Below are 64,123 nucleotides of genomic sequence, written 5' to 3'. Positions count from 1 at the left end.
GGAAACTGGGCCCGTGAGCCACAACTACTGAGCCTGCGTGTCTGGAGCCTGTGCTCCACAACAAGAGAGGCCACGACAGTGAGAGGCCCGCACACCGCAATGAAGAGTGGCCCCTGCTCACCGCAACTAGAGAAAGCCCTCGCACAGAAACGAAGACCCAACACAGCCAAAAATATTAATTACTTAATTAATTATTTTTAAAAAGAACAGTTTAAAAAGAAATTAAAAACTTTTGTGCTTCAAAGGACATTATCAAGAAAGTGAAAAGACAACCCACAGAATAGGAGAACATATCTGAAAATCATATATCTGATAAAGGTTTAATAACCAGAACATATAAAGAACTCCTACAACTTGACAACAGAAAGACCAGTAACTCAATTTAAAAATGGGCAAAGGATCTGAATAGACATTTCTCGAAAGAAGATATACAAGTGGTCAGCAAGCATGTGAAAAATACTCAACATCATTAGTCACCAGGGAAATCAAAACCCTAATGAGAAGCTACTTCATACTCACTAGGACTGCTATAATAAAAAGAAAAAAAAAACAAGCCCATAGATACAGAGAACCATTTGGTGGTTGCCAGAGGTAGGGGGTGGGCAAATCGGGTGAAGATACAGCTTCCAATTATAAAATAAATAGGTCATTGGGATGTTATGTGCACCGTGGTGACTATAGTACATAATACTGTATTGTACATGGTATTTGAAAGTTGCGAAGAGAATAAATCTTAAAAGTTTTCCTCACAAGAAAAAAATCTGTATGTATGGTGACAGATGTTAACTAGACTTATTGTGGAAATCATTTCTCAATGCATACACATATTGAATCACTGTTATATACCTGAAACTAACATAACATTTTATGTAAATTACACCTCAATAACAATTTTTTAAAAGAAGACAGATAATAACAAGTGTTGGTGGGAATGTGGAGAAATTGGAACCCTCATATGTTGCTTTTGGGAATGTAAAATGGTGTAGCCACTCTGGAAAACAGAGGGTCTGCATTTTCATTTTGTGCTGGGCTTCACAAATTACGATGCTGGTCCTGCACCCAGGAGAAAGGAAAAGCCAAGTGGGAAAAAAAAATCGGGCACTGGAAGGGCTTACCTGACTGCCACAGAAGGGAAATTTTTGAAATGCAAATAATCAGCCCTAATTTTCTGTACTGTAAATCTTGACCATTACAGAACAGAAACCTAACTACCCCTGTAATGGACACCAAAACCAGAAATATACTCCTTAAAAACGTAAAGGAAGGAAGAAGACTCTCTGAAGCCATTCACTAATATCACTGTTCATGTTTAGCCAAAGGAAATAAAATCAAGAGAGAAATGCATGGCAACCGTACCGCAGAGTGCTTGGAGGTGAGACCACAAACACAGACAGAGACCTCCCAGATGCAAAAAGTGAGGGAGCCGAAGAACCAGGTCGGGAAATTCTCACAAAGTCAGAGTAGGAGATGAATTGTGACATCACATCATGACTTCATGTCAGAGGTCACAGGATGGAGGGAATAGAAGGGAGGATTTCAAAGCAGTGTTAATAATTTGGATGAATGTTTAAAGTGGACTAAGCATTCAGAGTCCAGTTTGGAGGTCAGGATTGGATAAAGAGAGTTTTCTACTTAATTTTCTTTTTAGACTCCATAAAAATAACATTTTTGTATCTTTGGTGTTATGTGACTGGCTTTATGTCGTTTGGTTTTAAATTGAGCTATCCCCACGTGCCCAGCCCTTCACTGTGCTAAGCATTTTACACGCATTGTCCCATTTAAACACCCAGGACCCCATGACCAAGGTAATTTTATCTCCCCATTTCACAAATCAGGAACTTGAGGCACTAAGGGGTGAAGTGATTTTACCGGTGTCATTCAGTGGTGACATATAGTATCAGGACCAATTCTGCATCAGTCTGACCCTCTCCTAGAGCCTGTGAAAGAACTAGGGTTTGTTGAAACAGAAATACAGAATAAAATCATTCTGGCTTTAAGAATTAAAAGGGAAGGCCCTAGGAAAGTCAGGATTACAGTTTATGACATCATGATAGGTGAGAATGAAGATACAAAGAGAGAGAGAAAGAGACCCAACTCCATCCCCCGTTCCCAGGGACACTAGATGATGATGGAGTCTAGGGCTAGGAGAGGATGGGATGCGTGACCTAGGCCAGAGGTCAAGACCCAGGCCATTGGGTAGAGATGCAGGAGTAAGTCAAAAAATATGTCTGTTGTAGGGACCAGCAGGGCTTCCATCAGGACCTGCACTGGTTCCCGTCCATCACTGGTATCCAAATGGTGTCCAGAGACTTTGCTGAGCTCATCCCACCTGCCCAGAGGGGACGGCCTCCTTTTCAATGGCCACCACTCACAAGCACCCCTGAAACAAGCCTTGACGTAGAGAGGGGCAGCAGTGTACAGGAAGGGAAAGCCCTGCCCCAACTCTGGGACAGGACTGGACGGTGGTGAGCCCCACCTCATTACAGAAGTATCACTGCTGGTCTCCTGTCGTTATATATTTGCTCACTCTGTAGATCTCAAAAAATTTACCATTATCGCCTGGGAATCTGAAAAATTGGTGTTTCTTTAAAACGGGAGCTTCATCCTCAAAACAAAAATTGAGAGCTACTACACTAAAAGCAATGATAAATAATTAACAACTAGAGCGCTACTCGTGTCCCATGCCCCACTCTAAATGTTCTGTATTGACTAGCCTAAACCTGACAGTAACCCTGTAACATATTACCATCATCGTCATCCCTATTTTAAGGCTAAAGAGACTGATCACAGAGAAGTTAAGTGGCTTGCCACTGTCACACAGATAGGAAATTACAAAGCCAGGTTTTGAGCCCAGGCAATTGGAGTCCTGAGCCCACATTACGAACCCTAATGCTATGCTTAGATCAAGTTTACACTTTGCTCATGCAAAGTGCTCAGGTCTGTAAGGAGAAATAGCCAGACTACCTGTGTGGCCAGCTTCCCTGGTCAGCGTAGCTCAAACAATACCTCAGGTCATCCCAGGGTTATATAAAAACAGACTCCTAGAGAGGCTTGCGGTGGTTAACAGTATAAAAATGTTTTCTGTGCTTCTGATGCAAAAGGTAAAATTTGATTTACAATAATAGGCAAAGAATGATCATGTTTATACTTGCAAACTGGGACTTCATTATTATTCCCCTGAATAACAGTGAAAAGAGTTTTGTAACCCCGAGGTAACATGGCACTGTAAGAAAGAAAGAGGGGTGGGATTTAGCAGCAGCTGCCATCATAAATCAGTGTATGGCTGTTTCTCTCGGAGCTCCAGGCTCAACTCCTGGCTGTCATAAACTTATAAAGGGGAGCCCCATGAGAATTTATGTAATGATGGCAGGACTCATTTTCCTTCCTGCAAGAATCTTTCTGAAGCAAGGTGAGAATTAGGCGGATTAGATTCTATGTGAAGAAAGAAAACCAAACCAACGGAAAGGGGAAATGTGGGTCAGCTTTAGCTATTTACCACTCCCCTTCCCAAAAAAACCCTGACCTTGTAAATGGAGAAGAACATGCTGAATTCCACCAAATAAATGAGTGGCTTGGGGCTTCCCTGGTGGCGCAGTGGTTGAGAGTCCGCCTGCCGATGCAGGGGACACGGGGTCGTGCCCTTGTCCGGGAAGATCCCACATGCCGCGGAGCGGCTGGGCCCGTGAGCCATGGCCGCTGAGCCTGCGCGTCTGGAGCCTGTGCTCCGCAACGGGAAAGACCACAACAGTGAGAGGCCCGCGTACTGAAAAAAAAAAAAAAATGAGTGGTTGGATGACCGAATAAATTAATGAATGAGTGTGATCCAGGCTTTCTCTGGGGTGGTTCTTCCAGTGTGAGAACAGTTCCATCCTAGAGTCACCGAGAAATGCTGAATACATAACAAGGCCAATCAACAGAGTCAGCCTCTGAATATTCATGCACAGATGATGCTCCCAGTCAATATGTTTGATTTTTGTGTTTACTGATAGATTTTCAAATTCACTGTGTAAACCAAAGTTCTAAAAATAAAAAGAAGAAGAGGAAAAATGAAAACAGAAAAGAACTTGTGGTAAGATCATACATTACTTCTGGATAGGATTGCCAGATAAAAATACTTATACTAAAAATTTTTCATTGTTTATCTGAAATTCAAATTTAACAGGGCACAGTATATTTTTATTTGTTAAATCTGGCAAAGTATTTCTGGGCTAATAACCCTATGTAGAAGAGAGGGCTGAAGAGTTATCTGGTGGACATGCCCACACCTGGGAGTCAGAAGGAAGGCAAACCAAAGGAGGATTCAGAGAAGCAGATAGAAGAGCCTGCAGAAACACAGAAGAAGAACCAGCTGTGTGCAGAGCTTCTGCTGAGCATTGACACAAGCACAGGGCGGAGGTGGGGACCAGGAGGATGCTCAGTGAGAAAGGCCTGATGGCTGTAGAGTTTGGCCCTTACAAGGTTGTTGGTGCTTCTAAGAAGTTCTATGTCAGTGGTTCTCAGTGAGGGTGGGGTGGAGAAGGGGTGCATGGCAGAATGACCTACAGTATATCAGAACCGAAATCTACATGCTGGAAGTAGCCCTCTCCCCCTCTGAGGATTGGGGAGAGAGACATAAGTGTTACCCTTATCGACTCAGAATTTATGTGGTCTGTTCGGGGGGGCCGTGTTGTGGTTACTAAAGCACAAAATAAATTATAAATCTTTTCTTGCATTTATCTTGAAAACCACGAAGGTGATCCATAGTTTACAACTATCTGTTGGAAAGTCCTTATCTTCAATCTACTTCCTTCACAGCCTCTGCCTGTTCTGTAGGGTACCCCCTTCCACAATATCCTCAAGCTTCAGCAATCCCCCACCCCCTCATCTATTTTTCCTTTTATTATGTAGATCAATTAGGCCTCTCTTGCCAGCAAAAAAGGTCCAATCAACTTTCTCAATCCGGTCCCAAATGATCTGAAAGATGAAGCATTTTCAGAGAGGGGGTAATAGAGCTGGAAATTATAAAATTCTCTTTGGCAGGCTGCGAAAGAGAAAAGTATGAATTTTTTTGCCCTGTTCCTGGTATTTTGAAAAGCTTGTCAAGTGATCGTGATATGTGGACGCTTCTGAGAGATACCACTCTTAATCAAGGCACAAAGCCTTTTCATTTCTTGAAAAGTCTTATTTCTTGGCAAATTTCCCCCTGCAAAGTGCATTCTTCTCTCTGCTCTTTGCCCAGAAAGAGGTGCCATTGTGTGGGAATGGACATCTGTGGTCTGTCCCAACAGAGATCACAGAGTGTGGGCCAGGACCAGGTGACCCAGAACAGCTACTTGAGTCTCCCAGTCAATGGCCCTGGCTAGACTGCCTCCAATTTCAACAAGGGCTTGCTGAAAAAAAGAGGCAGACCTTAGGTGGTCCAGTCACCTCCCCAACCAGAATGATCCTGAGGATGAAGCTTCCCAGTTTCATCAACACTGCCTTGGTGGGTGGTGATGACTATGGCCAGCGACTGGGCAGATTCACAGGGAGCCCTGGGGGTGAGCAGCCAACCCCGCAGGACATTCATAGGTGGGGCATGATCTTAGCCTTCCTCCAGCTGGTCTTCAAGTCCCCCAAGGGTCAGAGTCCCACCCTGCTGGTCTGACCCCTCAAGGTTCCTCAGGACACCAGGGATCCTCTGACCCCCCACCCTTCTCACTTCACTCCCCGACCCCTCCCAAACAATGGACCCAAGTGTGAACAACCCCAAGGCTGGTGGCGAACAAGGCCTCCAAGCACCAAGCCCAAGCCTGCCCTCTTTTCAAAAAGAGGGAGGCTGTCCTCAGTATTTCGGACCTATTTCAGAGGACTTCTGCTCCTTCAAACCTATTTTCAAAACTCAGGATGATGAAGGCTCTCCAGATAAACTCCAGTTTCACCCCCTGATATGTGGCGGCTAAAGATCAACTGACCCTGTAGCCAGAAAGGAGGAGGAAATATTACTAAAAGGGGACCTCGTTCCCAGAGGTAATAGCCTTTAAAAGGTCTGGTTTGCTGACTTTGGACTCTTAAGGGTTGTCTTAGTTTCCTGCCCCCAACGTGAGTAAAACAGAGAACAAGAAAAAAGCCACCTACGAAATCCAAATTCAAAACTTTTCTTGGCCTGTGAGTCCATTTTTTACATCCACGAATCCCAGTCAAGGCAACACACACACACACACACCCACACACACACACACACACACACACACACACACACACACACACACACACACACACACACACACACACACATCAATGCCCTTTCCAGAATATAAATGTTAACACATGTAAAATCATGAATTCCATAATTCCTCCTGTGGGCGTTGGGTCACATTAGGTTTCCCACTAAGTGAAATGATTGTCACCTGGGTATAGCTCCTTCCATCGTGTTGTACGCAGCACAGGAACACGGGTCTGGAGCTGTGGACGTTTGAGAACTCCAGCCACCCACCTCCCTGCCTCTGTGGCTTTCCTGCCTTTGGCCACCAGATGGCACTCTAGAAACGTTCTCAGCACCAGAGTCTCCTGCACCAAAGCTCCCCTGCATTACTCCCAGCTGGCCTTCTTCCCTCTTCTCTGTTCCCTTTCAGTCGACGTCCCAGAGTACAGTTGAAGGGGCTTTGTGGAGGGCAAATGTCCGTGATCTTGGGCAAGCTAACCAACCCTCCATGCTCAGCTTCTTCAACCCTATGGCCTGGTTGTGAGGGTGGCATGGGACGATGCAGGTAAAACACTGGGGACAAGGCTTGGCATCTCATCAGTCTGCTCAGACCCCTTCCAAAGCTCTGCATGGCCTTCAGGACAAGGTCCAAATCCTGAGCACGGGGTCCCAGGCCTTCCATCATCTGGCGGCCCCTGCTGACACCCCCAGCCCACCGTCCTCCTCCCCACTCGCACAGGCCCTCGTGTGGGACTGCGAGAAGCAAGCTCGCCCACCTCCAGCCTCTTCCATTCTGCTCCCTCCACCTGCTCACACCTGGCCCCCACCCCACCCCTGCTCACTCTTCCCCGTCCTTCAGGGTGTGTCGGAGCGTCCTCCAGGAGGAGCCTCCCCTGACCCCTAAGCCTGACTCTGGAGCCATCCACTGGGCCCACTTCTTTCATTTTCCCCACCCTGGCTTGAGACTACAAGCCCCTTGGGGGTCACTTTGTCTTGCTCACTGCCTTGCACATAGTAGGGTGAGTGAGGGCCAGACAGTGAGGCCGCCATGCAGGCTGACTGTCACCAGAGGACCTGGGGCCCACGCTGGTTCCCCTTGCAGGGCAGGTAGCACTGGGCCCTCGCCCGAGCTGAAGAAGCCCTGGGAAATGAGCCTTCCTGGCCAAGAAGGCGGAGGAAAAAACGTGAAGGGACAAATGCAAGACCATTTTTACCTTTTGCATTCGAGGTATAAAGCCTGGCAAATAGTACAAGGTAAACTAGTCCCATGTAATGAGTGCTTTCTCTGTACCAGGCATTGCACCAAGCCCTCACTTGCATTATCTCATCAAATCCTTACCACAAACTCGGGAGATGGGTGACAGCCACGCTCTACAGAGAAGGAAACTGAGGCCCAAAGAGGTTATGTGACTTGTGCCATGTCTCCGAGCTATTGAGTGTTCTGTCTTCGGAGCCAGACTGTAGGAAACACCCCATTGGATTCAGGCCCCTTGCTATTGGGAAACCTCCAGGGGTAGAATATGAAAGGATAGGGTGTGGGAAAGAGAATACAGAGGGGAAGGGGGGTGCAAGGTGAGGCTTAGGCCAGGGAGGTCCTCAGTCGCCCCATCCTAATGGTCACAAGCCCCCTGGCCAATGGGCCTGATTGGAGTCACTTGTGTCCCAACAGGCACCTCCAGCCCCAAGGACTGAGCTGCCAACACCCATCGAGGGGAAGCTGGCCCTTAACTCCCATCACTTCAAAAGGTTTACAAACCTCTGGACTCAACCTCAAGGTAAAGTGCGAGACTGGACAATGGTGGGGGCAGTGGATGGAGGAGGAAATGAGAAGCAGCAAGCCACCTCAAGGCCACCCAAGCCAACTGCCCACTCGCCCCCCTCCCGGCCTCACCTCTGTGACGGGACTCTTGGACATGAACAGCAGTGGGAGGAGAAGAATTGGAGGAAGGGAGGGAAAGGGAGAGGAAGGTGTGGGAGAGGGAAAGGTATAAAAACCTCCAAGACCAAGGAGCAGGAGCTGGGGGATTCCCCCGGACAGGGGCTCAGGCTGGACCAGATGTGGAGAACAATGGGCCAGGAGGCTAGGGAGCCGGAAGGGAAGGGGGGAGGGAGGCCACACCGTCGGGTCAGAAAGGTCATTGTACTTCAGAAGCCAAGGACACGGGCACCTTTGGCTCCTGAAGTATGTGGGCAGGGACTGACCCAGGGCCAGTGCAAGAGCCAGAGGCAGCCACAAGGTAGGCCAAGCTGGCAGATCACGCCACCCACCACTAATAACAATGTCATTGCCTACGACTCCGGGCCAATGTTTCACTTCATCCCCACGATTTCCTGCTGAGTGGGCTACTGTTGTTATTCCCATCTGCGCTCTTAAGATGAGGCCCAGAGAGGTTGAGTGACTTGTCCTACATGACCCAGCTGGGAAGTTGTGGAGTGAGGATTTGAACCCAGGCATTTTGGCTCTGATGGCCACTCTCTTAATCAGCGCTGCTTCCCATGAGACAAAAACGGGTGATGAGGGCGAAGTCAAGACTGAGAGGTAGACAAGTGTGGGAAAAAGGGGAATGGGAGAAGAATGACAGGAGATGACGGAAACAAAGAGAGACAAGGAAGGGAAGAGAGGCCAGGGTGTGACTTGCCCGGGAGGGGCTCAGGCTCTCTGCTCACTTGGCCACAGCAGGGGCTCCCCTCCCCTCAGTGGCTGCCTTGCCACATGGACAGCACCTTCCCATCCGGCCTGTCCCCAGCCGCATCCTCCTCAGCGGCGGGCCACTCAGCTTCACGGAAACTCTTTCTCTAATTGGCATAGAAGCTCACAGCCCTCCCTTTTCCTGTAGGTGGGGTTTCCATAGGAAAAAGCTGCTTCTCTGTTTCCCCAGCCTAGCAACTGTTTGGAAGTCAGATCCCCACATCCTGCTCTACTGGGTCAAGTCCCTCCTGGACCGGCTCTTGTCCATCATTTGCTAACGGGGACCAACAGTGCCCCTGAACAATTTTACTTCATTGGTCCTTGGACCCCTCAAATCTCTTCTGATGAAGATGGCCTTGCCTGGGAATTCTGCTGGCTCCATCAACTAATTATGGGACGAGGCTGTGCCAGCAGGTCTGGGGGCAGGAGAACAGGGCTAATCAAGCCCCCCAGGAAACACTGGAGGACTTGCCCAGCCTTTGAAGAACTCTAGCGGTTTCTGGATCTAGCCCACTCTGGCGGTAAGCATGATGCGACTTCTGCCACTTCTGCTGGGACTTTGGGGGCCAGGTGGCTACTTGTTCCTTTCAGGGGATTGTCAGGAGGTCGCCACTCTCACTGTGAAATATCAAGTGTCAGAGGAAGTACCATCCGGCACAGTGATAGGGAAGCTGTCTCAGGAACTGGGCCGGGAGGAGAGGTCTGGGCGAGCAGGGGCTGCCTTCCAGGTCTTGCAGCTGCCTCAGGCGCTCCCCATCCAGGTGGACTCCAAGGACGGCCTGCTCAGCACAGGGAGGCGGCTGGACCGGGAGCAGCTTTGCCGGCAGCAGGATCCCTGCCTGGTTTCCTTTGACGTGCTTGCCACAGGGGATTTGGCTCTCATCCACGTGGAGATCCAGGTGCTGGACATCAACGACCACCAGCCTCAGTTTCCCAAAGGTGAGCAGGAGCTGGAAATCTCTGAGAGCGCCTCCCTGCGCACCCGGATCCCCCTGGACAGAGCTCTGGACCCAGACACTGGCCCCAACACTCTGCACTCCTACACCCTGTCTCCCAGCGAGCATTTTGCCCTGGATGTCATTGTGGGGCCCGATGAGACCAAACACGCGGAACTCGTGGTGGTGAAGGAGCTGGACCGGGAAATCCATTCATTTTTTGATCTGGTGTTAACTGCCTATGACAGTGGGAACCCCCCCAAGTCAGGCACCAGCTTGGTCAAGGTCAATGTCCTGGACTCCAATGACAATAGCCCTGTGTTCGCTGAGAGCTCACTGGCACTGGAAATCCAAGAAGACGCTGCCCCTGGTACTCTCCTCATAAACTTGACTGCCACAGACCCTGATCAAGGCCCCAACGGGGAGGTGGAATACTTCCTCAGTAAGCATGTGCCTCCAGAGGTGCTGGACACCTTCAGTATTGATGCCAAGACAGGCCAGGTGATTCTGCGTCAACCCCTAGACTATGAGAAGAATCCTGCCTATGAGGTGGATGTCCAGGCGAGGGACCTGGGTCCCAATCCCATCCCAGCCCACTGCAAAATTCTCATCAAGGTTCTGGACGTCAATGACAACACCCCAAACATCCACATCACGTGGGCCTCCCAACCATCCCTGGTGTCCGAAGCTCTTCCCAAGGACAGTTTCATTGCTCTCATCATGGCAAATGACCTAGACTCAGGAAACAATGGCCTGGTCCACTGTTGGCTGAGCCAAGAGCTGGGCCACTTCAGGCTGAAGAGGACCAATGGCAACACATACATGCTGCTAACCAACGCCACGCTGGACAGAGAGCAGTGGCCGCAATATACCCTCACTCTTTTGGCCCAAGACCAAGGACCCCAGCCCTTATCAGTCAAGAAACAGCTCAGCATTCAGATCAGTGATGCCAACGACAACGCACCTGTGTTTGAGAAAAGCAGGTACCAGGTCTCCACTCGGGAAAACAACCTGCCCTCTCTTCACCTCATTACCATCAAGGCCCATGATGCAGATCTGGGCGTTAATGGGAAAATCTCATACCACATCCAGGACTCTCCAGTTTCTCACTTGGTAGCTATTGACTCAGACACAGGCGAGGTCACCGCTCAGAGGTCACTGGACTATGAACAGATGGCCGGCTTTGAGTTCCTGGTGATCGCAGAGGACAGGGGGCAGCCCCAGCTTGCATCCAGTGTCTCTGTGTGGGTCAGCCTGCTGGATGCCAATGATAATGTCCCAGAGGTGATTCACCCCATACTCAGCGATGGGAAAGCCAGTCTCTCGGTGCTTGTAAATGCCTCCACAGGTCACCTGCTGGTGCCCATTGAAACTCCCAATGGCGTGGGTCCAGCAGGCACTGACATGCCACCACAGGCCACCCCCAGCTCCCGGCCATTCCTTTTGGTGACCATTGTAGCAAGAGATGCAGACTCGGGGGCAAATGGAGAGCTCCTCTACAGCATTCAGAGCGGGAACGAAGCCGGTCTCTTTGTCCTCAGTCCCCACCTGGGGCAGCTGTTCATCAACATCACCAATGCCAGCAGCCTCACTGGGAGTGAGTGGGAGCTGGAGATCGTGGTGGAAGACCGGGGCAGCCCCTCCTTACAGACCCGGGCCCTGTTGAGGGTCTTCTTCGTCACCAGTGTGGACCACTTGAGGGACTCAGCCCGTGAGCCTGGGGCTCTGAGCACATCGGTGCTCACGGTGATTTGCCTGGTCGTATTGCTGGCCATCTCCGGGTTGATCTTGGCTCTGATTATGTCCATTTGCCGGACAGAGAAGAAGGACAACAGGGCCTACAACTGTCGGGAGGCCGAGTCCACCTACCGTCACCAGCCCAAGAGGCCCCAGAAACACATCCAGAAGGCGGACATCCACCTCGTGCCTGTGCTCAGGGGCCAGGTGGATGAGCCTGGCGAAGCTGGGCAGCCCCCCAAGCACGTGGGCAAGGAAGCGATGATGGAAGCAGGCTGGGACCCCTGCCTGCAGGCCCCCTTTCATCTCACACCGACCCTGTACAGGACTCTGCGTAACCAAGGTAACCAGGGAACGCTGGCCGAGAGCCGAGAGGTGCTGCAGGACACTGTCAACCTCCTTTTCAACCATCCCAGGCAGAGGAATGCCTCCCGGGAGAACCTGAACCTTCCCGAGCCCCAACCTGCGACGGGCCAGCCCCGCTCAAGGCCCCTGAAGGTTGCGGGCAGCCCCACAGGGAGGGTGCCTGGGGACCAGGGCAGTAAGGAGGCCCCGCTGAGCCCGCCGGCCTCCTCTGCAACCCTGAGGCGGCAGCGGAATCTCCATGGCAAAGTAGCCCCTGAGAAAGAGTCAGGCCCCCGTCAGATCCTGCGGAGCCTGGTCCGGCTGTCTGTGGCTGCCTTTGCGGAGCGGAACCCCGTAGAGGAGCTCACTGTGGATTCGCCTCCTGTTCAGGTAACTCGGTGTGGGCAGCTCCCTCTCTTGTCAGCCCCCCTCACCCGCCCACAACAGCATCAGACCCCATTACCCTCACATTCTTCACATTCATTCCTCAGCCTCACCACGCACTTTAGGATGCATTGGGTGCAGTTGTTCAGGGCACAGCTCTGGGGTCAACAGAATTTAGCTGTGTGATCCTGGACAAATGACTTACTGTCTCTGAGCCTTAGTTTCCTTATCTATAAAATAGGGATGACAGTAAGAGCATCTGCCTTGCAGAACTGTCCTAAGGATTTGGTCAGTTAATTCCTATATGAGCACTCACTTAGAGTGCCTTGTGCAAGTAGACACATAGCAAAGGTAGTGATTAAGAGTACAAGCTTTGGAGCAAGGCTGCCCAGGTTCAAATTCTGGCTCCACCTCTTCCAAGCTGTGAACCACAGGGAAGTTACTCAGCTTCTCTGTTGAAGTTGCCCAAGTTAACAGCACCCATCTCCCAAGTTTGCTTGAAGGTAATAAAGTGAACGTGCTTAAAGCCTCTAGAATAGTGTCTGGCGTGTAGTCAGCACTCAGAAAATGATTATGATGATTTCTGCAAAGCTCTTCTCCATTTCACCTGCCCTCATCTCGTCTGGGCAACCTCCGGGTGAAGCAAGCCGGCATAGGCATCATTGCCCCCAGGCTCAGGGGCTGCATTTGACCTGCCTGAGACCCCAGAGCTTGCCAGCTAGGCCTATGGGATAGGACAGTGGAAACAACCTTGGAACTTGGGAGTTAGGCAGATCTAGGTTCCAGTTTCAGCACAGCCACTTTAGGAGCTGGGCAACATTAACATCTGAGCCTTATTTTCTTCATCTATAAAATGGGGATTGTGATGCCAAACTTAGCTGTATCTACCTCCCAGGGGGTTGAGAATTAAATGGGATGATGAATGGCTGTGTCCAGTGACCTAGGATTTACTGGACACACCTGGGAAAGCTTTTTCCGGGACGGTGTCTGATCTCACACCCGTATCAACTCCTCTGAACCCCAGATCATTTTCCCTGTGCCAGGCTGCCCGCCCAAGGCACACTTCTGTCATAAGCCAGGCTATCAGCTCATGTTTCCTGCGGAGCAAGGACACAGCTTCCTTCCCCCACCCCTTCCCCAGGAAGCCACCTCGAGAGGGCCCAGCTGCTCTCTCAGGAGTCCTGCCCTGGGCTCTGTGCAGCCCCAGAAGTTGCCCAGAGCCATGCATTCATTCATTTGTTCATTCATTCATTCACCCATTCATTCATCAAATGCTTATTGAATGAGCTCTTTGTGCCAAACACTGTGCTGGTGGTTGGCAAACAGAGAGAGCAGATAGCAAGCCCTGTGGGTGACCCCACTGGGGTGAAAGAGAGGAGGGTACCAAGTTGGGATCAAGTTGAGGGTAAGAGGCAGCTTGCCTAATGCTTGTCTTTCCGGTAGCACAGTGCCACAGTGGAGTCAGATCCCAGTTCAAAGTCCAACCCTGCCTCTAATTGCTGTGTAGCCCCTGTGAGCCTCAGGTGCCACATCTGTAAAGTGGATATAATGGTATCTCTTTCCTTGGGTTACTGAAGAATGACATGAGATTATACACCACTGGACAGTTATTAAGTGCTTATCATAAGATCTATTCCTAAGTAATTTATAGACTTTCACTCATTTAATCCTCATAGCCACAACTAACACATGACCTGAGTCTCATTTTTATTCCTTTTTTTTTTTTTTTTTTAACTGCTGAGGAAACTGAGGGTCAGAATGCTTAAGTAATTCCTCAAGGCCACACAGATGGGAAGTGGAACAGGGGCAGATTTAGGACTTGAACCCAAGTCTGACTCCAGAGTCTGGACTCTAACTGTGAAATGACAGCCTGAATGACAGCATACAACTTAGGGTTTGGCACTCAGGGAGTTTCCCTGAAGTAGCAGCTGTCACTCGAAAACAGGGTGGCAGGTGCTTGTAGGAGGGTTTCTGGGCCTGAGCCAGGAGGTGGGAACTGCCCTGAGGCAGGCAATGGGACCCTGACCCTCCCACATCACAGTGAAACCCCAGTCCTGGCCACCTCCCCTTCCAACTCTCCTCTGAGGTTGGCATTTTCTGTCTTGAGCTGCCCAGAGGGCAGAGGGACCCTCTCAGGGAAGAGGGGGGCTGGGCCCAGTTGGGAGGCAGAGGCAGCATTTCTAGGAGGAACAACCCAAACCCCTTGACTCTGCAGAGCATTTCAAACTTTCAAACCAGCTAATTAATCCTGACAACCCTGTAAAGAAGTCTGGGTGGTATTTTTAGATCCACCTTAGAGATGAGGAAACTGAGGTCTGAGTGTGTCTAAAAACCTGCCTGACATCACACAACAAGCTAGAAACGACCTTGACTTGGTCTGTTGCCTTCTCCCTCACAAGGGCCTGTGGGGCCTCACCCTGACATCTCACCCACCCCTGCCCCACTCACCAGCCTTTCTGAAACGCCTCCGTCTCCTCTGGCCTTTCAGCTTGAGCACCTTCTGACCAAAACTCCCTTCCTCCCTCACCCTGGCCTTCACCCTCTCTCCACTTGCCAAACCCCTGTGGAACCTCCGGGTCTCAGCAGAGGCGCCTGGCATGTAGTATGAACTCAGAAAACGTATGTTGAAATAAGTGAATTACTTCCCCCTGTATCCACAGCCCCTACCCGTAACTCCCTTCTTGCTGCAAGCTGGGTGAGGGGCCTTCCTCTGCTCCACTTGACCTCCATCGTTTCTCATCCCTGGTGCAACCCCCCATAGCAACTGCTGTGTCCTGTCTCCCCTGACTGTCCTCCCTGGCAGACTGGGAACTCCCTGAGGACGGAGACTGGGTCTTGTTCTCATTCTTACCCCCCCTCCCCCCAGCAAGCACTCGGCGTGGCACAAACAAGCTCTCATTAAATACTTGTCGAGTGAACGAAAGGAAGAATAAACGAATGATTCAAAGACACCCTTCTGCCTTCTGTACAACATAGTCTTACATCTGGCCCGCCAACAATGGCTCAGTCTTTGAACATCACTGAAGCGGGGGAAATAACACTTTACAATAATCCTTATCGAGGTTATAACACATTTATAGTCAGGACATGCCCTTTTCACCCCCGTCCCACAGCTTCCACCGCGAGCAGGTCTCCTGGGGGAATGAGAGTTGGGGGACAGGCCCAGAGGGTTCTCATTCTCTCTGAGTCTCAGACTCCCAGGTCCTGGGAATTTGTAGTTGACACATGGCCAAGCAGGGAACCTGTCTGCACACATCCCTGCCTCCGTCACCATCACCGTTCACCATCCCCCATCCGATCCACAAACATCTGAAGCTGGAGGAAAGACTATAAAAAGAAAGCACCGGCATTGAGGGAAACATCCGGTGAGGAAGTGTGCTGGGTCGGAATTGTGTGGAGTCAACAGATTTTTCCTGTCTTGTAGCAAATCTCCCAGCTGCTGTCCTTGCTGCATCAGGGCCAATTCCAGCCCAAACCAAACCACCGGGGAAATAAGTACTTGGCCAAGCCCGGCGGCAGCAGGTAAGCTGCACGTAGCCCCCACTGGCTTCTCAAGCCCCCCACCAGCCTGCCCTCACGCTTGCAGCCTCTGTGCCTTGAGGAAGGGTGAGCACATCCCAGACGCTGCTCCCCTGGGAGACTGCAGCGAACAGCATCCATTCCCCCACCCAGGCATCCTGGTCCTGGAGCAACTGTATTAATAGTATCTACAGGACCCGAGTCACTAAGGAAGTGACTTCATCCCTGAGGCTCTGATTATCTATCTGTTCCCTGATTGCAGAGGTGCTGGGCTATGAACTTTAAATCTGTAACGTTTAGCTCTTTCTCTTGACCCTTAAACATAATATGAAGGCTCCAGGCTAAGGATGTGGGTGTGTGGGTGTGTTCCTTTGGGCCGTCCTAGAATTAAAGAGACCTCAAGAGGACATCTAATCTAACTCCCTCTTGCTACAGATGGAGAAACTGAGGCTCTAAGTAGTTTGATCCAAACCAGCTATGTAAACTTGAGCAAATCAAGCCTCAGGGATGCAGTTTCTCATCCATGAAACAGAGGTCACCACACTTCCTTGTAGTGATGGGGTAAGGATTTAATGATCACATGCGTTCTAAGCCCACGGCCCAGTGCCTGGCACATGGGAGGTACACAAACAATGCTAAGTCCTTTCCCCGTAAAGTGACTTTGCTCAAGGTCAAATAGCCAGTGAGTGGCAAAGCTGGGACCAGCTCTCAGGACACTGACTTCCGGTTCAGTGCTCTTGCTGTGACAACTTACAGTCTTTTTTTTTTTGTTTTTTTTTTTTTTTGCAAAGATAGCTAGAAATAGTGTAGAGTAGCGGTGAGCACACACATTCCAGAGTCATATCAGCCCGGATTTGAATTCTTACTTAATTTGTGGGGACCTTGGGCAAGCTACCTAATCTTTACAAATCTTGGTTTTCTCATTTGTAAAGTGAGGACAACAAGAGAACCCCTTACAGACGTGAAAGGTTTGATGAGAAGGTAAATATACCTTGCAAAGCATATGTCTGACTCAGAGTAATTGCTCAATAAACATTAGTTGTTGCCATTACTTGCAAACTTGCTACCCCTGCATAGGAGCAGAAATGGCCACAGAAAAAAGCAGCAAGGACCCCCAGGCCTTAAAGGGAACTTTTCCAGATGCTGGGATGAGACGCCAGGCCTGTCCCCACCATGCTAAGGTAGTCCCAGGAACTGGCCTCCCCCAGGTGATAGAGAGGGTCTTTGGCAGGGAGGGGTCAGGGAGACAGCAAGAGACTCCATAGTAGATTCTGAGTAGCTTTCGGATGCCTCACCTCTGCTGCATCCTCTATTGACCTGCTCTTCTGGTCTGGGATTTAGCCTCAAATAGGGAGGAAGGAACATTCAGTCACTCAGTCCACGAAGTATTTATTAAGCACCTACTATGTGCCAAGTCCTATTCTGAGCACTGGCGAGAAAGCAGCGGATGAGACAGACAAATATCCCTGCCCTCACTGGAGCTCATACTCAGATAGAGGGATAGAGGGGTGGAAGGATGACTGCATTAGATCACCCAAAGTTTACTAAACTCCTATTCCATGCCAGGTAATGAGAAGCAATGGAGGGACAATGGTGAGTAATATCAGGGCATTCATAGTCACTTCTGTTTGCTGACTGCTTACAACACTGTGCTAAGCTCTTTACATGCAACACCTCATTTTACCCCCATAACGCCCCATGAGGTGGGTGTTATTTATTACTCCCATTTTACAGATGAGGAAGCAGACTCAGAGTAGGCAGGAGGGCTGGGATCAAGTAACCCAGATTGGTCTGACTCTGAAGGCTGGGCTGTGGACCCACTTCCCTCTGTGGATGAACGAATGCTGGCATGAATAGAAGACTATTCATGAGCAGGAATGAATGAATCTATGTGTGAATTTCCTCACTCGCGGACTGTGTTGGCTCCCTTTGCAGGAGTGCAATCCCAGACACAGATGGCCCAGGTGCCAGGGCTGGTGGCCAGGCAGAACCAGATCAGGAGGAAGGGCCCTTGGACCCTGAGGAGGACCTCTCTGTGAAGCAGCTGCTAGAAGAAGAGCTGTCGAACCTGCTGGACCCCTACACAGGTAGGGACTCCCCAGGGTCACCCCGACCCTGCTTCTGCCCCCATGGTACCCTCCTGTGCCCAGGCTTCAGAGTTCTGCTCCAATCCACTGCAGGAAAACAGCCTTTCTATTTCTGGAGAAGACTATCAGCAAAAGTTTTTCACTTCCCCTGGAGCTTCAGATCTTCATTTGTTTAAAGATCAGATTCTACTCTGATCATTCATTTAAAAAAATCATCATAAGAATAGTGAACAGTTACTGAGCTCTTGGTGTGTGCCAGGTACCAAGGAAGCATCTTATATACATTATCTCAGTTAAGCTTCCAAACAGTCTTTTCAGGTAGATATTATGAGCTCCAATTTAGAGATCAGCAAACTGAGGCTCAGAGGTAATACAGCCTGCCCAGAGTCACTTCAATGATTGAAGGGAAGCCATCCTGAGCCCACCTACCATCACGGGACCTCTCTCTACCTCCTAAACCACTCATCTGCATTTCTTTGATGTCTTTAAATACGCTTTTACCCTGAGAATTCAAGAATCTGCCAGCTCCCTCCGCCCCCCCACCCCGCATCAGTCAGCCCCCTTCAGGTAACGCAGAGTAAGTCCAACCTACACTGACTTTCTGTTTCTGTAGTTAATAATCCGCTCTTCATCTGGACATATTCTGTGCGCTGAAGGCATGACAGGGACTTCCCTTTCCTTGGTTAAAAAAATATATAGCTAACTTTTATTGAGTGCTTTCTATGTGCTAGTCCCTGTTCTAATCGCCTCATGAGAAAATCTTCTGAGATAGGGACTATCCGTTATCTCCATTTCATAAAGGAAAAAAACTGAGGGGAGAGGGTGTTTAGTAATTTTCCCAAGGTTGTGCAGCCAATGGTTATTAACCCAGGCAGTGTGGCTCTAAATTAAAATTAAGTAAAATGAAATCTAATTAAAATCAAGTAAAATGAAAAATTCAGCTCCTCAGTCATATCAGCCACATTTCCGGAGCTCAGTAGCTACGTGTGGCTAATGGATATTGCTTGGGACAGCACAAATCTACAGAGTTTTACAGGATAGCATTGTCTAGAATGCAGAGCTGTGAGGTCCAATAGAGTAGCCACTGGCCACATGTGAAAATGGCTAGTACCAATTGAGATGTGATAGAAGTATAAAACACACTCCAGATTTTGAAGACTTAGTATGAAAAAAGAATGTAAAATATCTCATTAATAATTTTAAAAATATTGATTATGTGATAAAATGATATTAAATATAAAACAACGTTTACAAATTAACTTCACCTTCTCTTTCTACTTTTTAAATGTGGCTACTAGAAAATTTCAGACGACCTCAGTGCCTTGCATTATATCTGTGTGCACCAGCTCTGCGCTGGAACCTGTGGGCTCAGTTCCCATGTGGTCCTGCTTCCCCACAGCACAGAGGGCAAAGAACACAGGGAGATGGTAACAAGTGGTGTGACGAAGAGCGCAGCAGGGGTAGAAGTGCCTGCGCTGCTCACAGGGCTGGACTGTGATGAGGCTACTGGTGAATGTGCCTGACACTGGGGTCTTGGCTGCATCAGATAAAAGCCCCACCTGAGGATGTGACGATAACCATATCTTACCGTTGCATGAGCTCACTGAATGCTTACAGCCACCTGACAAGATAAGTGCTACTATTTCACCACTTAGTGAGCGAAAAAGGAGGCTCAGAGAGGTTAAGCAAGTTTTTCAAGGTCACAATGCTCATAAGCTGCAAATTTAGGAAACCAAATCCAGGTCTGCCCAGTGCCCACCTGCCACGGAGTGAATTCATCATCACATTTCAGCCATTCTCCTACACTCCACTGATTTTCTCATTCCAAGCTTCATTCCTTCCAAAGCTCTCTGACCCTTGTGCAAGGAAAAGCCTGATTCTGTAACACCAGAAGAGTTCTAACCTTATTACCCCAGAGTCTCAGGGAACTTAGGTTTACATTTCCCAAATGTCCAGGGTTAATATTTATGTCCATTCAATCATTCAATAAACGTTCACTAAGCCCCAGGCGTGGGCTGGACTAGTCGGGAAGGGGCGTGACCCTGCCTCACAGCCTGCACAGCCCCACACTGTGAAGGCAAGACCGAGACTCATTTATCAATAGAAACAGCATTTACTGTATTTTGCAATAACTTTTCAAAATCACAAAAGTAATATTTGGTTAATATAGATAAATGTAGATAAACAAAAAGAGAATAAATCATTTCTGCCCAGGGGTAATTTCAGTTGACACTATGACGCGTCCCCTTCCAGTCTTTCATTCTATGCACAGATTTTAAAGCAGGTTACCTTAAGCAAATATTAAATACATGTTAAAGCAGATGTTGTGCCTTTTTTTTTTTTTTTTTTAAAGACACACATCCTTAACCACAAAGCCTATAATTTCTTCCCTCTGGCTTGGCCTCTATCATTGGGCCTGGAACTAGTTTTCTGAGACAGGATTTTCTGTTGAAGAGATGGGAAAAGGAGAAGTGTGATGATGGGATTTGGGGCCTGGGGGACACTTTTTCACCGCCCCGGCCCTTCCCTGGGACAGCTCTTAGGCAGCCAGCCCCTTCACACCGTTTCCTGCAGTTTGAGAGGGGAAGGTTGAGGAGTTGAGAGCATGGGGCCAGGAGGCAACAGTACAGACCTTAGTAGGCCTGGGAAACCAGAGCCACCTAGCCTCCAGGGGGAGGAAGGGCCAGCTCTTCAGAGAGTGGCTGCAGTGGTGTAGTGGCAGGGGGCTTCCAAGTCATCAGACCTGGGGGTCAAATCGGGGCTTGGTTGCCTAGTAGCTGTGTGACAACTTCTTGGAACTTCAGTTTCCTCATCCATAAAATACTCTTGACTTCAAAGGTTTGTGTGGAGGTTAAATGAGATAATTATGTAAATTGCCTAGCACAGAAGTACTTAATAAGTGGTCACTATTATTATGAATAGGAACCGAAGGCAGCACCAGGCCAGGAACTCCAGCAATGGCTAAAAAACGGGGATTCCCCCACCCCCACCCCCGGCATCCTCAGCTAGTGGTGTCCTGAGGGAGTGAAAATCCTGGCTGTACAGGGATGGATGAAGGACACCTAAACCTGAAACAGCCCCACGGACCGGGAGATGCTTTAGAAACGGGCCATTTCTAATTCTAGGCCTTCCTCCTCCCCCTGCCGCGTCCTCACTCAGCTCACGCGCGGACATCAGTCGCTGCCTTCCTGCCCGGAGCGCTTCCCTGTCAGGGCCTCTTCCTTCCCGCCCACCTCCGGCCGCCCCATCGGTCCCCTCCATTTCCCTTTCCTCCTTTGTCCGGCGCCCCGCCCTGCCCACGACCCCACCCCCGCCCGCCATGGGCTCCGCCCTCACCGCGTCCCTTCCGCCCCTTGCAGGCCTCGCCCTGGACCGGCTGAGCGTCCCCGATCCAGCCTGGATGGCAAGACTCTCTTTGCCCCTCGCCACCAACTACCGTGACAACGTGTTCTCCCCGGACGCTGCGACCTCGGAGGAGCCCAGGACCTTCCAGACGTTCGGCAAGGCGCCGGGGCCCGAGCTGAGCCCGACGGGCACGCGGCTGGCCAGCACCTTCCTGTCGGAGATGAGCTCACTGTTGGAGATGCTGCTGGAGCAGCGCCCCGCCGTGCCGGTGGAGGCCGCCTCCGAGGTGCTGCGGCGGCTCTCAGTCTGCGGAAGGACCCTGAGTCTAGACCTAGCCACCAGCGGGGCCTCGGGCTCGGAAGGCCCTGGGGGCCGATCTGGAAAGAAGGGGGCCGAGGGCAGGACCAGCAGCGGCAGCAGCAGCCGGGACCTGTGGATCCAGGAACCAGGGGCCCCGGGAGATGTTAGGAAGCCCAGGCCCTGAGGATTCTGGGACAGGAGGTGGTTTCTCTAATCTTTGAACTCACTGACCAGAGGTGGCCTGAGAACTTAAGGTGACCAGTGCTGCCCCACAGAGGAGGCAGGAGCCCCAGGACAAACAGCGGGCTGACCAAAGCAACCCCTTGTTAGGGGCTGGCTCTCTGCCTGTGGATTTTTTGGAGGAAGACAGTTGGCCGCTGAGATAAGTGTTTGCTGGCAAAACACATGTAAGAGCACAGAGCGTTCATCCTCCTGCAGAGCAGATGCCAAGGAGTGTCACAAGCAGGAAAGGATGGCCTGGGTGCACACTGGAGGGTGTTGGGGGCTGGATCCTGGGGCACCAGGCAAAGCTCTCTGACCTACTAATAAAGGAAAAGCCGTGGCTCGTTATCCTGTTTGCACCTGTCGAGAGGGAGGATGAAAGAATAGAGTGAAGGTTCTTTGTCATCCAGTCCCTGGCCAGAGGGTCATGCGGGGCCTGGACAGGAGGGTGCACAGTGTTAGGTAGGCAATGATGGACATGGGTACTCTTGACCCCTGCTCCTCTGCTGCTGCTACATTATCAAATAATCCGATTCTCAGCTGGAAAATTAAGGCTAAGAAAAGCATGACTATAGAGCATTAACACGAGCCAGACACAAGTCTTTACAATCGGATTTAATTTCATTTCTCCACAGCCCTAGGAGGGGAGGTGTTATTAGCCCCATTTCACAGACAAAGGCATGAGACTTGGAGAGGCTGAGGGTCTTGCCCAAGATCAAGCAGAGAGAGGAGGCAGAGCCAGGAATTGGAACTAGGCTTGTCCAACACCAAAACCCATGCCCTCGACCTTGACACTAGACTGCCAGCCAAGGAAAGGAAAGGAAGAGCCCCCATACGTGAGCTTTTGCCAGTAGCAGACTTGCCTGAGATCCCCTCAAGAAACACTGTTGAAAAGAACATTTCCAAAGCCACTCAGGCCTTCACATCTCTGCTCTTCCAAGCACATAGTGAGAGGGACTTGGAACTGACCTGATGCAGGGTGGGTGTCTGCAGACTCCTGTCCTTTCCCAGCAAGCAGCCCTTCAGGTACAGAAGTCATCTTTCCAGACCCACCAATCGTGAGTAAATCTTCCTCTGTCACAGCAGTGAATTCAGGCCCTAGAGGACAGTGTGTGAACCGGGTCTATGAAATTGACACTGACAGCAGCAAACCTTCCAGGAGAGGAAGGAGTGAAAAAAATAGCAAATATTTTCCCAAGGCTCAGCCTTATAATTTCCCTGGAAATTTCCAAGCAGTCTATTCAGCTTCTCGGTAATGTGGGGCTTTCTTGGATACTAAAGGGAAAAATTCCTTTATGTGCCTCTCCTTTTGCCCTTTTTCTGGAGCTCAGTACACATGTTCACTGTCCACAGAAATGGGCCAATCATACTCCCAACTAGGGATAATGAAAACCACCCACACTTGGAATGCAATGAGGCATCATTATTCCATTATCCTGTTTTACAGATGAGGAAAATGAGGCCCTCATAAGTGCTTCAGGAGCTTCAGGAATGCTTCTGGAGCAGGGTCTCTAGGTCTCTGATCACTCCGAGGCAGAGTAAACTCTTTACAAGGTCTGTGATTTGCAAGCTGCTGGGTTCCCCAAGTCAATGAAAGAGGCTGGGGGACACCAAGCAGGTAGGGTCTCCAACCTGACCAGCCAGGTACCTGGCACAAGGCAACACTTGATGAATACTTGTTGAATGGAAGAATAAATGAATAAATGGGTAAATAGATGCTACAAGGAGTCCCTTTTCTCTATATTGGAGCTCCAGGTAAGACTTTCTTAGAAAAGGAAAAAAAAAATCTTCCATTATGTGAAGACAAAGTCTGAAAACCACAGCACTGGAGTAGACAGTGCTGACCCCCAATTACTAGTGGATTTTCAGTGCAGAGCTGATGTTGGGAGGTGGAGAGAAGAGATGGGAAGAGGAGGTAGGTGACCTAGGGAAACTGGAACCAGGGCTCGCAACTGGATCACTGCCTCACTCTAGTTCAAAAGTCCTAAATCTTGGACCCCCTGAATGCCAGGCGAGACTTTGTATACAGGTGTTTTTCTAGGCAGAAGATACGGAGTTATCAGATTTTCAAAGGAACATGTGACCTATAAAAAGATAAGCAGCACTGCTCTCAGTCACTATCTAAACCTCCACAGACGTGGGCAATTTTAGTCACAAGGAGTCTGAACATTTTATAGCCAAGGAAATGGCAAGACAGAAAGAGCCGACTGGCCCAGAGCCACACGGCAGGCTTGTGACATCTGCATCTGAGGTGCAGGATGATGTTCTTTCTAATACATCAAGGGTTCTTAACCTGGGGTTCTTGGTTGGGCTTCGGGATCTAAGAACCTGCTGAACTGCATGCAAAATTGGGAAGATGTGCATTTTTCTATGGGAAGGAGTCAGTGCTTTCATCTGATTCTCAAAGGGGTCTGTGACCGAAATAAGATTGAGGCCCACTGTGATCCTCTATTCCCCGCCGAACCTGGAGAACTCATGGGTAGAGCTGTTGCTGTTCTGAGGCAACCGACCTTTGATCAGGGCGGGGTTGTATGTACGTGAGGGTTAGTGCTCTCACCCGAACGTTGCAACCCCTCCAAGTAGGCTGATGCCAGCCCTTATACCCAATAACTGACTGAGAGTGAGACAGTGTGTATGCTGACAGAACTGAGTGTGCTGAACAGAAAGGTTACAGAAACTTCTTGACATAAGCCGAGATGTCAGAGCTGAGACCTTGGACGTGCTCAAAACCGTTTCCACCAAGATGGGCTCTGTCCCTCAGGAGACTGAAGGAGCTGGCGAGCCAGCGAGCACTCAGTTAAATGTCGTCTTAATTTGGAAAGCGCAGAGGGACATTTTTTATCAATAGTCAGCCGTCCTCCAGCACCAGGAGGGCAATGCAGTGCTCACTCGGAGCCTGGGGGCCGTCCTGAGATTGACAGGAAGCCTCCTTGTCTGTTACCCAACTTCAGCTTGGCAGTTCACTGATCCCTACCTCTCCGCTTACTGAAATGAGTGAGATGGCAACTACCACCCTTGGGACTCTGGAGAGAACCAAATCTCCAACACGAGAAGAGAGGACAGGGGAGGGGAGGGAGGAGTTTTAGCACAGGCTCAGCCTGGCACATAGTGTGTACCTAGAAAATAGGTCAGTGTTTTCCAGTCCCTACTGAGTACTGGGCACAATATAATGGGTCTGGGGTGGGGGGCACGATCAGAAACGCTCATTCAACAAACATTTTATATTTGCTGAGCAATTACTACAGGTCAGAAGTAGCACTAGGAATGGCAGTCAGGGGAGGGGTATACAGAATCATTCATTCAACAGATATTTTAAAGCACCTCCTATGTTGCTGGGTAGGTTTGGTGCTGGTGTCCGGTGGAGAAAAGACACTGCATAGAATCCCTCATTCACTGAATGAATATTTACTGAACATTTACTAAGTGCCCTGCCCTGTATTAGCACTGAAGATATAATGAACCAAACAGCCTCATTCCCTCCACAGTATCAGGGCTCCCTGAATACAGCATCTCCGGATGAGGAAACTGAGGCAGCAGAGCCTTGCGCAAAGGGCTCATTGCTGAGGGCATCGGGGCTCGAACCTCGGGTCATCCTGACCCAGGCTGGCCCTGCTAACAAAGGCCACCTCCCTAGCCTCCCCTCACATTTCCTTTCAGGGCACTAACAATGAGTCGTTAATAACGGAATTTTAATGGCAAAAGCACAGCAGTTCCAGGGTCTGCGAGGAAGCCCATCCCCTGGGCTGTACAGAGACCGTAGGGACTGAACCGCGAGGATTCTTGGCCCCTTGACAGCATTTCTCTCACGACTCTTTCATCCTTCCTGCTCCACAAGGAGAGCTTAAAAATATCCTCCCTCCACATTTGGTACCCTAAATTGGATCAGCACTTAACTTATAACGACGGAGAGGGAGGGAGAACCCTATTTGGCCATCAACACAGAAGGCCCTGGGTCCCCGGACTGTGTGAACTGCCCTTCTGCCCCAGGCATGGCCAGAGGAGCCCATAATCGGAGAACCCCGAGTGACAATAGGAGGGGAAGAGGCTGGCAAGTGGAGCTCCATGGGAAGGCAGGAAGTGACACTTTACACAGAGGGTGCCCCCGGGAAGGTTCATCGGTGATCTGCAGGGAGCCACGCTCTGCACCGGACTCTATGAGGGAAGCATTGGGTTAACCAAGTTCTTTGCTGCAGGACTTCTTGGAACGTTGAATATGCTGACGTGCATCGTGCATCTATAAAAAGGGGACGTCTAGTACACTGTTTCCCAAACTTATTTGACCACAGAAATCTTTTTTTTTTTTTTTTGCAGAGAGCTTAGTGCACTGCACAGCTTAAAAACCGGAGCTTTAACCAATGTGTGTATTGAGCCCTTACCTGCACGACGGGACCTTGTGCTAAGTGCTGAGGATACTGGAATCCAAAGACAAAGTCCCTGCTTCCAAGGAGCCATCTGTGGAAGAAAACCACATGAAGGGACCAGTGGGGGTGAGGCCAGTGTGCAGGGCAGCCCTGGAAAGGGAGCAGAGGACAGGAGAGGCGCCCGAGCTGGAGGAAGCTTAGGGCTCCAGCAGTGAGAGGAAGTTGCTGGGAAAAGTGTGATGAGACCACTAGAGGCTGGGGAGGGGGGCGGGCAGCAGACAGGGAAATGTGGACAACTCCCCTCCTCAAATCCTCCCCGCTTTGAGCTGGCCATGCTGGGTGGTCTTTCGCATTTGGACAGTTCCTAGGGGGTTTGGGCCTCAGTCCCTCCCACCCCCCCACCCCCGTCCTCAACCACATCTCTGCTATTGAACTTGGGCTAACATCCAGAAGCCGGGGAACAGCTATGCACAAATTCAGTAATTGGAATCATTAGCGTTGACTCAGAAATCATTTTTTGCTATGTCTCTCTCTTGGAGAAGCTTTTAAGACCCTTTAAATTGGTTAATGGAGAGTTTAGAGATGAGGATGGAGCCTCGGCTTTCTGCTTCCCCTGCCCGTCTCCCTGGCTTTCCCCAACATACTCAAGGGCAAGAGTGATGAGATAATCCAGTATCAGTTTTATTAAACTCCCATCCATTTCCGGCACAAACCTTTCACAAAAGAGGATCTCAAAATCTACACTCTCCTGCTCCAAGACTCCAAGGGCCCAATTGCCATTTACCCCCTCGTATCGGCAGGATGATAGTAACGCTTTCACCTAAAATTACAGTGAGAACTGTGCAAAAGAGCCCTGGGCCAGGAGTTGGGAGGCTGGGGTCCTTGTCCTGGGCTGGTGACTCATAAAGCCAGGTAACCATGGGCATCACTCTGCCTCCTCAGGCCTAAGTGAGCACCAACGTCCTTTCTGCAGTGAAATGCCCTACATCAGCCCTGGAGGGTAGGAGGGCAGACACTGCTGCCCTTGGTCTACAATTGAGGAAACAACACAGCAAGTCAGGCCACTGCTTCAAGGTGACGTGGCCAGAACCTGGATCTTTACACACTTTCTTCTTCTGTACTGTGCTGGGCAGGTACTTAAGGTTCTTTGGGAAGGCGGGTGAACATCTGGCCTCTTTTCTGGGATTCAAGTTGTGGTATCTCTCTGAGAACTTGCAGGCTCCATCTCTAGGGCTGAGTGAAGTGCGAAGGTCTGAAAAAGTCAAGCAGCTGCATCAGGCATTTAGACACCAAACTCCTTCCTTCCAAATCAAAGGTGAAATGGAGACAGTCGGGAATCCATTGGGGATGAACAAAAGCGGACGTCATTCAGCGTTTCCTGAGTTTTAGGCATTCATGAAACCACCCCATGACTTCTGCCACCTCTCTGGATCTGTGCTCCCCTTTACGCAATGTCACAACGTTTTTTCTCTACTTGACTCATTATTTTTAATATCTGTGACACTATGACATGCTAATCGCATTTTTATAATATATATTAATATACAAACGCTAAAATTAAAAAATATTAGTTTGAATACTACCTAAAATCCTCTGGTGAAGCACTGGAGGCACACACATCAGACGCTGGCAAAAAATGATGTGGTCTAAGCCTGAGGAAATCGAAGACTGGCAAGGGGGACGGGAAGGGATTTGCTCCAAGGCAAAGGCTAAGGCGAGGACCAGGGTCCCTGGACCCTTCAGTAAAGTTTTTCACAGGTCACTGAACGAATCTTTTTTTATGCACAGAACAGAAATGACTGTGAATGGGGAATTCCCTGGCAGTCCAGTGGTTAGGGCTCGGCGCTTTCACTACTGAGGCCGCTGGTTCAATCCCTGGTTGGGGAACTAAGATCCTCACAAGCCGTGTGGCGTGGCCAAAAAATGAATGTGTCCACTGCCCATTTGTGAGGCTGAGGCTACCAACTAGGGGAAATGGTCAAAGTCATTTATTAGCCATGCACTTGAAATTGCTTGGGAACCTGAGCCCCCATGGAATTTCTACCCTGTAAAGGGATACTGACACCCTGTCTTTTTTGCTGCCATCCCATCTCCTCCCTGCCCGCCCCTCCCCCCAGCACCAGTGAGAGGTACCGGTGACTGCATTTTATCTCACCTTAGCCAAAACCCAGTCTGACGAGACTCCTTTCCAAGGGGTAGGGGTGTGGGAGAACAGCCCTGCTGGGGGATCCGGGGCTGGCTCTGAGACGAGCGCTTCTATAGAGGAGGCCAAGGTTCCCTGTGCTCGAGGCATGTGGCAGGCACGAGGCTCCTGCCAGCAAGGTGTTCAGGCTGCAGAGGGAGGGGCTGGAAAACGACTTCAATCCTCTCACTGCCAGGTCGCTGGGCCCCGGGGCTGCAAGGAGAGGCGAGAGCAACTCTTAACTCAGGCTGTGTTCTTAGACTCCTCCTTTGGAGCAGGGGCTTCTTAAAGGACTTGGTTCCCCTGGCACTACTAACCCAGGTCAGCCCGAAAGAGTCAGGAGTGAGCAGGGCTCCCAGAGCCCTAGATGGTAAGTCAGGGCACGGAGACAGCCTTGGGATGGTGTCTCTCCTGACAAGTCATTGGAGTGACTACCATTTATTCAACACCTACTGTGTGCCAGGCTGTGCTAAGCCCTTTGCTGTCATCTCATTTAATCTCAGTGCGGTGGCTTCTCTTGTTGTGGAGCACGGGCTCTAGGCACATGGGCTCAGTAGTTGTGGCTTGTGGGCTCTAGAGCGCAGGCTCGGTAGTTGTGGCGCACGGGCTTTGTTGCTCCGCAGCATGTGGGATCTTCCCGGACCAGGGCTCGAACCCGTGTCCCCTGCATTGGCAGGCAGATGCTTAACCACTGCGCCACCACGGAAGTCCCATCTCATTTAATCTTTACAATCTAATGAGTTTTCAGGGGTGAAGAAACAGAGGTGCAAAGACATACAGGCCAAGTTCAGGAATAGAGCAGGGGTTAAAACTCGGGTTTGATTTGTCTGACTCAAAAAGCTGTGCTCGTTCCCACCAATGGAGCAGAGGTAACAAAGAGACCAAAGGCTACTGCCACCCCCTTCTCTGTCACAGGGTACTGAGCTCGGGGAGGCACCTGCTGGCTTTGACTCTCATCTGTACCTGCTGCCTCCATGGAAAAGAGGGTCCGCAGCCTCTCCTGGGCAGGCGCATTCCCCAGAGCTGCTGACTGCTGGTAGCATCTCACAGCCTCTCCCAGATTCCTCTGCACACCAAGGCCCTTCTCATAGCAAATTCCCAAGTGGTACCTGCTCTGTGAATCCTAAAGGAGAAGACGGACAGACACACGAATGCCCACGCATGCAGGACTGAAGAACTGAAACGCTGGGGCAGGAGGAAGGTGCAGCAGTCAGCAGGCCGGTGCTTCACCCCTGCAGGGTCAGGCCCAGCTGCAACCCTCCCTGGACCAAGGGATCTCAACTGTGAAGAGCCAGAGGCCCAGAACAGAGGACACAGGGATCCCTCCACCCAGGGAGCTTCCGGCCAGAGCAGCGTGGAGGCTTCTTGTGCTGAAAGTGTGCAGAAGTGAAGGCTGCGGGAAGCACTTCGCCCTGCTCTGGGAGCCCAGGGAGTCGGGCTCCTATGTTATCCTGAAAGAGCCAGGAGCAAGGGTGGAGGCTGGGCTTCCGAAGGCCCTGAATGCCTTCCTGATCTCTACCCAGAGAGCTACAAAGCATACATTACAGAGAACATGTTTCTCCTCCTTTGAAACGTTAAAAGGCTAATCTCTTTGTCCCTGGCTCTGGATCCTCTCTCCCCTCTCACTGAGAATTAGGCTCCTGGGAGAGGCAGTATCAGGTAGGGAGCAGAAGCCCAATCTCTACAGCCAGACGCCTGGGTTCCAATCTTGGCTCCACCACTTACCAGCTGTGTAACCTCGGGCATCATATTCTGTGTCTCTGTGCCTCAGTTTCCTCATCTGTAAAGTAGGCATAATAAGAGCACCTACCTTATTACCCTGTCGTGAGGATTAAACGTGTCAGTATGTGGAAAGGGCTTAGATTAGTGTTATTATTTTCACGCCTTTAGTTGCCCACATCATTCATCTCTCCCTCTCTGTAATGAACATTTTCATTATATTCAATCTCCCAACCATGGTTCTATTTCTCGTCTACGCTCTAAAGAGTTTCTGTAACATGTAGGTCAAAGTCTATGTAATAAATATGGTGGACTCGTGGCTACAGGCCAGCGTAGGACAGTTAGGCCAAAACACCCATGCTGTTATGTGTGTGTCACACAACATCCCTCTGTGCACTTCTCCTGGCGTGCTGGGTGACTGATGCCAGCCAGGGTGCCCCCAGGCTTGTCCCACACATGGTCACACAACCCACTGAGCGCAAGGAAGACTCTGGGGCTCTTTCATAGAAAGACAGGCACACAGGCAGGTACAGTTTGATGACATTGGTCCCCTTTTGACGGCTACTGCAGATACTTTGGACAACACCGAGTGAAAAAGGAGAAGTATTCTGATGCCCAAGAATTCAATAACACTATCACTGTGTTGGCCAGGAAGTAAAGAGAAGCAGCAGCCCCTATGCTGGGAAATTCTAGTACATGGCCACTGCTGGCTTTAACCCAGGGCTCCTGGTCCTTTAAGATACAACTCAAAAAATATACTGGTCAAAGACACTTGAGGATACAGCAAACCCACAGATGCCTTTTCAGTAATTCACAGTGACATAAAGCTCTGAGATTTCCTGCATTAAAGATACCTGTTTAACAAAGTATTTCCCAAACCCATCTGACCATTTTTCCCTCGTATGATTTATAAACGTTCCATGGAACTAATGCTCTGTGGAGCAAACTCCATGCTGCCTGGATGCCAACCCCTAGGTGACAGACGACCAGACATCCTCTACCCCCCCCAGACTGCTCAATGTCTTCACCTCACGCGTCTTCTGACTTCCCTGGACTAAGCCACTTGTGATGGCGCACCTTCCACGTGTACACTTTACAAAGCACTTTCACACTTATTATCTCAGATTTTGATCCTCACGACAACCCCGTGAAGTGGTAGACAGGTCAGGCAGGCACTAGTATCCCAATCTTAGAGATGAGGAAAACAAGAAGTGACCAGCCCAGTAGTATGCCAGTAAATGTTTAACAACCAGCTCTCCAAGGGAAAAAGCCCTGTTTTGTAGCATTTGGCAATTCTGTGGTGCTAATGCTCTCCCCATAGCTGATTTCAAGCTAACAACAATTCTCGCAGGCTGGTACAAGCCAGTGCCAGCACACCACTGGACCTGTCCAAGGGGCACACAGTAAGTCAGCAAGAGTTAAGGCTTGAAGCCAGCCCAATGCTCTTATCAACTGTCTCCTAGGCACGGTACCAGTTCCAAAATCCCTTCCTTTATCAGACTTGATCCCCATCATGCCTGGATATGGACACCTCATACCCCATTGTTGGCTGCAAGCCAAAGATATTTCACGGCTCTCTGCTCGTCCAGGTATGCCTCCTTGGTGAAGAGCACCCCGAGAAAAGCTTGGGCCTGTGGTCAAGGAGGAAGGAAAAAGGTATCTTGGTCACTGCCAGGCCCCACCTGCCCCAAGTGCCCAGGAGTGACCCCACCAATGGCACTCACCTCTCTCAAGCCTGAGTCTGCAGCATGCTTCAGCAGGGACACTGCCCTTTGCTGCTCAGGGTCCCACGAGGAGGCTGGATCCTGCAGCAGGCACCTGGCATAGCGGTACTGAGCCAGGTTGTGGCCCTGGCTGGCAGCCAGCTGGTAGTAAAAGGCTGCCTGGGGCAAAGGGAGAAACATCCAGTCAACTGGTAACTCTGTACGCTGCCTTTTTATGGAGTGAAGTGTTTAATTAAATAACACATAATCATTATAGATTAGTCAGAAAATACAGAGAAGCCAAAAATAGAAACAAAATTCCAAGAAATCCTGCCTCCTAAAGATCATTCTCTGTTAACATTTTAGCGTACAATCTTGCAAATTTCTTCCCCCCCCGTACTGTATGTATTAACATATATACACAAATATGTTAATATACACTCACACACATATATAAATGTGTGTGTGTATGTGTGTGTGTAGGAAGAAAGGGAGAGAGAGAAAACTACACTCACTGTTTTTTGTAACCTATTTTGTAACCTATTCTTTTTCATTTAACAATACACCATGAATATCTTTCCCTGCAAATAAATATAGATCTAGCATATCATTTTTAAGGCCCACATAGATGTTATTAACCAATTCTCTGTTGAAGGAACTTCAAGTTTCTTCCCATTTATTGGCCATCGTAGACAATTCTAAGAAACTGTTATATATAAATTCTTATATATAACATCTATGCATACTTATCCTACTTTTTAGAATTAATTGATCCATTCATCAAGGTAACGTTCTAGGTCGTGAGGATACAGCTGCAAAGAAGAAAGACAAGGTCCCCGGCCTTCCTGTGTTTTGAGTCTAAATTCCTAGAAGCTGGAGACTTCTTTCTTAGTTTTCCCTCCGGGCTGGAAGAGAGAAGCTGGACTTTCCCAAGCCCTGCCCACTGCTCATTTCTGGAGGTCACTCTGGGCGGTGCAGCACAGGCCATGGGCCTGGGGGCAGGGAGGAAGTGTAGTACCTTGCCGAGGTCCCTGGGGGTGCCTCTGCCGTGCTCGTGACACAAGCCCACATTGTACTGCGCTTTGCTGTAGCCACGGTCTGCTGCTTTCTGGAAGTAAGAAAAGGCTGCCATGTAGTCTCCATCCCTCATGTTCTCTGTCCCTGTAAGAAAGCACTAGGCGTAAACATAGCTTCCTCTGTGAACTTCCCCACATTCTTAGTCAGATACCCACATGCTCCTTCCTTTCTTTTCCTTTCTTTTTAGACACTTCGCATGCACTTCCATCCTCTGAATATTTCGCTGGTTTGCCATAGGTATCAGTGGGTTCTGCCCTCCTGTACACCATCCTCCTCTTGGTAACAACATCCTAATTTCCCTTTGGGAACAGCCCTTCCCCCCAGTGCTGCCAATCAGTGTGCCTGCCCTCTTCCCAACCAATGAGACCCTCTCTCAGGAATCTGAATCTTGATCAGGCTGCAACAGGAAAGAAAACAGCTTCCGCAGGTTTATTCTGATGGCAGCACTCTGAAGACGCTGTTTCTCAGTTACTGCTGCATGCATCCCTGGAGTCTCTCTGATTCCTGTTCTTTCTGAGGCTTGGCAAGTCAATAGATCCCAACAGATTCCTTTTGTGCTTAGGTTAGCCAAAGTGGTTTTAGGCTGCTTGTAACCAACATAACATAACTGATTCAGCTGACACTGTCAATCTTGCTTTATGAGGACACTGTGAGAGAATATAAGAAAGAGAGCCCAGCTCCAAAGCCCATGTTCTCTTTATCATCCAAACGAAAAGGAAAACAGGGAAGGGGCTGAGCACAGCCTACTCTCAACTCTAAGCCTTTGCTCAAGCTGTTTCTCCTGCCTGGGATACCTTTTTCTGCCTCTATCATCAGTCCTTCCCAACCTGTTTCTGTTCTAGAATCTTCAGACCACACTCAGGCTTTAAACACTCTTTCGGCACTTACTTCACACACAAGCCTTTTTCTAGGAACTGAACTGTTTCAAGAGTACAAGCCCTGTCTCCTCAATTAGACTGTAAAATCCTGGAGGCAGAAGCAGAAAAAGAATGTAGAAGAAATAACTTTGCATAGGGTGAAAGCTCTATACAAATGCAAAATATGATTATGGCTTATGCTCCCTTTGTGTTCTGCCACAGTGCTTAGCACTTGCTGAATAAATGAATATGCATATGAAGGAAGGAATGGGCAAGAAAATTCGCAGAAGACTGTCTGCCCGTGAAACATCACAAAAAGCCAATGAGGCAGAAGCCGGGTTCCATTCGGCCAGCAGAGAATGAGTCACCTCCTGGCTGCCTGAAAACTCACTGTCAAGGGTTCACAGAGCCCTCTGTCCTTGAGGAGAAGACTCGAGAGGGCACAGGATCCCACCCTGTCCCCATCCCCCACACCGGATCCTCTGCCTCTAACCTAAACCAAGTCACCACCATGTTTTGCTTAGCCATCAGTAACAGCTCCAATCTAGTCGCCTGTTTCCCCTCTGGCATTCCTATGACCTGCCTCTGTCTACACAGCAGGCAGAGAGATCTTCGGGAAAGTAAATCAGATCACATGACTACCCCCACTTCCTGCTCCAGCGTAAAACACTCCAGTGGCTTCCTGGCTCGCTTAGAAGCACCACACGCCACCATGGCTCAGAAGGCCTGATCTGATCTGGCCCCTGCCTGCTTCTCTGACTTCATCTCTTTCTACTCTCCTGGTGATCGCTAAACTACAACCACGCTCACCCTTTTTGTTCCTTTAACAAACAAAACTCAATCCTGCCTCAGGACCTTTGCACTTGCTGTTCCCTTTACTTGGAAAGCTTTCTCCAGATGGAAACAAGACTGGCTTGTTTTTGTCAGTCCGGTCAAGGATCTTTCCATCCACGAGGCCTTCCAAAGCAAAGCTGCTCCTTGACCAAGTCACTAATGCATACCCCTGTTTAATTTTCTCCATAACATTTATCACTATCTGAAATTCTCTTTGTTTTTTTTTCAAAGCTGCTCCTTGACCAAGTCACTAATGCATACCCCTGTTTAATTTTCTCCATAACATTTATCACTATCTGAAATTCTCTTTGTTTTTTTTTCAAAGCTGCTCCTTGACCAAGTCACTAATGCATACCCCTGTTTAATTTTCTCCATAACATTTATCACTATCTGAAATTCTCTTTGTTTTTTTTTCAAAGCTGCTCCTTGACCAAGTCACTAATGCATACCCCTGTTTAATTTTCTCCATAACATTTATCACTATCTGAAATTCTCTTTGTTTTTTTTTTGTTTTTTTTTTTTTTGCGGTATGCAGGCCTCTCACTGTTGTGGCCTCTCCCGTTGCAGAGCACAGGCTCCGGATGCGCAGGCTCAGCGGCCATGGCTCCGCGGCATGTGGTATCTTCCCGGACCAGGGCACGAACCCTTGTCCCCTGCATCAGCAGGCGGACTCTCAACCACTGTGCCATCAGGGAAGCCCTGAAATTCCCTTTTTTATTTGTTTACCAGTTTGTTGTTTTTCTCTCCCTCAACTCACATGGAAGCTCCATGAGAGTAAGGACCTTGTCTTGTGAATCACTGTGCCCCCAACACCTAAACTAAGCCCTAACCAAAGGTGAATGCTTAATGCATTTGTACTGAATGAATCCTAGCCTCTCACTCACTTGCCCACTAGAGTCCAGGAGATGCTGCTGGCAGTCTGGGTCTCCACATGAGAAAGCCTGAAAGAAGCCAAGTCACTGCAGAGAATAGGACAAATGGTGGAGAGGAATCTGGAGTCTCCAGATGTGGGTTAAGGAAGGGCACTTGAGGGCCTGCTCCAAATCTCAGGAGCCTGTTCTTGCCTAAGTGTGGCAGAAAATTCAAGGTGTCATTCAAGATTTATTTTCCCCTTCTTACACAGTAACCGAATTTTCAGGTAAGCACATGGTCATTCAGCTAAGGACTCTATTTTCCAGGCTCCTCTGTGACTAGGTAAGGCCGTGAGCCTTCATTCTGGACAATGATTTGTGTAACTTTTAGGTTGGGGAGGAGTGGTCCTTTAGTTTTCCCACCTTTCCCTTCTAGCTAGCTAGAATTTGGATATGAGGCAAACTGAACCTTGAGATGGGAGCCCATTTTAAGAAGGGCAGAACCATTTGACTGAGAATAGGTCCCTGACACCACTGTGCCACCATGCCAGACTTGGTCGACCTACCTGGGAGAAAATAAACTCTCTCTTATGTAAACCACTCCCTGCCCTGACTCTACTTGACCTACCGCATACCCTTTCCATTTTCCCATCCACCCTCCTTGAGACAGGGTCCACCCAGTTACCCAGGAAGTTGAAAGCGATGGAAACACTGAGCTGGAAGAGCTGCTGAATGGAAGTCATGGCCTCCTCGAGGGAAAGACTTTTTGATTTATCTTGTTCCTGGGGAATAAATATAAAGACTCATCATGGGACAGTTCACTGGGATTGCCACCTGTCTAGGGGAATGTTACAGGGATCCAGGTGGCCAAATCTGGACAATACCTGCTTTTCGCCAGTGGGCTGAGGCTGGGCTGGCTTTGCCTTGGACTTGAAGCTACTGCTGGCATGCAGGAAGCCGGCGTCACTGGGATCTGCAAGGGAAAAGGCAAAGGAGGAAGGTGTTAGTTCTCCTTTTCTCTCACTCCCCCAGTCCACAGAGCCCTCCATCCAGCACCACTGCCAGGAGCCAAAATCATTCCAACTTGCCCCAGAAAGCATGGGGGCTCACAGGAATGACAATTCCCCAATGTGGCATATGCAACAACAAATGTCCACCTGCCCAACTCCCCACCCCACCACCGCCTTCTGCTGATTTTAGGAGGTGGGACCATACCTTCCTCAGAGGCACCCTGAAGACCAGTTGTTCTCAAGGAGCTGGGTGAAGAGAGGCTCTCAGGCCGAGTGGAGGGTTCTTCCTGGCCCAGCCTGAGTTCCCTGAGGCCAGTGTGCCTGGGAGCCGGGCTATCAGGGCTGGGCAGAATGTGTCTCCGCAGTGCTGGAAAGAGCCAGTGAGAGCAGTCACGTCAGAAGGGGATAGGTTCAGCCTGCTGGGGCTGACTGAGCCCTCCCTGAGGCTTCGCGGACCAAAGGAAGAATCTAGAAACTCCTGAGACATGTCCTTCACATGCCTCCTCCTCCATTTCCTTGGCTGGCTTCCCTCTGCAGGGGTGGAGAGGGGCCCACATTTATGCTGATCCCCACACCCCAAGCATAAATCGCTCCTTGGCTTGAATTCTTCCAGTCGCAGGGAGGGATCTACTTTATTCACTGTTCTAGCCCCAGCACTTAGCACTTAGTTTGATGGTTGATATTGATTATGATTATAATCATAATACTAAGGGCAAGAACTTAAACCGCTACTTACTGAGCACATACTACATGCCAGGCACTGTTCTAAGTCCTCGACATGTATTAACTCATTTAGTCCTTCCAAGAAACCTGTGGGGGTGGGTTTTACTATTTCCCCATTCTATAGGTGAAGAAACTGAGGCACAGGGAAGTTAAAAGCGACTCATCCAGGGACATCAAACTAGTATCAGCAGTTCTGGGCTTGAACCGTGACAACGTGACTCCAGAGCCTTAATCACCATGCTGCACTGCCTCTGTACCATGGCACATGATAGCCATTCAATAAAGATTCACTTGTTGATGAATGACTGACCAGAGAATGACCTAACTGGCTGAGGAGTGGGCAGGAAGCCACTCCTAGGATCTAAAATAACCTGGACACCTGCGGGGCTCTGTCAATGGAAGGGGAGGGGAGGACATGGGAGGGGCCTGGAGGACAGGCGTGGCCCACACACCGGGTGGACAGACCTTCCTCCCATTCCTCTTCCTCTGACTGCAGATAGGAGAGGCAAGGAGCTGCTGACGGCTCTTTTCCTGAGGTGTGTCCAGAGATGCTTCCTGGCCCAGAGAAACTCCCAGCCCAGCTCTCCTGTCCCCGGGACTGAGAACTCACAGGAGCGCGGTTGCCTCAAGGGAGATGAGAGGAAACGGTCCAGAGGACTGCGCCAAAAGCAGCGCTCCGCTTGCCGAGGTCCTGCTGGCACGGACGCCTGGAAGTGGATCTGCCTTGCCAGCTGCAGGGCCAGCACGGCCAGGGTGCCCTGAGGAAGACAGCACTTCAGGGGACACAGCTCTCCACCAGTCAACTCCTTCAGTCTCCGCCTACATCTCCAACATCACTTCCTCGAGAAATCCTTCCTGACTCCTGGCTGTAGCCGCTCCCCCACTGCGCACTCTCGTAAGCACCCGAACTTCCCCCATGGAGCCCTGATCACACTGGTACTCAAACAGCCATCTCTACAATTACTCACCAAGGTCTGTCTCTCCTGTTAGTCTCTAAGCACCACGAGGGAGGAACCATGTCTGTTTTGCTCACCTAGGTATCCCCAGAGCCTAGCAGAGCACTAAGATACAGCACGAATAAATACATGCTGAATAAACGCCTGAGCGAGTGACTGAATAAACAAAATCTAAGCAGGCAAAAAGATAACATGGCAAGTTTGGGCTTGGGCACACGTGCAGCCAAATGCAGACGGGTCAGAGCTCCCCATCAGGCTCCCTCCTTCTCTAGCCTGGCACAACTCCTCCCCCATCCCAAAGCCACCCCACCACACACATTCACAGCTACAGGCTTGTCGTGGGTGTCTCTTCTCCAACAGGTCTGCAGAAGACCTAAGCTAGCTCCTAGCCCAGTGACTGCTTGGTTTTCCCTGTCCCTTCCTGTGTTATGCACGAGAAAAGACACCCAAATACTTATTTGTTGCAACAGGCACTGTCTACAATGGCAAACAAGACAGACCCAGTCTCTGCCCTCATGGAGTTCATACCTTCACTGAGGGAGAAAGACGACATCCAAGTACACAGAGAAATAATATAACTACAAATTATGCTAAATGCCGCTAAGGAAACAAATCAAGAGTTTACACAGGGCATAAAAGGGACTCCTGACAAGACAGGAGTAGAGGAAAGCCTGTCTGTAGAAGTGATGTGTGTGCTGAGACCTGAAGGAAGAGAAGGTCCCAGCAATGTCAATAACAGGGATGTGTATCCATATCACTGGAGATAAGCTTGTGCTCAGGCCCTTTCACATAGGCAGTAGTGAGAGAGCTGAGGGATGGCATCAGGACCCCTGAGATGCAGACCCAGTTTTAGAAGGACTCACTATAGGATTGCCCTAGGGTTCATATCTTTGACAAAATGGAAAAACACATCCCTCTCCAGGGTGTGTTATGCCCCTAGGCCATAGCTCCCCAGAGAGAAGTGTCCCTGGCATGGAGACATTCCAGTCTCAGCTCTGCTGATGACACCAAGTTACAGATGAGACAACTGAGGCTCAGAGAGGTCAAGCCACTTGCCCAAAGTACGCAGCAGTAAAGTGAGAGGGATGAGAAGTGATGGAGACAAGTGTGACGTGAGTGCCAACTTCATTTAGAATATCTTATAAGCAGAACCTAAGAGGCAAAGATTCTGCCTTGTTAGACCTCGTGTTACTGAGCCTCTGCCTTTATAGATCAGATTTAACAAATATTTACTGAGTGACGATCATGGGTCAGGATATGTACTATGTGCTTTTACAAGCCATACTAGGTATAGCAACCAAGCTGTAGAGCATAGTAGCTAAGAGCACGAGCTCCAGAGTAAAATCTGGTTCCTCTACTGAATAGCTGTGTGACCTTAAGAGTGTTACCTAAAGTTTCAGAGCCTGAGTTTTCTCATCTATAAAATAGAGATTATATTTCCTCTGCAAGATTTTGTAAGGATTAAATAAGATGATATATATAGATACATTAATAAATTAAAAGTTAGCTATTTAGTATTATTTAATTATAAAATTCAGGAAGGCAAGAATCATATCTACCTTGTTCTCCGCTGTGTCCCTAGTACTTAGCAAAAAATGCCTGGCTCAAAGAAAGTGTTAAATAAATGTTTACTGAATGAAAGGAGGAATATATACATGGGGAGCAGGGGGAAAGGGAGCAGCAATATCTCCCCAAATATGCTCCAATGCCATGAGTTACTCAAATTTTGAGTGTGGCCACAATGATGCCCTAGCTCTTGTTTCTAGGCTATACTTCCATACAGGATCATACTCATCCACACTGAAGGACAAGGACAGGACTGGGGAAACCTTACCCATGATATGGCATCCCACAATGTGTTCCGGGAGTCACGGGCAGACATCCACTGGAAGGCAGCCTTCCATCCATGGGACCTTGGGCCCTTGCTTGTGCCTGGGCCATGGTGGCCAGACCTAGAAGATGTAAAATGTAACAGAGGCTATCAAGTTCTGTCCTAAGTGGGAGTAGAGGGAGGCTAGGGGAGCACATGGGTGACGGAATGGCAGTCTTTCACCTGTCGAAACTGGGCACAGGGACCAGCAGGTTGGAGGAGGTAGCCTGAGGCCCATCTGGGCTGGTGGACTTGGAGGTCACCCCACGGAGGCCAGGTCCCAGCAGACGGGGAAGAGCTGTGCAGAGCAAGGATCAGTCACTTTGATATGAGCAGGACTGAGGCAACAGTGGCCCCACCAATCTTCCCTCTGACGCTTGACAGAGCCCCACGCCAGGAACCCAGGAAACACTGGCACCTGCTTCTGCAGAGGTTCTTAAACAAGGATGCATACACGTGGGGATCTTTTGCTTAGTACAGAATCCAGCGTGCCACCCCAGAACCAAATAAACTAGGATCATTCAGGGTTGAGCATCAATATTTTGAAAAAGCTCCCCGGGTGATTCTGACGCCCTCCTAGGGCTGACAACCACTGTTCTAAAATGACCAGACATTCATACACAAACTCTCGCTCAATGTTTGTAGCTCTTTGTCTCTAAATCGCGCCTCTTTTCATTGGCTCCGCCTACCCCATTGGCCCCGCCCACTGCACTGGCCTCTACTCCTCTTTCATGAACTCCGCCCACCATCTCCGGGTACTTGGCTCCTTCCCCTTCCAATGGCTCCACCCATCTCCTTGGCTCTAAGTTCCACCCTCTTCCTACTAGCCGCGCCCACACCTCAAATTCGAACGGCCCCTTGACTCGGAGTGCAGTGCGGCCCCTAACGACCCCGCCTCTCTTCCGCTCTAACACCGCCCACTATTGCTTTGGCTCAGTCCTCCGGCCCGCCCCCTCCTCAATTCCAAGTCTCAGCTGCCGCAAGACCCGCGGCCGAAGGCCCTTACCTCGGCCCAGGAGTCCCGGGAGCCGCCACATGTCGTCGCCAACACCATAGAGCTCGCAGCCGAAAGAGCGCGGCGAAACCCCGGGACGGCGGCTAGAGTGGCCTCTGTGGCGCCCTCGGAGTGGCCGAGTCCCCAAGGAAGCTCACCGCCAGCCAATTAGAAGGGGGCCCAGCCGGAAGGACGGCGCTCAGCGAAAGGAAGTGGGAGGTGTAGGCGTACTGGGGCTGGCGAGGAGGTGAACTTCAGCAAGGGCAAGGGGATGTGGGCCCGGCCTCCGGTGGAAGAGGTGTCATTTGCTGCCCGCATACGAATGCAGGGGGGGGGGCGGGGGCGTCGTGCAGAGGAGGAGGGTCGCAGGGGGCGAAGCTGAACCGCCTCAGAAGAAGGACCATTGAGAAGCGGGGCGAGAGCGGCCTCGGTGGTGCCAGACGACCTTGCAGACACCATGGAGACGCGAGGGGGAGCAATCTTCCCCAGGCCCCGATGCTAGAGGAGGTGGGAGACACCAGGCCCAGTGGGTGGAGGAGAGGAACCTTAGGGTCCGACGGAGGAAACCAGTAGTACGAGCTTTCCGCCCAAGGCCATCTGCTTGGAGTTGCCCGACTGGGTAGGCGATGAAAACTGCGAGTGGGGTTCCGATTCGGGGGCATTCAGCTCTGGCTCCAGCTTTGTCTCACCATGTAGCCTCGGGCCGAGCCCTTCCCTTGTCTGGGCCTCCATCTGCCCAGTAATAGGGTCAGATGGAGTGAGCTCGGCTGGTCCTTCCTGATTTGACAAGAACAACTTGAATTGCTGCTTTCAAAATACCAAAGAGGATACTGTCCCCTTCCCCGCCCCCACGCCTGTTAATCAGAGCTCTCATCTTCAGACCCAGCCAGAGTTATCTGTGTATTCTTTTGTTGGGCAAAGACTCGGTCCTCTTTCCCCACACCTGAATCCGTGAAATAAAGGAGCTCAAAATCAAATATAAGTTGCTTACACTTTCTCCCTCCTCCTTTCTCCCAGGTAGTGACTTCTGGTTTGATGGAAGTCTCTATCTGGGGTAAAAGAGTACTGGAGGTACCTACTTTTAGACCCAGGCATGTGTATGACAGTGGTATTAAGTTGTTCAGCAACTTTTGAGCCATATGTCAGCCAGCATCCTAGAATCTGAGAAGACCGAGGAGTAAAGAGCATTTGTAGCCTCCAGGAAGACATGATCCAGTGTTTTAAGAGTGGCCTCTGGAGTCCCACAAACGGTTTGAATCCCAGCATTTGCAGCCTCCAGGAAGACATGGTCCAGTGTTTTAAGAGTGGCCTCTGGAGTCCCACAAATGGTTTGAATGGTTTCTTACTTCCTGTTATGTATTCTTGGTCAGTTTACTTAACCACTTTAAGCCTCAGGTTCTTGATCTATAAAATAGGAAAACGGATACCTCATGCAATTGTTGTGAGGCTTAAACAACACATTTAAACTGTTTAGCATAGTTCCCTGCACATCATAAGAGCCTAGTGAATGTGAGTTGCTATTAATGGCAGTGGTAGAGGAGGTGAGTATGCAAAAGGCATAGATATGTTCCAGTAGAAGCAAGAGCACTGGGTTATGGGATATCATGGAAGGATTCAGAAAAGTAGTTGCATTTGAGTTGGACCTTTAAATTTGAGTAAGAATTTACCAGGTGGAGAAGGGAGAAAGGTATTGCAAGCAGAAGAAGCAATAAACAAAGGCCCAGAAATGTGAATATTGGGAAACTTCAGAAATACCCTTGGCTTTGGGATTTGGGGCAGCCACCTTTCACATTCCTTGTGTTATTGTGTCAAAATAAAATAACAAGCATGCTGGTTCAGCTCTCTTCCTCCTCCCAGCACTTCCCAACTGTTCGAGCCCTTACTGCGCTCCACGTTTCCCAATTCCTGTAGCACTTAATTTCTTACCACACAATTTAGCAGTAATTATATGTTGTCCTGTTATTTAATTATCTCATTTGTGTAAGTCTAGTCTCCCCAGTTCTCTCCCTCAGGGCAGGGATGGCATTTTCCCATTTTGCATCCCACATAAGGCTTGACACGGAAGATAATCAAACAATACACGTTGACTTGACTGGACACTTTGTGCTGATGGTTATTACAGACAAGACCACCAGACCTCAATCCTGGGATTTACCGATTTGAGCAGAAATGTATTCATTCCGCATACATTGAAGGCCCTCCATGTTTAAAGTGAGTTAAAATTTTTTGACGATGATGTCTGTTCCTATGTGTAAAATGGCATTTTGATGTCTCTTGTCCCTAGAAGCCTGTGAATGCTAACAGACCATTTGAGTGAGGGGTACTTGGCTAGGGCAGCTGGAGTCCTCACTGACTGACACACCAGATCACCTGTTCAGTGCTGCCCAGAGGAGCACCATGGGGGATAACAACTTTGTTCCCTTGCCTTTAGCTTCTGAACTTGCAGGCCCGAACCATTAGCCATTCTCTTCTGCTCCCAACGTTGTTCTGTGTTGTTGGCTTGCGGCCCAAAGTCAATCTGACTCAGTCCCTCTACAAAGGTAAGCTGTCTTACATCGGGAACTTACTGCCCAGATGTCCAGTGAATCACCTTTCGTTGATGCCATTGTATACTCAACACGGTGAGTGGTCTAGACATTTGTTGTTGGCTTCACCTTGTAGACATTCTTAATTAGCATTCATCAAATATATGAGAGCTTATTCTGTGCTGGAGACTGTCCTGCGTGTATAACAATTTTTAAGAATGGAATGGTCCCTGCCTTCATGGAGAAAATAGTCTAGCAGGACAAACATTCAGTAGACAATTGAAATCCAGAATGGTCCTTTAGTTATGTATTGCAGCATAGCAAACTCTCCAAAATTTAGTGGCTTAAAACAATCATTTTATTATCTCTTGCAGTTCTGTGAACTGACTGGGCTCAGCTGGGCAATTCTGCTGGTCTCACTTGGGGTCTGTCATGAGGTGGCAGTCAGATGGCAGCTGGGGCTGGAGTCATATGAAGGCTCAACGAGGCCTCTTTCTTTCTCCGTGTAGTCCCAGGGCCTCTCCATCTGGGTAGCTGAACTTCTTAAATAGTGGCTCAGAGCTTCTAAAAGTACAAAAGCTGAAACTGCCAGGCTTCTTCAGCCTTAGGCCTGGAACCTGCTCAGGGTCACTTCTCCCACACTCTGTTGGTTAAAGCACTTCACAGGGCCATCCCAGCATCAGTGTGTGGGAGGGGAAGACACACAGGCACGAATACAGGAGAATGTGGTTTTTTTTGTGGGGAAAGAACAGGGTGCTATTGGAACACCCAGGGGAAGCTCATAACCTAGGTATGGAAGTCAGGAAGACTTCCTGGAGGCAGTGACTTCTAAACAGATGAACCTGAACGAGGAGGCCTGGGAACTAGCCAGATGAAGAAGGGAAGGGAAAAACAATTCAGGCAGGGGAAACAGCTGGTACAAAGTCCCAGGGAGGCAAAGAGCACAATTTAAGATCAGTGCAACTGTAGCTAGGGTAGGGGATGGTGGAGGGGGTGGTAAAGGATAGCAATAGCCCTTTAGTCTGGAGAGGTAAATGGGGCCAGATCATAAAGTCTTTTTTTTTTTAACTTTTTATTTTATATTGGAGTATAGTTGATTAATAATGTTGTGATAGTTTCAGGTGTGCAGCAAAGTGATTCAGTTTTATATATATATATATATATATATATACATATATATATAAATGTATCTATTCTTTTTCCAACTCTTTTCCCACTTAGGTTGTTACATATTATTGAGTAGAGTTCCCTGTGCTCTACAGTAGGTCCTTGTTGGTTCATAGTCTTATATAGTGCCCACCGCCCACCCCCAACTCCCACCCAACATCTTGGACTCTGTCCTGAGGGCGTGAAACATCAAAGAAGGAAGGAGGGGCATGATCAGGCCCAAGGGATGCTAAAAGGCTCTTGGCTGCTGTGTGAGGGATGGTTTAGAGAGGGTCATGCCCTCATTTTCACCCTGTCCCTTCTAGCCAGTGACCTCACCTTCATCGCTGAGAAGGCTGAGTCATTATCACAGCACTGATACCAGTTCCTTTTGCTTTTTGTTAGTGGGAATTTGTATCATTAAAAAATGCAGACTCCTTTGTGCAAGTTTTTGATTTTTTTTTTTGTTTTGTATTAGAGAAAAAAACCAAAAACATGTCATAGAAAGCCTGCTATTTCTGGTAGCATCTAGACATGAGGCTGGCCAGGTGGTTAAACAGTTTATACTTAAGTGTGAACCGTGTTAAGGAAGAGCCTGCCTGCAAAAAGCAGGGATCGCGCCAGGCTCAGTGGATTCTACCCCTCACTTAAAAAATGGGCTGCCTGCCGGGACTTCCCTGGTGGCGCAGTGATTAAGAATCCGCCTGCCAATGCAGGGGACACGGGTTCGATCCCTGGTCCGGGAAGATCCCATATGCCACAGAGCAACTAAGCCCGTGAGCCACAACTACTGAGCCCATGAGCCACAACTACTGAGCCTATGTGCCACAACTACTGAAGCCCACGTGCCCAGAGCCCGTGCTCTGCAACAAGAGAAGCCACCGCAGTGAGAAGCCCGCACACAGCAACGAAGACCAAACACGGCCAAAAATAAATAAGTAAAAAAAATAAAAATAAAAAAAGGTCTGTTAAAGGAGAGCCTACTCTAGTAAAAACGTCACTAAACGGCTTATAACAAAGCCCAGCAGACCCCACACACAGCTCTCTACCCTCTAGTCCTACTCCCTAGAGGCAACAATTTTCAACTCTAAAATTTCTAGAAGCAGCACAGAAGAGCACTGGAATGGGACTATCTGGCATCCAACCCAGCTCTCCCACTTACCGGCTGGGTGACCTTGGTCAAGTGAGTTATCTTTTACCTTGGTTTCCACATCTGTAAGATGGGAATGATAATTGTACACATCTCATGCGATAACACATAATTGCCTGGCACGTGGTCAACAAACAGTAATGTGAAGAAGGATCTAACTTGAAAGCAGCTGTGAGCACAGCTGTGGATGTTTAGCTGCACACTGTACAAATAAATGTAAGCCATGAATGTGAGTTGGAGGAAATGACAAGAACACAGAAGAGGTCTGTCTCTTTCCTTTGTTCTAAGGCCAAACTCGGTATTTGCTCCTAGTCCCATTCCCTTCCTGTCTCTTCTAGAACCTTGTCTCTATAATTATCCTGACCCTCAAGACAAGCATACATCTATTAGTTTTTTTCTTTCTATGAAATATACACAGGCCTTTCCTGTCTTGGGGGGAAAATCCTTTATTTCATCCTCCTGCCCTTTACAGCTACCATTCTGTTTCGTTCTCCCTACTGCTGGATTTCTTAAGTAACACACACACTGCCTCCCATTCCTTCATGACTCCCTCACTTTTCTGCCGGCTCCCAGCCTCCATCGCTACTCTTCTGACACAGCTGTCACCAAGGTCATCAAAGACCTCCTCATTAACCACCAGTGGGCCTTCGCTCAATCAGTCTTGACCCAGAGCCCTTGACTCAGTTGACCGTCCACTCCTTAACTCTCACATACCAAACCACCTCGTCACCCAACCCTTCCTTACGGGTCAATTGTATCATTTCCCCAGACCATTCAGGAATAAACCTTAAACTCAGAGTTGGCTCAACTCCTTTCTCTGCCCACCCCCATATTACTTTTGACTCTTACTGCAAATGTGAGAAACTCATTGAAGATAGATTTTTAGAAAAGTTTTTATCAGGATATGGAGGAGTGGGGGACAGCTAATGGACCCCAAAGGTAGAATGCATCTGGAACCCAGGAAAGCCCAGGACTGCAGACTCAAAGCCAATGATGTGAGTCCTCTTTCTCTAGCTTGCCTCCTGGATTTCTCGTGATCGGCACCCCAAAGGTGTCAGACACTCCCACACCCAGCTAGTCACCAGGTCCTGTAAAAATCACCATCTTTTGTGTCAGCCCCTTGAATCTGTCTCCTCTCCAGCTTCCCTTGTACTGCCTCTCCCATGTCTGTTTACCTCCTGATCACTGTTTCTGCCATTGCCTCTTCCTCCTGATGCTAAGTACAGCATTGCCCACATTTCAGTTCTCTGTCCATCACTCTTTTCTTGACCTTCCTTCTGGGCGGCTGACTCCTAAACAGAGTAGAGTGGTTAAGAGCTTGAATTCTGGAGTCCTAATGGCCTGGGTTTGAATCCCCCACCACTTTCTTTTTGTTTTTGGCCGCGCCGTGCAGCATGTGGGATCTTAGTTCCCTGACCAGGGATCGAACCCTTGCCCCCTGCAGTGGGAGCACGGAGTCTTAACCACTGGTCTGCCAGGGAAGTCCCTACCACCACTTTCTAGCTGAGTGAACTTGGGAAAGTTACCTGAATTTTTTGAGCCTCAATTCCTCATCTGTGAAATGGGGATAATACTGGTCCCTTCCTGACAGGGTTGATGTGAGCATTCACTGGGCAACCACACGTGAGGTGCTTAGCACAGCTCCCTGCACACAGAAAGGACTCGATAAATGGCAGCACTTAACAGCCTTACCCTTGTTCTCTTTCCTGAGTTCTAACATCACCTGCTAGTCTCTTCCATTAGATGTCCTGCTGTGACCTCAGATCCACCCGTCGGAATACTCCAGCCACTGCTGGAAGATGCAGCTTTCTGAGAACTGGAGGGGGGTGGGTGCTGAAAAAGAAGGGTGGTCTCATCAAATCCTCGAAGGAACCCTGACCTAACCTCAGCCACGCCCCAGCAGAGAAGACTCTGAAGAGCAGTTCCCCTGTAAGCCTCCAAAAGGTTTGCTGGCTGATTCTTGGAATCTGGGAGAGCAGGCAGGGCTGCTGTTAAGAGAGCAAATGAAGGATGTGAATCCAACCTTTTAAAAAAAGCCCCCGGGGGTGTGGTAGCAGGATCAATGGAGCTTGGAGGTGGGTGTGAAAGGTGAGAGCAACACTCTCAGGGTGCTGAGCCGGCTTAGGCTGGGGCATCCCTCCAGTGCTGGGGTTTGGCAGCACAGAAGCCAGAGGTGCTCCTGTTTTCAGCTGAGCTGTCGCAGGTCCCCCTTGCTGCCCTGTGAACATTCCTCATTAAGCTCTTGTGTGGAGCAGGGCGTAGGGCTTTCACCTGCCCCTCAGCCCTGCGCGCCCACCTCCCTCTCTGCCGCTGGGTGGTGGGATTTCTACTGGCAAGAACATGGTGAGGGGCAGTGCCCCACTCTCAGTGCAGAACCAGAACTGGGGTCGTGGCCAGGGAGGGTAACCTCACTGAGAGCCCTTTGCTCTGAGGCAGAGTGGCCAAGTAGTTGAAGCAGAATGTGCCCTCTTTGAATGCCACTTCTGCCATGGCTATCTTTGTGATCCTAGGCAAGTTGTTTAACCTCTATGCTTCATCTATACAATGGGGATAGTAATAGGCCTATCTGACAGTTGTGAGTTTTAGTAAGACAATGCAGGAAAAGCACGAAGCTTAGTCCACGTGGACCACCCCACACACACCCTGTCTGCTGTCTCCACCCCATCTCTGTGTTGTGTTGTCCTCTATTTACATGCCTGTCTCTGCCATTGGACTATGAGCTCCAGTAGGTCAGCGATAGAATTATACAGTTCTGTGTCCTTGGTGCCCAGCTTAATAAATACATTTATTGTTGGAAGGAACTGGTAAAACAATATAGAAGATTCAAGATTCCCTCTGGCCTCAGAGTCCCGCCATTTCACCACAAATAGTGGGCCTAGGTCGGTCACTGTCCTGGGGGCTGGGGATACCACAGTGAATGCAAGAGGATGGGCTCCTGGCCTCAAGAAGTGAACTGTCTAGGGAGTGATGGACATCAAACATATAACAAAACTGAAGATACATTACAACTGGGAGCATTGCTAGTAAGAAGCCAAGGCTGCTATGAAAGTATAGAGCAGAGACTATGTTTGGGGGAGGGGAGAATCAGGAAATTTCCTGGAGGCAAGTAAACTGAGGCCCCAAGAACGGGCAGCCTGGAGCGAAGTGGAAGGTGTAAAATAGACTTCCAAGCAGAGGAAACAGCATGTGCAAAGGTCCTGAGGTAGAAGGGAGCTAGGCTGCTGGGTGGAAGACAAGGTTAATGACTGGAGCCTAGTGATGGAGGGGGGTCAGTGGCTTCTCCAAGGCCACAGAGCTGGAAGCATAGGTTATGCAGAGCCTTGTAGGTTATGATGAGAATCTGAGCCTTTATCCTGATGACAATAGCTAACATTTATTCAATTTCATGTATATTTGTACTGAGCTGAGTACTTTATATGTGTTTTCTCATTCTCTTTGCACAATCCCCCAGGAGGCTGGTGCTATTATTCCCATTTTACAGATGACGAAACCCTGGCTCAGGGAGGTTAACGTGTTCAAGGTCACCCAGTTGGCTGTGGCAGATCTGGGATTTGAACCCAAACATCAGGATCCCAACGCCTGCCCTCTTAACTCCAGCGTGGCCCAGCCTACGAACTAAGTGCGATCTCCGTGCTGCATCATCCTCAAAGCCTGCGTTCTAATTTCACCACACGTCCCCGATCCTTTCCCTCGGAACTGGGGGAACCCACGCAGAGGCCCGCTCTGGTGAGATGAGCTCCCTGGCGGCCGGCCGTACTGCGGGTGGTGGCGAGCACCGAACCTCCTCAACGCAGGCCTCCAGCCACGTGACGGGTCTGGGCGCCGGCGCTGGGAGCGCGGAACGCGGCCGCAGTGTGGTGGGCGCTGGGGTAACGCGCTCGCGCTGCCGCGGCAGCTGTGAAATCTGGAGTACCGGACCCCCAGAGAGCCGTGGGGGTGTGGGGAACGAGGGGCGCCGCTCCGCGTCCGGCAGGGGGCTCTCTCTCCCGGAGATCTCGGGGCCCCGGCAGCCCGGATCAAGTTCCCTCCAGCCTTTAGGGGGAAAAGAGCGTTCGTTTCCGATTTAAAAAATGACTGTTTTTAAAATAGGCTTCATTCTTTCTCTCTGGCCTCTCCCAGGGCCAGAAAGAGGCAGAAAGCGACACGGAGAATCCATTCCAAACGAGCAGCCAAGAGGAGACACGGCAGCTCCCAGATGTTGATGTTTTGTTCTTTGACATAAATCTTTGCACTCATATGGGAGTCTTTTCATTGATTCATGTTTCCATCTGCTGAATTTCCTTTTATTTATTTAATACGGCTTTTGGGGGGAATCTTGCTCCGAAGCTCTGGAGGAGCATAAACGGTGGCAACCGCTGTACCCCTCCCCGCTCCTCCAAACCTTGGCTGCGGGGAAGGGAGTGAGTGGCACCCTGCAGATAAGGCTGCTGCATGTCCTCCGCTTGGGGAGCAGGTGCCCTAGGCGCCCGTTAACGTGGCTGTTCCCCTGCTTGGTGCTTGCCAGAGGCTGTAAACCGGACAAAGAAACGGCAGGAGTCACACGGAGTCTCTGTTCCTTCTCCTTCCAGCCCACCCACAGTACCACGCCGCCTTCAAGCCAAAACACTCTACGTCTGACAGTGGATGTCCGCATCAAATGTATTAAGGAGTATCTCTTCCTTCCCCGGCTCCTCTGCCCACCCCAGGAGTGATTCTTAGTAATTAATAAGAGCTTCACCTCTAGAGTCAGACAGCCTGAGTCTGAATCCTGACTCTACTCTGTATAGTGAATTCCTGAACACCTTAACTTCTCTGAACCTCAGATTCCTCATCTGTAAAATGGGGATGATTATTCTTTCTTTCTCAGATACAGTTACATTTTACAAATGAGACACTGAGGCTGAAGGTAGTTTAGAGATTTTCCCAACTAGGACAGAGCCAGGACATACTCCTATGTCTTTCTGATCCTCACCCTATTTATTCACCCCCAATCTTGCCCAGCTGCTCCTCCAGGTTTCCCAGAATAGGCCATCTGTGGCAGAAAGGGGGTACCCTCTTTTCCATGAGGCAGAAGAAAAAACTAGAAGTTATGGTTCAGGAAGTCTGACACCTTAGAACAATATCCATCTAACCTTAGAACGTAGGCCCAGATTTGGGAAGGACCTACAGGTCATCTCATCGGGTCTCCTACCTAATCCATGCAGACTTCCCCGACAGGTACAGAAAACTCACATCCTTACAGCCCCTCCTATCTGAGGGTGCCTCTAGGTATCAGGAGACCCACAGACCCTTGAATGGGACCATTTGAATGTAAGAAACATGATTTCCACAGACCAAGCCCCTTAAGACCCCTTGTTGCTAAGGCCCAAGGCTGTATCTTCAGTCCTGAGTAGAGGGGAGGGATTACTCAAAGTGTGAGATTATTCCATAGTACATCCTTTGTGAAGCACACTCCCTCCTTACGTGTATCCCATCCAGTCCAAGCTCCTCTGCATGTGCTACGTGGGGCTCTCCCTGCAGGGCAGGACATGGCTACATATCTGGGACCCTATGATTTGGTTCTAAGCTCACTCTATAGGAGCACATGTTCTTAACTCTTCAACCACACACGCTGTTTTCTGGAACTCCCATATATGGTAAACCGACATTTATGATGTCTCTGTATGTGCTCAGTGCCTTACAGGAAGTAAGCCTCAAAATATGATTATTAAAGAGAACCGGGGGCTTCCCTGGTGGCGCGGTGGTTAAGGATCTGCCTGCCAATGCATGGGACACGGGTTCGAGTCCTGGTCTGGGAAGATCCCACATGCCGCGGAGCAACTAAGCCCGTGAGCCACAACTACCGAGCCTGCATGCCACAACTACTGAAGCCTGAGCTCCTGGAGCCCGTGCTCTGCAACAAGAGAAGCCACCGCAATGAGAAGCCTGCGCACTGCAACGAAGAGTAGCCCCTGCTCGCTGCAACTAGAGAAAGCCCGCGCGCAGCAATGAAGACCCAATGCAGCCAAAAATAAAATAAATTTTAAAAAAAAGAGAAAAGTTTGTGAGGTCCAGAAAGGAGAAACAACCCCAATACCCAGCTATAATGAATGGAAATATAAATTGTTGTATTTCATACAGTGGAATATACAGCAATGAATATCAATTAACTTCAGATACATGAAACAACATAAATGAATTCCACATAGATTCATGATAAGAAAAAAACTCAAAAGAATATATATTGTATTATTCCATTCATATATAGTTTAAAAATAAACAAAACTATATGATTTAGGAATGCATACATGGGCAATAAAACTATAAAGAAAAACAAGGGGATGTTTATCACAGATATATGTAATAACAACACATAATCTATTGATATTATAATATTAATTATAAGTATGTTAATATAGAGGACCAGTATGGGTTAAATGGTTCGTATACATGTTTTAGACATCTTCTGTATATGTTGTATTCACAATTAAATTTCTAAAGCATCACATACCTACTAGGGTCCTGTGAGAATTGAATGAGGTAATACATGATGAAAGCATTAAGTTCCATTGCCTGTTGCATAGTATGTGCTCAACGGAAGTGACTTTTTTCATGTTGAGGGAAATATTGGGGGCCTTGGAGAAATGCCACATAATTAGCCAATAATAAAAATTCTAAAAGGCCCTGGTTTTTCCTTTGAGACACACTGTCTTCCTATTTTGGTGGTATCTGGTATGTAAGCATAAGTCTGTGGGGGCGGGGGGGGGCGGTGGTTGGTGATTTAGGGTTAATTGACCATCGTAAGCTTAGTGCGGAGCTGGAAAACTTCACTCTCCTCAGAGAAGACACAGAGGCGAGGGTGCCTCTAGGGAGCCTGGACGGGACGGGTAACAGCAGTGAGGCGAAAACTGCATTTTGCAAGAGGTCCAGCCAGTCCCCAGGATGTCTCACCTACACCCTCTCGGCTGCATTGTGCTTCCTGCAGTGTGGTTGAGGCCTCAGAAATCAGCACGGGCGACAGTAGGATGGCTCAGGCCCAGCTCAGTGACAGTGAGGGAAGCCATTCTGCTGACTGTGTTCTCTAAGGCAATGTGCAAGCAGCCAAGGCAAGAGCAGTCGCCCAGCCAAAAGGTGCTGGGATCAGCCAGGAGGCTGGGAAAACCTGGCAGAGTCTTCCAGCCAGGAGATGCCAACAGAGGTGTGCACCTCTAGATGCCACGTCTGAGGGTCCAAGAACGGAAACTGCTGTGCCCAGGCTTGGCCAGGAGCTTCCTAGCTGTGCCTCCCCATGGGGAGCCCAGTCTGGGATCCTAGAGAAGGCCGTTCCCAACCAGAGTGTGCTGATTTCCACACCAGGGATGGATACACTGCATCATGCGGTGGAACTCATGGAGAGAAGTGAGTTTAAACCTTGGATGCATTACCTAGACGGTGGCTTCTTGCGCTAGAGACTCCTCAGGATTTCCCCCTTTTATTCTGACCCCTTCTAGTTAATCCAGTTCAGTAATTCCATTCACCTGATATCAATTAAGCACATGTAATGTCCAGGTGATTTTTCTAAATGCTGGGAGTATTATGATAAATAAGGAAGACATGGGTTCTGCCCTCAGGGAGTTTGCAGGCTCGCGGGGTGGGGGCCGGGGGCGGTGCAGGAAGAGCTGCGGGAAAAGTAATTCCAGTTATGAGGTGTATTACGAAAGGAGAAGCTCGGGTCCTATGAGAGAGGATCAACAGGAGGTTTAAGACAGTATAGTGATATTTCTCAAAATCGGTACCTGTACCTGCGTCAGGTATCTAAGGTACTTGCAGAAAATTCAGATTCCTGGGCCTCATGGCAGATGCACTGAGTCTAAGGCTCTGAAGGTGGGGCCAGGAATCTGCTTTTCTTTTTTAATCGAAGTAAAATTTACATAACATACAAATAGCCTTAAAAGCATACATTTCTGTGACATTTAGTGCATTCACAATGTTGTGCTATCATAAACTCTATCTAGCTCTAAAATATTTTCATCACCCATCAAGCAGTCACTTCCCATGCTCCCCTCCCCCATCTCTTTGCAACCACTAACCCACTTTCAATGGATTTACCTATCTTGCATATTTTAAATGAATGAAATGATACTCTATATGACATTTTGTGTCTGATTTCTTTCACTTGTCATAATGTTTCTGAGGTTCATCCATGTTATATCATATGTCAGTACTTCATTTCCTCTTATTGCTGAATAACATTCCATTATATGAATATACCAGATTTTGTTTATCCATTCATCCATCGATGGACATTTTGGTTGTTTCCACCTTTTGGCTATTGTGAATGTTGCTGCTATGAACATTCACGTATGAGTATTTGTCTGAGTACCTGTTTTCAATTTTCTTGGGTATATACCTAGGAGTGACATTGCTGGGTTACATGCTAGTTCTATGTTTAGCTTTTTTTTTTTTTTTTTTTGAGGTACGCGGGCCTCTCACTGTTGTGGCCTCTCCCGTTGCGGAGCACAGGCTCAGGACGCGCAGGCTCAGCGGCCATGGCTCATGGGCCTAGCACTCCGCGGCATGTGGGATATTCCCGGACCGGGGCACAAACCTGTGTCCCCTGCATCAGCAGGCGGACACTCAACCACTGTGCCACCAGGGAAGCCCTATGTTTAGCTTTTTAAGGAACCACCAAACCATTTTCCACAGTGGCTGCACCATTTTACGTGCCCACCAGAAATGTACAAGGGCTCCAAAGTCTTCACATCCTTGCCAACACTTGTTTTTGTTTAGGTGTTTTATTTTTTGTTTTGTTTTGTTTTACTATAGCCATCCTAGTGGACATGAAGCCGTATCTCACTGTGGTTTTGATTTCCATTTCCCCAGTGACTAATGATGTTGAGCATCTTTTCATGTACTTATTGGCCACTTGTATAATCTTCTTTGGAGAAATGTCCGTTCAAGCCCTTTACTCATTTTTACATTGGGTTATTTGTCTTTTTGTCATTGAGTTGTAATGAGTTCCTTATATATTCTGGATACCAGAACCTTACTGGATATATAACTTGCAAAATGTGTTTTCACTTTCTTGGTGGTGTCCTTTGATGCACAAACGTTTTTTATTTAATGATGTGCACTATATCCATTTTTTCTTTTGTTACTTGTGTTTTTGGTGTCATGTTTAAGACCATTGCCAAATCCAGGTCATGAAGATTTACCGTTATATTTTCTTCTAAGAGTGTAATAGTTTTAGCTCTTATATTTAGCCTTTTGAACCATATTGAGTTAACTTTTGTGTACAGTGTAAGGTAGGGATCCAACTTCTCTTCCTCCTCCTCCTCCTCGTCCTCCTCCTTCTTTTTGCATGTGGATATCCAGTTGTCCCTGCACCAACTGTTGAAGAGACTATTCTTTCACCATTGAATAGTCTTGGCACCCTTGCTGAAAATCAACTGACCATAGATATATGAGTTTATTTCTGAACTCCCAGTCCTATTCTGTCAATCTATATGTCTATCCTTATGCCAGTACCACACTATTTTAATTACTGTAGCTTTGTAGTAAGTTTTGAAATCAGGAAATGTGAATCCTCCAACTTTGTTCTTCTTTTTCAAGATTGTTTTGGCTATTCGAGGTCCCTCCATATGAGTTTTACAATCAGCTTTTCCATTTCTTCACTGAGTCAAAAGCTCTGAAGGTGGGGCCCGGGAATCTGCTATTTGAATTTTTGAAAATTGTGGTAAAACATACATAACATAAAATTTATCATCTTAACCATTTTAAGTGTACAGTTCGATAGTGTTGAGTATACTCACATTGTTGTGCAACCAATTTCCAAAATTTTTTCATCTTGCTAAACAAACTCTATACACATTAAAAAAACAAACAAAAAACCTCCACTGTTTCCTCTCCTCCCAGCCCCTAGAAACCCTATTATATTTTCCATCTGTATAAATTTGACTGTTCTAAATACCTCATATAAGTGGAATCATACAGTATTGTTTTGTCACTGACTTATTTCACTTAACATAATGTCCCCGAGTTTCATCCATGTTGTAGCATGTGTCAAAATTTCCTTCCTTTTTAAGGCTGAATAATATTCCATAGTATGTGTATACCACATTTTGTTTAGTCATTCAGCCATCAACGAACATTTGGCTTGCTTCCACCTTTTGGCTATTGTGAATAGTGCTGCTGTGAACATGGGTGTATAAATACATCTTTGAGACCCTGTTTTGAATTCTTTTGGGATTATACCCAGAAGTACCATTGGTGGAACATGGTAATTCTATTTTTAAGTTTTTGAGGAACTGTCATACTATTTTCCAAAGTGGCTGTACCAGTTTACATTCCTACCAACAGCCCACAAGTGTTCCAATTTCTCCACAACCTAGCCAACACTTGTTATTCTCTCTCTCTCTCTCTTGTTTTTTTTTTTAATAGTATGAGGTGATATCTCATTGTGGTTGATGACTTGCATACGAATCTGCTTTTTAAAAAAATAAACTTTTTTTTTTGGAATAATCTTAGATTTACAGAAGAGTTGCAGATAGCAGAGCTCCTGTATATCTCCCATTCAGTTTCAGTTTCCCATAATGTTTCATCTTATGTTACCATGGTACTTTGTCAAAACTGGGAATCTGCTTTGTAATAAGCACACACTGACACACACACACAGTGACTCTTACATGCACTAAAGTTTGAGAGCCATAGATCTAGGGGTCAGGAAAGTCCTTCCAGGGAAATACATTTCAGCTGTTACTTGACAGATGCGTATAAGTGAGTAAAGAGAATGGGGTGTGATCCAGGCAGAGGCAAAAAATTGTGCCAAAGCCTGGAGGTAATAAATAACTTGGAGCATTTGAGGATAATCATAATAGCAATAGTAGTAATTTATTGACACTTACCATATGCCAAGCGCTGGTAAGCACTTTAGAACATTATTTTACTTAATTTTTCACAACAATCCTATAAAGTGGGAAACGTTATCATCTCCATTTTATAGATGAGGTGAGAAAGAGATAAGTAGCTTGAGACTGGAAAGAGATAAGTAGCTTGCCCAAGGCCACCCAACTATAAAGTGGCAAAGACAGAATTTGAACTCAGACCTTTCTCTTCCAGTTCCTTCTCTCCCACCAGGCCCCAGGAAAGCTTAATCATCTGCTTGCGGTAAGAAGCAAGGCATTGAACACATGCTTTTCCCTCCCCTGGTTTACTCTTCCCACTCTCTTCCCTAGGCTACTCATCCTTCAGGGCTCAAAGAGACCTTTCTGTTCCAAAGCTGTTCCTTACTATTATTCTCCCTCATTGTATTGGTGTTTGAATGAGTGAATGAATAGAAATAAGTAGCACTAGCAACAATTTGCACTTACATACTTATTCATGTGTTTAAGGCTTCTCTCTCCTGCTATCCTATTGACCCATGAAAGCAAGGATCCAGACTCTTTGGTTCACCTAGTACCTGTAGGTGCTTATTAAGCATTTATTGACTAAATGAAGAAAGATAGGAACTCAACAGGCATTTTTTGGAGGTTGAATGAGTGACTTTTATTTTTGAGAAAGAAGAAAATCAGATGGGTTGTCGGATGTCATTTAAGACATTAACCATGTTAAGGATTCCCTCTCTCTCCAGCAAAAACCTCAACCTCGCTCTTCCAAAACCCATCACACCCTACAGAAAGTGCCAGTGGTTTTGATTCCTCAGAAAGAGATACAGAAGAGACTTTGGTCTGATCTAAGAAACATCTCCGTCACTGTTGGGAAGTTCAAGTCCTGAGATGGGGGTGGGAAGTCTCTATGCAAGAATATTATCAAGAAGAAAATAGAACATCATCTTAGCGGCCTCAGAAAGTCAACTGCCTGCAAGGAGGGAAAGGGACAAGCAACTTCCCCAACCTTTTTCCCACTGTGGGATTCTGCTTTCCAACGTAGCATCAGAGAGCTAGCAGAGTGACCATGCTGCAGGTGAGGGCATAATTGCTCCTTACCTCCCCTGGCTCCCACAGTGTTAAATTAGCTTTGTGTCAATACAACACCCGCAGCTGGGATGAATTATTGAAGCTCATTCACTGCAACGGGCCCGGGTTCCACTTGCTTTATGGGATGGAGGTGAACGTGAGCATATTATTTCTGTTTGCCTTGTGGTCAGTACATTTTTGGTCCATTGTTAATATGAAGGGACTCAGCCCTGACCAGCGGATAATCCCAGCCTCTGCGTCTCATGAGATCAGTGGAGACAGGCATAGTAGGAGGGGAGGAGCACACAAACAGGTCTGCTGGCCCCAAACTCACAGGGGCTCTTAGTTATCACAACTGACACTGTAGTCCCCAAACACCTATTTATATACACAGAAGCACGTACAGTCAGCATTCACACACATATAGATGCATACATACATTCAAACTCTCAATAAAGGTATACTCACTCACCAGGGGCCTAGGAACAAAAATATGGAGGATGCCAACGTTTTAAATAATGATTTTCTAAAAGATTGTGCAAATTTTAAAGCCTCTTCTCCTCTCCCACCTTCAACACCAATGCTTCGCTAGCAGGGCTGCCTAGTTTGCCCCTGATACTTGGCAGAGATGGATGATCTGGGATGTCCAAGGTCAAGGGTGGGGGATCTAACTGCTGGGGGGCTCCTATGTGCATGCACGTGAACAGTTTTCCTTCTCTGTTCTCCTGCAACTCCCCCATGAGTTGATGTATACCTGGATTTAAAGATATGTTTCTGTTGCTTGGCCCAGATGTCAAAGTTATTAGCTATAGCTCTGCATTTATTCATAGACACCTGCACCTACATTCACAGTCACAAACATGCATTTACACACCTACACGCACACACACACACACACACACACACACACACACACAATGCATACCCAGAGATAGGCCTCCTGGCCACATGGTTTGGTTAGAATGCTGCTGATGAGAAGGCCTCCTGACCCTATCAGCTGGTCACATGTCTCTCAAAAATCCCGCCATTAAATATTTATCCCTTTAGGAGTCCCTAGTTAAGAATCGAATACCTCTGGTCAAGGCAACACATCATAAGGTTATCATCTAACATTTTGGCAGGAATTCACTTTGCCCAGGGCACTTCCCGCTCCTTGGGTGGCTGACTCTTATTCATTCTGCAGGTCTGATCTGGCCTTTCCTGCCCACTCCCTCTTCCCCCAGACTAACAAGGGAGGTTAAGTTCCTCCATTATCCACTCTCATTACTCTCTGTCATTTTCCTTAGATGCATCCACTATAACTGTAATTAAATGAATATTTTGTGTCATTGTAGTTGTACAGTTTGTGGCCACAGTGAACTGAGAGCTCCAGTTGGTTAGGGGCTGCCTTTCTCTCTGTTCTTCACTGTACCCCCGTGTACCTAATATGGTGCCTGTGCTTGGTACATAGTAGATGTTCAGTAAAATTTAAATGAAGTTGGAGGGTTTGAGGAAAGGAGAGGAAAGGAGAAAAGGGGGCACAAAAGGTCAGAGCAGATGGTTCCAAACTTTTTTGATCTTGGGCCTGTGAATATCACTAGCCTTTCCTTTCCTCACCTGCCAGAGTGACATCACGGCCCCTTCCCTGGGTGATGTTAAGATGCCCTAATGGATCCACACAGGGACAGCGCTAGGATTCAAGGGGACAGAGACTTCTCAGCCGGAAGAAACAGGCTTGAGGGGCACCCTGAGCTGGTCTGGCTCCCCACTTTTCCAAATTGTGACTAAGAACTCATACTTCCAGAGCAAGCCTTGTGTGAGGAACCCCCTCTTCTAAATGTTTCCAGGTAATTAAGATGGAAGATGTTTGTTGCTGAGAAAGTACGGTATCAATAATAATAACAAAAATACTAACAGCTGCCATTTACTGAAAGCTTACTACGTGCCAAGAACTGAACCAAGCACTTTGTACATGGTTATCCATAATCATTTCAATTAGCTCTCCAGCCTTCTTGGGAGGCAAGTATGTATTATTCCCCTTTTACGGATTGGGAACAAGCTCAGAGAGATTATGTCATTGGCCCAAGGTCACACTAGGGCCAAACTAGGAAGCAGCTGAGTCAGGACAGGACTCTGGAAGCCAAGATTTTACCCACCGGGATACACTACCTTCCATTTTAAGCCCATGAGGAGATGCCAGCCCACCTCTTATCCCTACACGTTCATACTCGCTCAGCAGATATAAACTGACACCATTTATAAACGGGATTTATTTGGGATCTTGGAAGCTGCTACTATTTCCTTGTCCGAGAAGCACCTAGACTCAGCTCCTGATTCCTAGAGTCAGAGAAGAGAAGAGATGCCAAAACATCTGGAATTTCAGGAGGAAGCAGAGATAGACTGCTGGAAGGTGCCAGTTTCTGGATATTCCCCATCAAAACACCCCTGGGTTCTCCTGCTTGAGAGACGGGCCCACTTTAGCCTTCCCTCGGCACTTCTCTTCTCCCCGTGGTGATCCTGAGGGCTCATTCTAGAATGATGGTCTGAGGCAGGTGACATGTGAGCCACATAGGGCCACATAAACCAAAACCAGTCAGTGTGAGGGAGGATCTGCTACTGAGTGTGGGCCCTGTTTTCTTGGGACCTCACTCGGGGTCCTGGATTATTGCGTATAGCCCCTTCCAGGAAGTGGTAACTATTGTGGACATTGGGTCATGGTCTCTTCTTTCCTCGCCTCTCCCTAGTGCGCTGACTTCAGCTTTAGTCCTCCAGTGATTCGCAGAGCCTGAGCTCCATAGCTACAAATTAGGTCTGGACTCACTTTAAGACCACTAAGGTCCCAGGCCTCCTGGGGCTGAAATCTGGTCTGTCACAGATACTTTCTGGCTCATCCTTTTAACCTGCATTGATCCTGGTGTTTTCTCCTCTAGTCTGTGAACTCCTAAAGGGCAAGGTCCAAATTAGTGTTGAATATGGTCAGTTGGCATGCATCCTCTATTGCTACTTTCTTCTACTGTGTTACAGAGACTAGAAAGCTACAGTACAGTTCCTCTGACCCCCTTACAATTAAGTGCACTTGTGTGACTGAAAGGCAGAAAAGCGGAAGAGGCCTTCTTTCTGCCATTTTGGGCTTTCTGCCGGCAAGCAGGATCCTGGAGATGTGGGGTTCTCCTGTAACGGTTATTCCAGCTTCCTGGTCTCTTCTTCCTAATTCCTAGATGGCAAAGCTTTGGCAGTGTGCTCTTTAATTCAATAGTTCCAGTGGTGGCCTTTTGAGTCCCCATCTTTCTGATCATGGCATATGTATTAGCTCTCTTGGTACAGCTTCTAGGAGTCCTTTCCACAAGTCTTTTTAATATTTTTATAAGCATTCAATTCCCATATTAACTTCCCTTCAGTTTAAAATACCTAGACTAGTTTCTGTTTCCTGCACTGAATCAAGCCCTCAAAGAGTCGTGAAATAACTTCTTGGAAAAATTGGTCAGTATGGTGAAGGGTAGGAAGCCAGCTGAGAAGAAACAAAAAGACACTATCATAAATCAGCTTCTGTTATTGACAACCAGTAGACTTTCCCATTTAGAGTAGAGTATAACAAAGATGGAGGTAGGGACAGAGTAGGTAGGTAGGTAGGCAAAGAAACAGACATATTTCAAGGGTTGTAAAGCTTATTATACATAGGGGATAGAAGGCAAACAAGTATACCGTTCAAATGTGTGAGTTCAGAAGTCTGTTACAGATCCACCATTGAATTCAGATTAATGTGTGTGACCCTTAGATACACACACACACACACACACACACACACACACACACACACACATGGCATGACTCAGGATTCTCTCTCCTAGTTTGAAAACTCAACCCCTTTATTCACTATGATGGCCCCAAATGGGATGGAGAATGATGTAGAAGGTAAAAGACATGTGTGTGTGTTAGGAGGACAAGAATCAAGGTGAAGTGATAAGACTGCAGAGAAAGAAGGAAGAATGAAGTAGGAAGAATGAAGGAAGAGCTGGAAGTAGGTGGGAGGGTAAAATGGGAGTGAACTTAAATTGAAAGGAGGAAAGGAGGCAAATGAAGGGGTGTTTAAGGGCAGATAAGCAAGAAAACCAACTTCCTCACTCCTGAATAACTTAATTTCTACGGCACAGTGCCTGGAAAAATAGCAGGCATTAGATGTATATTTACTGAACTGAAGAACAAAGTTAGGAAGGATGGGGGAGGCAGGATCACACAGGATGGGGTACGTGTGTACTAATAACCACTAACATTGACCAGGTTTTACCGTGAGCCAGGCACTCCGCTAAGCACTTTACATGCATTATCATTTTAAATCCACAAAGCTCTCTATGAGGCCATTGTTAAATTATCCCCATTTTACAGATGAAGAAACTGAGGCTCAGACAGTTTAAGTAACTCATCCAAGGTCACACAGATAGTAAGTGGCAGAGTTAGGATTTGAATTCTGACGTGTCTGACTTCAAAACCAGTGTTTCTCACCACACATTATGTGTATTCCTGCTTGAGTCAAAGGTGGGTCCACCCACCCCCCCCCACACACACACACCCCGCATAAGTTTAAAGGGGACACCAAGGGACATGTTCCCAGACCTGGCCTATCAGAGAGGAGAGGTCCAGCAGAGGAGGGATGCGGCAAGCAGCTGGGGCCAGGCCAGGCTCCCTATCTGGGGAGGGACCATATTAAAGCCTCATCTTCAACAACACACAGAAAAACAATTTGAAACTTAATCATCTCCCAGAATTATGATCCCTCCCTGCAGCAGGGAGCACATTAGCAGAGCTGGGAAGTGATAATTCAGCAGCCCCCAACCCAGCAGGGAGGGAAAGAGAAGAGGAGGGTGGAGAGAGCTAGGAAAACAGAAACAGAGGCACAGCAGAGACGGTGGGGGAGGGAGAGGCAGGGCCTGACCTCTCCTGTTTTTTTCTGTAACTCTGTCAGAGACTGAATTCCAGGGGAGTGGCCTGGTGGCACTTGACCCTTCAGTTCTCCTCAGATAGGGCAGGGGTCAAGTTGTTCCCCAGGTCAGTTCTCAGCACCCATGGATCCCCATGTCCAGAGCTGCACCCATGCCCACCCAGGTCAGGGGTGGTTTGCAGTGTTAACCTGGGTGGAGGAGAGCTCCCGAGCCCCCAGCCAGCTTAGGCTGGCCCTGAGCCCCCTCTTGTCCGATGGCACCTAGGCGCATCATCGGTCCGTCAGGACCCCAGGCGCTGGACAGCTCCCAGCCCCAGAAAGGGTTCTGCGGAGAGAGCCAGAGGGTTGGGGCGAGGCTTCTCCCCCAAACCACGGCAGTCCCCACCCTCAAGAGAAGCATGAAGGCTGCTGGGAGCTAGTGGGGGAAAGGGCTTGGGGTCATGCAGCGGTCCCGATGGAGAGCTGGTGGGGACCTGGAGACTGGAGCCCTTCGGGCAACTTCTCCAGACACATTCCTTCCTTCTGAGTCGAGACCCCCCCACTGCCCCCACCACCCCCCGCCAGGGACAATGGTGCCTTCAGCCCCCGGAGATGAATGGGGCCTTTGAGAGCCGCACGCCACAGGGTCAGCAGTGGTCACCGGGTCCTGGGGCGGCCCAGCCTCCAGAGCACAGAGCCACTGGTCTGGGGTGAGTGCATAGCTCTTGGGGGAGGGAAGGTATCCTACAGTCCCTGTCTTAGACTAAGACTGCTGGCTCCTGGGAAAGAGATTCACCCCAGATCAGGCAGTTCCTGGTAAAGAAGGATCTTAGGGGCGTGGGGAGAGAGGAAGCCCCCCTCTCTGCGCCAGGGGAAGAGACAGTCCTGGGTCTCCTCAGGAGACACCAGAATAAGCTGTGGTGCAGGGGCGGGGAGGGGGGTGGTGAATAGAACCTACCAAGCTTTGGTTACCTCCTCTCTCCCCTCCCCAGATCAAGGTCCCACCCTCCCTTTGGATGGGGCAGCTTCCTCCTTCTCTCATTGCCCAGGTCCCTTCTTCTGGGGTTGCCCCTGAGGTCTGGTCCCTCCTCCCTGCTCCTGTCTCCCCTCCCCTTCTCACACTGCACAGACTATCTGGTTTCTATGGAAACAGGCCCAGGAAGGCTCTGCCAGGAGGCCAAGGCCACTACTGCTCTTGGTGGGGAGGGGGTTATAGGAACTGAATGTAAGGGGCAGGAGGTGAGTCCTAGCTCCCAGAAAGGGACAAAGACCTGTTGGGAGTGAGATTTTCCCTGCTGGAGGGGCACCGAGAAGAGGAGCCAGAGATATAATTTTGTGATGTGACCGAGGCAGAGTTGAAGAGCTTCTTGTTCCTCCGGTTCTTAGCGCTCCAGAAATCTAGACAAGCCCCCTCAGAGGGGAAATTAGTGGGTAAAGAAGGGAGACAGGTAGTACCAAGAGCTTTGCCCCTTCCTATTTCATATGAGGCTCTATTGTTTTGCCCCTCCTGGGGATATGCCCACTTGAGAGAAGGAGGTCCCCAGGAAACTAGAATGCTATTGGGGGGAAAGTGAGGGTCAAGTGCTATTGGGGGTGTGAGTGTTCAGGGCTGTTCAGGAATCTCCCGTAGGCAGCTGGAGCTAGACGTGGCCAG

At 48.7% G+C, this 64,123-nt stretch overlaps 2 protein-coding genes across 7 annotated transcripts; one reads left to right on the top strand and one right to left on the bottom strand.

The window, feature by feature from the left end:
- Positions 1-9,074: 9,074 nt before the first annotated feature.
- Positions 9,075-22,074, top strand: PCDH12 (protocadherin 12). Its single transcript, XM_024752444.1, has 4 exons — positions 9,075-12,259; positions 15,678-15,775; positions 17,708-17,859; positions 21,219-22,074. Exons 1-4 carry the CDS (start codon positions 9,380-9,382, stop codon positions 21,686-21,688), a joined length of 3,600 nt encoding a protein of 1,199 aa, XP_024608212.1. The 5' UTR covers positions 9,075-9,379; the 3' UTR covers positions 21,689-22,074.
- Positions 22,075-26,744: 4,670 nt separating this feature from the next.
- On the bottom strand, positions 26,745-41,794 carry DELE1 (DAP3 binding cell death enhancer 1). Of its 6 annotated transcripts, none has more exons than XM_024752344.1 (13): positions 40,876-41,794; positions 40,053-40,167; positions 39,834-39,951; positions 37,654-37,801; positions 36,526-36,687; positions 36,195-36,283; positions 35,996-36,092; positions 32,710-32,852; positions 31,713-31,871; positions 31,527-31,619; positions 29,233-29,392; positions 28,243-28,482; positions 26,745-27,339 (listed from the first exon to the last, which is right to left on the bottom strand). In XM_024752344.1, exons 1-12 carry the CDS (start codon positions 40,904-40,906, stop codon positions 28,244-28,246), a joined length of 1,554 nt encoding a protein of 517 aa, XP_024608112.1. In that variant the 5' UTR covers positions 40,907-41,794; the 3' UTR covers positions 26,745-27,339; position 28,243. The 6 variants fall into 6 exon arrangements, 5 of the variants coding, with proteins under 5 accessions (XP_024608112.1, XP_024608111.1, XP_024608114.1 ...); XR_003004085.1 differs by lacking the exon at positions 26,745-27,339 and adding an exon at positions 29,995-30,049 and having other exon boundaries at positions 28,351-28,482; positions 40,876-41,003; XM_024752343.1 differs by lacking the exon at positions 28,243-28,482 and having other exon boundaries at positions 26,748-27,339; positions 40,876-41,003.
- Between the last annotated feature and the right edge of the window lie 22,329 nt (positions 41,795-64,123).

Source organism: Neophocaena asiaeorientalis, unplaced genomic scaffold (genome assembly GCF_003031525.2).
Source record: "Neophocaena asiaeorientalis asiaeorientalis breed wild unplaced genomic scaffold, Neophocaena_asiaeorientalis_V1.1 scaffold204, whole genome shotgun sequence".
Lineage (NCBI taxonomy): Eukaryota > Metazoa > Chordata > Mammalia > Artiodactyla > Phocoenidae > Neophocaena > Neophocaena asiaeorientalis.
This window is presented reverse-complemented; position numbering and strand designations above follow the sequence as displayed.

Excerpts from the sequence above, each read along its gene's own strand:
- PCDH12 (XM_024752444.1), top strand. The coding sequence starts at position 9,380 with ATGATGCGACTTCTGCCACTTCTGCTGGGACTTTGGGGGCCAGGTGGC. Across the intron at positions 12,260-15,677 it reads TGGATTCGCCTCCTGTTCAG|CAAATCTCCCAGCTGCTGTC; the intron begins GTAACTCGGTGT and ends CCTGTCTTGTAG. Across the intron at positions 17,860-21,218 it reads CCTGCTGGACCCCTACACAG|GCCTCGCCCTGGACCGGCTG; the intron begins GTAGGGACTCCC and ends CGCCCCTTGCAG.
- DELE1 (XM_024752343.1), bottom strand. The coding sequence starts at position 40,906 with ATGTGGCGGCTCCCGGGACTCCTGGGCCGAG. Across the intron at positions 36,688-37,653 it reads CTTGAGGCAACCGCGCTCCT|CACTGCGGAGACACATTCTG; the intron begins GTGAGTTCTCAG and ends GGCTCTTTCCAG. Across the intron at positions 36,284-36,525 it reads TCAGGGTGCCTCTGAGGAAG|ATCCCAGTGACGCCGGCTTC; the intron begins GTATGGTCCCAC and ends TTTCCCTTGCAG.